Here is a 54563-nt window from a genome sequence, read left to right as displayed (position 1 = left end):
CCGTTGTTGAAAATTCAGCGGGCGAGCTCGTGCCACAACGAACCACCACCGGGTGGCGTGTGTGCATTGACTATCGTAAACTCAACTCATCAACTAGGAAGGATCATTTCCCACTCCCATTTATTGATCAAATCCTAGAAAGGTTAGCCGGACAAAGCTTCTATTGTTTTCTTGATGGTTATTCCGGCTATAACCAAGTGGCCATCGCCCCCCAAGATCAAGAGAAAACAACATTCACATGTCCCTTTGGTACTTTTGCCTATCGACGCATGCCTTTTGGTCTATGCAATGCACCGGCAACGTTCCAAAGGTGCATGATGTCCATATTCTCCGATATGGTTGAAAGGTTCTTGGAAGTTTTCATGGATGACTTTTCCGTATTTGGCTCCTCCTTTGACTCGTGTCTCAAAAATTTATCTCTTGTGCTCCAAAGATGCAAAGAGACGAATCTCATTCTAAGTTGGGAGAAAAGCCACTTTATGGTCCAAGAAGGCATTGTTTTAGGACATGTCATTTCTAAGCGGGGAATCGAGGTAGACAAGGCAAAAGTTGAGTTAATCTCTAATCTTCCTCCTCCGAATTCCGTCCGTCAAATCCGTTCTTTTCTTGGCCATGCCGGATTCTATCGTCGCTTCATCAAAGATTTTAGCAAAATCTCACGGCCCTTGTGTAATCTCTTAGCCAAGGATGTTCCGTTCAATTTTGATGACGCTTGCATGGAAGCTTTCATCAAACTTCGCATTCTCCTCTCCTCTGCCCCGATCATGAAACCCCCTAATTGGTCTCTTCCCTTTGAGATCATGTGTGATGCATCCGATTATGCATTAGGGGCGGTTTTGGGCCAACGTGTGGATAAACTTCCGCATGTCATTTATTATGCTAGCAAAACTCTCTGTGATGCCCAATTGAACTACACCACCACTGAAAAAGAATTGCTAGCTGTGGTGTACGCCTTGGATAAATTTCGCTCCTATCTTCTTGGCTCCAAGGTCATCGTCTTTTCAGATCATGCCGCTCTTAGGCATTTGTTAGCGAAAAAAGAGACAAAATCCCGCTTAATTCGATGGATCCTCTTACTTCAAGAGTTTGACATTGACATCCGGGACAAAAAAGGGACCGACAATGTTGTCGCCGATCATCTCTCTCGCTTACTTATTGAGAAATCTTCAGAATTTACAGCCATCCGTGATTCCTTTCCGGATGAGCAACTTCTTCAAGTTTCACATTCTACTCTTCCGTGGTTTGCGGATATTGTCAATTATCTTGCGGTTGGCAAAATTCCAGCTCATTGGTCCAAACAAGAGAGGGACCGGTTTTTCTCCCAAGTCAAGCATTTCTTTTGGGAAGATCCGGAATTATTCAAGTATTGCCCGGACCAAATCATCCGGCGATGTATTCCTGAAACCGAGGCCACAAGCATTTTAAATTTTTGCCATACTCTTGCTTGTGGAGGCCATTTCAGTGCCAAAAAGACTGCTAACAAAATCCTTCAAAGCGGATTCTTTTGGCCTACCTTGTTCCGGGATGCATACAATTTTTGCAAATCGTGTGAACGATGTCAAAAACTTGGATCCATGTCCCGAAGAGACATGATGCCCCTCACCAACATTTTAATTGTTGAAATTTTTGATGTGTGGGGGATTGACTTCATGGGACCATTTCCATCTTCTTATGGCTATGAGTACATCCTTGTAGCGGTGGATTATGTGTCTAAATAGGTTGAAGCCGCGGCTACCAAAACCGATGATCATAAAGTCGTGATCCATTTCATTCAATCTCACATCTTTAGTCGTTTTGGTACACCCCGAGCAATCATTAGTGATGGTGGATCTCATTTCCGAAATCGTTATCTCAAATCCGTCCTTGCTAAGTATTCAGTCATTCATAAGGTTGCTACACCTTACCACCCTCAAACGAGTGGTCAAGTAGAGATTTCTAACCGGGAGATTAAGCACATTTTAGAAAAAACGGTTAGACCGGACTGCAAAGATTGGTCATTACGGCTAAACGATGCACTTTGGGCTTACCGGACAGCTTATAAGACACCCATTGGCATGTCACCATATCGACTTGTCTTTGGCAAAGCATGTCATCTCCCGGTAGAATTAGAGCACCGTGCTTATTGGGCCGTAAAAAGGTTCAATTTTGATCTCAAACAAGCCGGCTCTAATCGTGCGTTGCAATTAAATGAACTTGAGGAATTGCGTAATGACGCGTATGAAAATGCAAAAATTTACAAGGCAAAGACTAAAGCTTTCCATGACAAACACATCGTCAAAAAGTCTTTTGCCCCGGGACAAAAGGTCTGGCTTTTCAATTCCCGCTTGAAACTCTTTCCCGGTAAACTCCGGTCAAGATGGGATGGTCCATACATTGTCACTACCGTCTTTCCTCATGGAGCAATCGAACTTCATGATCCTGCAAGTGGATCACTCTTCAAGGTAAATGGCCAAAGGCTTAAGCCTTGCATTGACAGCACAATTCTAACCCGAAAAGTTGAGGGAGTCCCCTTGACGGATCCCATTTATGAGGAATAGTGCCTGCTCTAGCTTGGTCTAGCTATCGACATTAAATTTAGCAAAGCAAGGGAAGAAATTCTTTCGATGTTCCAAGCTTCCCTACCTTCTCAAATTGCTCGTGCCTTGAAATTTTCTGGGAAATGGTTTCGAAAAGCCCAAAATTTGATTTTTCTGAAATGGTCTTCAGTTGTGTTCCGCAATTTTAGACCGGCTTCTTAGACCTTCTCAACTCTTGTTTTCATTCCCGAAAGTTTCCGGCTCTATCAGGCAATTTTCTCGGACTTTCAACATGGCACTCACATGCATAACCTCTCATCTTCAATGCATTGTTGAAATGTTCTTAATCTCATCCATGCATTGAAGAGATGTTCCAAAGTTTGAAAATTTTCTCAAAATCATCCACGCATTGTGTGAGGTTGCAAAAGTTAGGAAATCTTCTTGAAATCATCCATGCACTCATTGAAAAAAAATTTGCACAATTTCAAAATTTTTCTAAATTTTCCATGCATTGCAATGAAGTGTAGAGTTTGACAATTTTCCCTCCTTGCATTAGAATGGATTGAAGTTCAAAAGTTTGAAAATTGTCCATGCATTAGAACGAAGTTGAAAAGTTTTCAAAATTTTCCACCCATGCATTAGAATGGATTGAATTTGAAATTTAAAAAAAAAAAAAAAAAAAAAAAAAAAAAAAAAAAAAAAAATTTCCATGCTGTAAAAAAAATTTTGCACAGTTTGAAGCATTTTCCAAATTTTCCATGCATGGCATGAAGTTGCCAAGTTTTTGATTTCCATCCATGCATTGGTTTGGAAAAATGCATCCAAGGTCTGAAAATCCATCTATGTATTGCTTGGCCTCAGGTGCAGCAGTTGCAAAAATTTTTCCATCTAATTTGCATAATGTTGCTCACATTGCAAATTCCATCTCCATGTTGCCTAATGAGCTCACTGCCTCATTTTCGAGCCCTCTCAAGTTCCTTTGGAGTGCTCGCAGCCACCTCCCAGCCAACCCTCACTCTCTGCCACAATATCGAGCACTCGAAAAGGCCATTTCGAGTGCTCCAACTCCCATCCTCGCAGCCAACTCACCACCCAGCTCACCACACTGCATGCATGCCAAACCCCACCACTCAGCAATCACCTTCCATCTATCAACCCTCCTCCCATGCCTGCATGAATGCCCATGCATGCATGCAAACCCTCAACTCTATCTCACACCATGCACACCAACCTTCCTCTCTCTCTCTTCCCAAACCAAACCATACATCACCACCCTGCATGCATGCATGCACGTCCATGCATGCATGCCACCTCTCAAACCCACATTCTCTCTCTCTCGGCAACACAACAACAACACACCCTCCAACACCATGCACCACTACCACCTCTCGGCCTCCACCCCTCACCACCCAGCTAACCACCTTCCTGCATCCACCCTCTCGGCCATGCATGCATGCAGGCCCATGCATGCATGCCACCCCTCCCATCCCTCACCACTCAGCTCACCACCCTCCTACCAACCATCACAACCAACCATCACAACCAACCTCACCACCCCTCCACCCACTGCTCAAATTTCGAGCACTCGAAGACCCAGCTTCGAGTGCTCGAACTCCCCTTCCCACACCCTAGCCCCTCACCCAACTCTCTGCCCCCATTTCGAGCACTCGAAGTGGGCCTTCGAGTGCTCGAACCAAGCTCTCACTCTCCCTCTTTTAAACCCCGAAGCTACCATCATCTCACTCTCATCCCCCTCTCTTGGCTCCAGCTTCCCCACCCTCATTGCACCCACTTTTCATCTCTCTCTCTCTCTACCTTCCCCAACCACCTGCTCGACCCTCTCACACACCACACCAGCTTTTCTCTCTCTCCCACTCACAACCAAGTGCACAACCACCAGCATGCACCACACCTTGCATGCATGAACATCTAACACCCATCACCCTCTCGGCACTCCTCCACCCACCACCTTCAGCATCCACTTGCATAACCAACCCACCTCCATACCTCACCACCCCATCCTCTCACCTCCCTCTTCCTGCCTTCCTTCTTGCTCTCGGATACCCTGACATTCAGGTTTGTGTCCTCTTCCTTAGTTTTTCTTTTCCTTTGTTCATTCATGGTGTTTTACACGGAGGATGGGCTAGTAATGTTGGAGTTTGGTTTTGTTGGTGATTTGTTGTTGCTTTGTCAATGCTAGAGCTTGTTTCTTTGTTAAAAATTTTGGGTTTGCTCCTCCATCCCACTCACTTTCCTCTTCTCCTTTTTGTGGTGCACGCCAGGTGTTCGCTGAAATTCCTCAACCAAGTCCACCTCTCTAAATGTCTCGTGCCGGTCCTTCTTGCCCTCCTCGACCCTCTTCAGGTGCCCGTGCTGTCACTCGTGAGCGACCACGTGATCCTTGGGATCGCAAACAACTCAACTACGAACTCTCATTTCCGCTCACGGATGCCTTTGACATTCTACCCACAACTTCGTGGGCTGTCGCCGAATTGACTAACCGGCGTCTGCAACACATTTGCGCACCCCTTGCCAGGGTTGCCTACCCCCGTGTAGTGCGCCTCTTCTACCAGAATCTCCAGTGCCCTGAAGAGCCACCCATTTCTCTCACTACATCCATTGATGGCACCGCCTATACTTTCACTATGACCGACATCATTCAGGTTTCTGGTTGCCCCATTGAGTGCCCCGATGACATTGTCAATTGTGAGAATCTCCCTTTATATGAGGAGCCGGATACATTAACTGTGGCGCAGATTGCCGCTGCCATTTGCCCTATTGACGATCCTACTCGGCCCCGGTCTTTTATCCGCAAGACCAATCTTCCGAAACGCCTATGGTTCATTGACACTGTCTTCAAGCACAATGTTTGCCCTTTGGTGCACAGCACCGAGCGTCGGGGCCTCTTTCTGCAAGCCTTATATGCCATGGACCAAGGCCAATGGTTCTCCATCCCAGAGCTCATTTGGTCCACCTTTATGAAGTTCTGGCATGATGCTCATAATGCACGGGCTCCGCGAGTTGAAAATCGGAAATTGCCTTTGCCATTTTTCATCACTCGACTCCTTCAGCACAAGGGTTTCGTTGTTCCTCCCCACGAACCAAAAGGCGACAAAATTAAAATTTTTACCCAGCGCCGGTGGATCAATGTTCTGAGCCATTCTAGTACCCCTCCGCCTCCTGCCCCCCTGTTCATCCACGCTCCACCTCCTCCTCCTTCTGAGGCAGTTTCCACCGCCGCAGCCACTGCGAGGATAGAGCCTTCGGTCGGCTCTCACCAGGACCAGGCTTTCATCCGGGCTTCCATTGCCGGTATTCATGCGCGACTAGATCGTTTTGAGCATTCTTTGTCCGCGTGCACTCAGGCTCTGTGTGAGTCTTCTTCACGTGCTGAGGAAGATCGTCGTCTTGCTGCTGAAGACCGCCGTGTCACCGCTGAGGACCGTCGTTTGGCTTCCGCTGAACGGCGTAAGACTCAATCTCTCCTCCATTCCATCCTCGCCCGTTTACCTTCTGGCCAGTAGCTTGTTGCGCGTGTGGACCTTCTCTTTTGTTTCATCTGTAACTATTTCTCTTGTATATTTTGTTTTCCTTTTAAACTGTGAGAATTTGCTATGTATAGGTTGCTCTGGTCGACATGATCCCTGTACAGTTCTTTTTGTCATCATGTAAACTCTTTTTGCAATGCAAGTTCTTTATGTTCTGTTAACTTTCGATACATTCGTTTTCTGTCTTTATGCTTGTGCTATTAATGTGTTTGTGGTTGTTTCTTTTGGTTCTTCATATTGCTTTCCAGGTTGCGCAGTCCGGTTCAAGTTTGGGGGTTTTTGTCTCAAAATGCCATTCCCTCCCCCTGGGTATTGTTGTTCCTTTTATACTCGTTGTCATTTTTGTCTCTCACTTGCATCCATGTCCACATTGAGGACACTGTGTTGTTTAAGTTTGGGGGTGCATCAAGCATTCTTGGCATATTTTTGGTTCCATAATTTTTGCTAAGCAATGATAGTATAACTTGACACTTGTCGGAGATGAAACATATGTTTAATACCTTGTGTATAGAAGCAATTGAAAAATTTTGAAAATAAAGAAAAATTTAAGTTGAAATGATCATGTAAATACAATGTAGTCTGTATAAATGCCTCAATTAGATTCTTGCTGGATTTACACTCTTATAAGCTTCACAATGCACAGATGCACATTGGAAACTTAACTGTGAGGCATGCAACTTGATTGACCTTGACCTTGGCCTAGTTAATCTGATTTGATGAACCTGATAGATGGATACCTTTGGCATGTTTATTCAAAAAAAAAAAAAAAAAAAAAAAAAAAAAAAAAAAAACTGAAATGACCAGTTGACGTTCGTAGCCTTTCCAGCTCGAGCTATTAAGCCCTAGGAGTGTCTCTACACTTAGCACCCTAAAGCCATCTGGTTTGGGAGTTGTTGGCCTAACGCTTGCTACAAGGGTTGGTTAGAAAGCTTAAGGGACTTAAACATTGCACGGTCATTCAAAAAAAAAATTAAACTAGTAATAAACATGGTTCGTTGGAGTTCGTAGCCTTTCCAACTTGAGCTATTAAGCCCTATGGAGTGTCTCTACACTTAGCACCCTAAAGCCATCTGGTTTGGGAGTTGTTGGCCTAACGCTTGCTACAAGGGTTGGTTAGAAAGCTTAAGGGACTTCAGCATTGCACAACCATTCTATGTTTCGCTTATGTGTTGAAATAAATTGTTAACAAGCAACAAAAGTTGTCTTGAAAATAAAATCATGCCTTAGGGACTTCATGTAAAAGGGAATTCATTGACTTGAAAACTTGTACCTTGGAATTGGAAAAGAAAGTAAAAGCCGCATGTTGAGAATCCAATTCACTTTCACTGAAGCGAGAGTTGATTTCCATTCAAGAGATGATAATTGAGTTATTTATATAGACTTTGATGTTGATGCATGTATGTAGAAATGTATTTAGCCAATTTTTGTATCAATGCTTCATATATGCAAGGTAGTTTTCCCAATGACCCCATCTCCAGTCTTTGTCTGTTTCAAGTTGTATTTGAGCTATGTTTCTATCTCATTTTACCATGGAGGATATTTTTGTAGTAGCATGCCCATGGTTGTCTTTTCTTTATGTTTTTCATTGTAGTTTTGCTAAGGGACTAGCAAAATGTAAGTTTGGGGGTGTGATAAGCGCCGAATAATGTATATTCAAGCGCCCTAAATTACATTAACAAAGTCCAGTTATTAATTATTTTATGTAGATTAACTCCAATTCTATGTTTTTATGCATTTTCAGGTTCATTGGCCAAAATGGAACAAGAATAAGGCCTTGTGGAGTCTTGAGCAACAAAAGGGTGCCAATGCTGAATTCTGGCAGCAGTAGAGCCTGGACTTCGCTTGCCATTTTGACCTTCCAAACTCGAGAACTGGACTTCCCTCATAACATGAAAGATTTAGAGTTCTGAATCAGCTTTCCAAATCTTCAAGTGGTTCATCATTCGGAGTTTGGAGCAGAGAGTTATGATCTTCACAACAGAGGTGCGCAGAACTGCCTAGCAGCACTGATGTACTGCCTTTCTCCCCATTTTCGACCAACCAGACTTGAGATTTGGGTCTTCATCAAAACATGAAGTTTTTAAAGCACTGAATCAGCTCTCCAAAGCTTCAAACAGATCATCATTCGGAGTTCGGGGCACAAAGTTATAGCAGTTTTCCCAAAATAGGTCAGCACTGAGCAAGAGGAGCATGTCGCACATTGCACTAAGTTAGAGTGCTCGAAGTCACCAAGCGTGCGCTCGAAAATCAGGCAGAATGCCCTTCGGAAATGGCTCATTTCAGCCCACTTGCACATTGGTTTCCTCAATGCCATCTTCCCTCTTTATGAAGTGGTTGGAGGTGTTCCTTGGAGGAGAGAGGGTATGGTTGGAGCATAAAAGGCTACCCAAAGGCCACATATATCATTAAGCTTTATCTTGAGCAAGAGAAAGGAGAGAGAAGAGAGCAAGGAGAAGGGTGTTCTTGAGTGCTACAGTATGAGCTCGAAAATGGAGATGAGGATGATGCTTCTTCCTTCTTCTAGCTCACCAATGGGTAACTAAACCTCATCTAGGGAGGTGATGAAACCCCTCCCTTGTAAGCATGTGTTAGTATAGTTTATTTTTGGGGATTACAATGTATTTTTGATAGTCTTTCCATGGTCAAGAGCCTCATTTTTGTTGTAATGAATGTTGAATGTTTTAAATGATTATTGTGAGTTATTCATCTTGTCTTGGATGGTTGCCTTTCTTAATCATATTGCTTGCACTTCCATGGTGACAATGGAAGTTAGATCATGGAATGGTTTTAATGGCATGGAGTTGGAGAACCTAGATAGTTCATGGCTTAGGGTTTCCCTTTGATGGGCTATACTTGATTCTTAGCTTTATGTGCATTCACCATTTAAATTAGGGCTTGATAATCCTTGGCTTAGTAAGCATGTTCTAAGCTACATTTTAGTTTAGGTAGTTGATCATGTGAACCTTTGATGGTTTATTCTTGCCTTTCTAATTAAATGAACTTCTTAAGGATATTATAGCAACCTAGTATTGTTATGTATCATGACTATCATATATGTTATTTTCCCCTTAAATTAATCTTAACCTAGCATGTGTATAGGGATGGAGGTGGATTCATTTCCCTAGCCTTCTTTACTTGTACTCACTCCCTTAAATTCTTGCAATTTACTGTTTTATGCACTTTTAATTTCCTAGCTTAAGTGACATCCAACAAAACCTCTACACACCCTTCATCATTCTAAGAATGATTCTAGACATTTAGGTTGTATTAGACTAGCGTAGTCCCTGTGGTTCGACTTACCCGACCAATAGCCCTATTTTACAATGATTCGTGCTATTGCGAAGGTTGATGTATGATTGACCAACCGATCAAACACTTTGGTTTTGCAGACGATTCTGACGCCTATGTTCTTGCCTCCTCTAATACCTTCCAAAACGGTGTCCTACCATTTTCTAATAAGACAATAATGATTCTACGTTAGAACGCACTAACGGACCGAGTATAGAATACAAAGAATCCTATAACTTAGACTCTAAGCAAGAACACGCAACGCGGAAGTCACATAATGAAAGACACTCCTAAGGACACTTGAACCTGTAGTGCTCTGATACCAACTGTCATACCCCCTAATTTTAGAGACATTGGTTGATCAAGTCCACGCTCACAAAACCAAGGGATATCAAAACAATTAATATTTAGCAAGCACAAAATACAAAGATGAATAATAACGAATAAATAAAAGGCTGAAGAAAGTAATAAATAATAATTCCATTAACTAAAAATTCTCCTAAGGTTACAACTCGGGAATCCAATAGTTTAAGGACCCCTTAACCAATATCCATTAATCTAAAAAATCATAAGTAAAACTAAAGTCAAATAACTTAACAACATCATACTTTGCAATAAATGAGAGTGGATGACGGATAAGCCTCCAAGCTGCGAATCCTCAACCTTGAGACTTGAACTTCTACGAACCTGAAAAAATAAAATAAGGTGGGTCAAAACCCACGAACAAGTTCCCTCTAACAAGCCCCTGAAAACCGATGAATAACACATCTCTAACTACAACCATCCTAATTCCAATTTTAGCCTTTAATAAATAGTGATAAGTAATAATACATAAAATCACCAATAATAATTACTACCTCTATAATCCCAAACTGTGAATTAATAAATATATATATATAGATTTATATATATATATACACACGACCATCCTTAACATACACCGTTTCCATCACATGGAACTCCACTTTCTCGAAATTAATCCAAATGGTTAATTAACCATTAATAATGCCATGCTCAATCCTCAGAGCATTTTATTTCCTCCTATTCACATAACCATAACCATAACCATAGATATTTATTTAATTATCTAATTCCTATAGCATTATATTTATACTTTGGCAACTCGTTCAAGCCTCCACAAGTATAATATATATACTTAACCAATTGACATTCCAATTATATCCTGGCAAATAACCCATGCCTCTAATAGTATGTTCTTGTCCATACTTAGTTAATGACAACTTATTCATAACTTTGGCAAATAATCCATGCCTCCAATAGTATGTTCTTGTCCGTACTTAGTTAATGATAATTTATTTATATCTCTGGCAAATAATCCATGCCTCTAATAGTATGTTCTCTACATACAAAATTGATAACAAAATATTTATACCTTGGCAAATAATCCATGCCTCCAAATCAACCATATCCCATAAGCATAAATTAAAAGCACAATAAAGCATACAATAAGCAACATAGGTACAATACAAGTATACACAAAAATATGTAAAATAATCCTCTAAGATTTTCATCCCAATTACAACATGTCAACACATGACAAATCTCATAGAACAATTTAATAAATTGTTTAAACATATTTCCAAAACCAATAGCCGTATAAGCATTCAAAACTTCCCTTTAAATTATTATTAAATTAATCATTCTTATTTAGATTAGTTAAAATAAGTTTAAAAATAATCCTGGGCAATTAAAACCAACATCCAGGTCGTGGTCCAACTTAGCAGGTTGAGTTCCCAACTGAGTAGGCTGAGTTCCCAACTTAGCAAGCTGAGTTCCTAACTTAGTCGGTTGAGTTAGGCTGAAGTGTCTTCTTCGTCACGACAGTAGCATCCATCCTCTGTAACTTGTCCATCTCACCTCCGATTCGTATAAGAACAATCCTAATTAAATTCTAGGATGATCTAATACATAGTTTTGCATCCATAAACGTATTCTAAACATGATCTAACATGATTTCATTCAAATCAAAACAACCAAAAACATTATAATATAAATACATATACATACAACCTGTTTCCTTCCATGCTTTTAACCCTATGTCTAGGTGATTAGCATGCACTTTACAGTCTAAATTATGATACCCAAGGTGTAGAACTCATGGGTTCTAAGAGGAGAGGTAGAGAAAACCTTGCCTGAAGTTTCAAAACGAAACTAATGCACCGCAAGTTTCTCAATTCTGATCTGCACCTCCGGCTTCTCTCTGTGTTGCCGTTGTCTCCTTCCTTGGTCTAGTCTTCCCTTTGGTTCGGCTTTCCCTCTCGGTTTCTCTCTCTCTCGGCAAACCCTATTTCTGCCTCCTTCTTTCTTACGTAATAACCCTTCCTAAGGGTTACACAGTAGGTATATCTATATATATACATATACCTAGCCTCCTAACCCTAATCTGATAACTCCCCATATGTATCTATGTAATATACATATAAACATATATATATAAGTAATTTATATATATATATAATCCTCCAAAATAAATAAGTATATATATATGATGTATATATACTTACTATAATTATCTATATATTTCAATTAATATATATATATATATATATATATAATTACTATATGTATATAATCCCCCTATATAAATATATATATATATATATATACGTATATATATTTATAAAATCCAATCCATCTATTATGCATAATATATTTTATATAAACATTCATGCATAAATCCATGGTCCTCAAAGCCTTATAAATCCTCCAAGGCTTCCGATATAACCCACTATTAAATCGTTTAATCCATTTTTAAGTCCAGTCCATTTAATAAAATAAAGAAATCCATAAAACAACTAATTACATGCATCACATACACAAATAATCAACAAAGTCATTCCATATAACCAAAGTCAACACAACAACAAATCAATCAAAAATCAAGTATCTAACACACACACAATTATCAGTCCAATAAATCAAATAACAAAATAAATTAATTTAAACTAGTCAATCCATTTAAACCCATTTAAAGGTAATTTATTTAATTAAATATTTCCTTTAAAATCTAGGGGTATTACAAATCTTTAGATCATCTATTTTGTGGTTGTGTGTATACATGGAAGGTGTGGAATTTTATGTTAGAGGTGTGTTCATGGAATTTGCAAAGGGTATTTGGCTTGCAAGAAATCATAGATCAATTTAATCATCAGTTTTACAGGAAGGGTGATAAGAAAATGGCCAGAGTTTGTTTTTCAGCTACTCTATATTTTGTTTGGTGGGAGAGAAATAATAGATTACATGATAAGAGTGCTAGAGAGGCTAAGGATTTAGCTAAGTGTATTCTTTGGGAGGTGCTAGATGTCTTGGGGATTAATCTTCAAGATATTTTGTAATGCTCTTTGTTTGAATTTTTTTTTTTTTTTGTGAGTGTCCTTGTGTATGACTTTTTGTTTAGTGAGGGTATGCCTTCACTTGAATCCTAGTACTATTTTGTTTTATTTTAATATACTCCTTCATTCAGGAAAATAAAAAAAAATACAAAAATTTACAAAAATGTAATTATTGACCCTAACTAAGCTTGTGAGAGTCATTCTTCAATTACGTCCTTGTTGTGACTTGAAAAATGGTAATAAGGGAGTGAGCACAATGACTCAGTAGGAGGTGCCTAAAACGCACTCCTTAATGATTCTGTGAATCACATACAAAGCATAGGATATAGAAAGAGGGTCATACTAATTTTGGGAAAATAAATAATCATCATACAATCCAATTCCCATGAATGCAATGAGATGCAATGTCAATGTTACTCCCCATTTTCTGAAATCTTTGCCAACGTAACAACCGTTAAACCGTTAATGTAACCCAGCCCGAGGTGACTCCAAGGATCCTTAGCGTCATTTGGGGCCTAGGTAACTTAACCACATATAGGGTAGTTTCCCTATATTTTCTCTAGATTCCATTAACAACACAGACACAAGACGACTCCTTGCCGTCCGGTTTTTGCAAACTTTCCTTTAGAACCCTTTTTTCAAAATCAACTTTCCATTCAAAAATCAAATTCCCATTCCTCACGCAATGTCAATGCATGAATGTTGTATGCATTTCAATGTCATGCCAACATGAAATTTCTTATATCAAAACTACAACCATACTTGCATGCTTTGAGAGTAAATTAGCACAACAATTATCATATTCTCAATTTCTCAACCATAGCATTTTAGGAATGTAAAGCATATAGTAATATCAATCAAGCACATTTCTTCACAATAATTTAAATAAGCATATAATTTAACACATTTGTTACATAGAACACACTATCATGCTTCACATGTATAGAAAATCTAATAGCCATGAACAAACTTCACAAATTCACATGCTATAAACACAATACAAGGCAATTGATTCACATAAATCAAAGAAAATGGGCTTTAGAAACCCCTACCTCAATAACTGAGAAATGCCCCAAATTTGCCTTAATTTCGAAATTCCTAAAGTCACCCAATTGAAAATCGGCTCCGATCAACTCGCAGCCTTTGTCGAGCTCATTAACTTTGCCTTCAATGGCAAAGTTCAAATCCCAGTAGAAATTGATGAAATAGTGGCTTAAAACTTGTAGATTTAGAGAGAGAAAATGTTTAGAGAGAGAGAGAGTGATTGGTTCGGCTGAAAGAAGAAAGAAGAATGATCCAAAAAAATAACATAATATGAAATGTATTGACCCTGAAAAATAATCACGAGAACGAAAATCTGGGTGTGGGACCCACCCGGGACTTCCTGACTCGAAATCTTGAAAACCGCTTAAGTGGCTGAAAATGAATTCCTAAGAGTTCAAAACTCTAAGAAATGCCCTAAATCACTCTCGGAACCTTCGTGGTACACTAATCGGTGTGTGACACGCAAACGAGGCAAGAAAATAAAATAATCTGAAAATTCAAAAATTACCCAGAAAAAAATGAAAAATTGAGAAACATTATATACACAACATAACATTTTAAAGAAAATGTTATGTTTAAGCCTAACTCAGAGAGTTGGCCAAACAAAAGATTAAGAAAAAAGGTTCGGTATAAGATAAACATGGACACTGTCCCTATATAAGTGATTTCCATAGAAGATCCATCATTTGTGTGTATAATAAGTGAGTGAGAAATAGGGTTTTGAGTGGTAAGTAAGGTGGAGTCTGGTTTCATATGGTTAAAACAAGTAAAATAAAAATTAAAAGAGGGGGCGTGTACCCCGTGTAATGGAAAGAGTTGGATTGGACGCACCTTGGAAGCGAGATAAAACCTGATTGAGAAGTGCCTTGAGTTTAGAGGCAGAGAATGTAGTTTTGCCAAAAGGGCCAGTGTTGAAGCTAGTGACTGTAATGTCTTAGTATTAGTATTAGCCATAATAGCAATAGACTAGGTAAGTCTAGCACAGGTGCGACACTGATCAATAGAGTGGCTCTAAATCCAACAGAAAGTATAATAAAGAAAGCGATTATATTTGAAATTGGATCGCTCAGAGCTAAATCAATTGTTGTGTCCATTAAGACGTGAGGGAGTTGATGAGCGATCAATAGCTGATTGAGATTGCACTAGCCAAGGAGCGGAAGATAGTGTAACTAGAATACTGTGATTGTGATGGGAAAAGAGAGTTTGTAGAAGAGTCTCCTCTTAAACAAGCTCATTGAGATCTTAATTAAGTAAAATGAGAGGAGAGTGATATAGAAGATGACTATATACAACCACAAAATCTCCACGAAGACCCATCAGAAACTAATGAAGTTGCAGTTGGTTGCAATATTAAAAAAAATTCTTGGCTTCAGAAGGATGTTACCATGACTATTCGGATAGAGATAATTGATCCCCAATAAATATCATATAAGCAAAAGATTCTTTAATGCACTAACGTAATTGTTGCTTAAGATTGTAGAGTTGGACTATCAGCTAATGTTGTCGAGAATCATCAGAACACGAGTATCAAAATTCAAGGATATTCCAAACTTCCTTAGTAGTGTCATAATTCCCAACTTCCATGACAATGGAAAGATTAGCTATATTGCGTAACCAAGAGATGATCTTGTGATTGTTTCTACCCCAATCCTTAAGACGAGAGATATAGGCATGTAATGACCCGGTCATTTCCTTCATTTCCTTTTTTTCTCAGAATTTTACGAATGAATTTTTTTCGTTGAAATTTCTTTTCTGAGTTCAATTTCTCGTCGCTTAGTGTCATCTTGAGTGCTCGGAAATGGTTTCTGAAACTTTTTCCTTTGGATTGACAACTTCCTTTGAGGACCAAGTTATTTCCACAATTTTCTTTTTTCGACACTATTCACTTTTTTGTCCTTATTTCTATTTCGTCCTTTTCTCTATTTCGTCTTTTCCCCGTTTGTCACTTTGTTGGCAAAACCTCACTTCTTGTGCTCAGAGTTGGTTTTTGACTTCACGTATCTTTATCGTGAGTGGTTTCCATGAAATACGTATCTTTACTTTTATAGGAAAGTACTCTAGTTGCTCCCGGTGTCCATAGGGGCATGGATGCATAATTCTTTGAAATTAATTTCTTTTCTTGGGGTGTTTTTCGTAAATATCTTTTGAAGATATTTTATTTTAGGGGTATCTAAGAAAATATATTTTGGAAGATATCTTTTAAAGATATTTTATTTCAAGGGTATCTAAGAAAATATCTTTTGAAAGATATTTTCATTCTGGGGCAATTTTGCAGTTAACCCTTTTTGTGGGGGCCATTGTGCAATTAATGAAAGTTGTTGCAAATTATCTTATTTTGAGTCTGGATCCTTGTACAGGATTCATTTTCACTTTTCGTCGAGTCGTAAACTCTTAGAAGTCCCTTCTGGTCGATGTTTTCCAGTTTTAGGGTTTCTGGCCCCAGTTTGCGCCAAACTTGTTTGGGGTATGACTTTTTGCTCGGGACTCAATTTTTGACGTCATTTCTTCCGTTATTCTAATTTTCTCATGTTGAATCTTTTTCATTCACAAATTTTCATCATTTGAGTGCAGTCTGCTCAAATTTCACTTTTTCGGACCCAGCAAGGCCCGTTCGGGGCACTTTTTGAGATTTCTATAAAAGGGGGATGAGATATTTTATTTTTTCATCTTCCCCACTCTCTTGCACGACCTGACGCGTCCATGGCAGTCCAAGGGAGGCTGCCACCTTCTCTCTCCTCATTTTAACTTCATTTCTTTGTCAGAACATAGTAGGGCCTTTGCGTTTTGTGTTCGTGTTGACTACGTACTTCTTTCACCCTTATTAGAACCCGTTTTTGGCCAAATTTTGAGTTCGGGTTTGAAGTGAAGTTGTGATTTTGATGGGGATTCTTGTGGGTTAATGTAGATCATGTTGTCCCCGACAAAACCCTTCGGTATCGCCGGATTCGGAGCTTTTTTTTTTCGGTGGGCTTTTGAAATTTTCATCTCAAATTGAGGTAGGGGATGTCTTAGGTTTATATTATTGTTGTATTGATTGTTTTATAAGCATATACAACTTGTGAGCATGCTTTTTTAATTTTTTTAGAATTTAATTTATTTATTTTCTTTGTTTAGGATTTAATTCTAATGATGATATATAGTTTAGAATTAAATTGTGGCATGCTAGTAAATTAGGCCTTGGTGAGTTGTGTAACATATATTAAATTTGGAACATTTGAGTAAGAATTGCAAAACTTATTTAATATTTATCTTTTGTGAAAGATTAATTCACATAGTTGTATCAAGCATGAAACCAACTTGTAATGTGATATTAGAGTAGGCCTTGGTGAGGTCCTTAACATATATTAAATTGAGGACATTTGGATATATTTGAAAATCTAGAGAAAAATTAATTCATGAGCTTAATTAATTTTATTTTAAGTGTATTGGTCACTTAAATTGATATTGGAGGTAATAGGTTGATAATCCCTTGAAATGTAATATGTTTAATCACCTTATGAGCATATTACTAATTTGATGTAGAATTAGTACTTGAGACTTCTTGAAATGGTAATTGGACTTAGCATGATATAGAATATCATTGACTTGCATAGCTTGTTTAGATATATCTTGTGCAGGTGTATAGCTTGTTAGAATATTGCAATTGTTTACCTTGAAAGCTAGTTACTAAATTGGGACTTATTTAGTACTTGTGGCTTAGTGTGGTAGTGTGGTTCAATTGTTGTAAAATATTCTTGTTTTGGTGGATAAATTGCATATTGGAGGCTTGACATGTCATATGCTATCTAGACTTGAATTATAGGACATGGTTTGTATGGATTCAACCTTATTTGTGCATGGAAGATGGTTTTATGCATTAGTGGATTTGGTATAAGTTTGGTCTAACTTATTAATTTTTGTATAAATTTTGGACTTATTGATTTTGGAAAGCTTGTAAGGACATATTTCACGTAATGGCTAGGGTTTGGCTCTAGTACGGAGACAAGAGTCTTCTAAGTCATAAGTGCGCACTAGGTAGTACCTTGTGGGTCGTAATTACCCGGAATAACTTATGCATGTGTGCACTAGGTAGTGCCTTGTGGGTCGTAATTACCCGGAAACACTTGCTTGGTCTAGTGACCAGATGACCTAATCTTTCTACTTTGATTTCGCATTCAATTTCAAGTTGTTAATCATGGATTACTTGTAACTTGAGAATTGGTGCTTGCCTATGTATTTTGATCTCATTTAGTATACTTGAAACTGTATACTTGAACTTGTATCCTTGTTGGTGTATCTAAACTCTATCTAGTGTATTTACGCTTAGTATGCTTGTCTTGTGTGTGCGGATTTCATTTTTGTATACTTGTGCCATGTATACTTGTCTTGTGCGTATGTGTTTAGCTTAGTATACTTGTGTTTGTATACTTAATTTATGAGTACTCTATACATATATCTTATACTTTTGTATGTATGCTAGATATTGCTTATCCCGTTTAACATGATTTAGTATACTTGTGAGCATGTGTACTTGAATGTCGTGTATCATGTTTTAATACGGTTTGGTGTACTTGAGCATGTATACTTGTATGCCGTAGTTTATCTCAATTAAATGAGTAGCTTAGGATGATCCATGAGTCTCACTTTAACATAGACGTTAGGTGGCATGAGCCCCTCTAACATGTTTCACCTTTAGGTGATAGAATTGTAAAATGCTAGGTCGATGCATGCTCATTTCCTACGAGTAGCTTTATGTTACTCACCCACGTAGTGAGGACATTTTTCAGGTACCGGGATCAAGATTCGGGATTCACATCATGCTTGGATGATTTGTAGACTTGAAGTTCTTATTTCTTGTAAATGTTGGCTTGAAATGCCATTTATAGCTTTATATGTCAAAATGTGTAAATTTGATTCTATTTTTGTAATGTGTACATAAGTACACTCTTTACAATGTATTTGACATGTATGAGATGAGGCCGGAAGCCAATGACATGTATCTTGTTTTCTATGCACTTTCGTTTTCAAGGCTTAATATGAAAATGTTGAAAAATACTTAGACATTGTGTCATAACTTTTGCATTGGGTGTGGGAATTTCATTTTATTCTTTCGTAGGGCCTCATTAATCATGTATGAAGTGTGGCCAAAGGCCAAACGGTAATTTGAAATCATTTGTTAATTTTGGTTTTCAAATTTCCCAATTCTTGTGCATTTTCGCCATTTTGGCCATTGGGGGGTCGGATTTTGCATCGGTTCTTCTCGGGAGCTGCGGACCATTCCTGCGTGCTTAAAAATACTAAATACACTTGTGTGCACATTCGTTTCAACCTAGAAATGCATTTAGGGCCAAATGCATACTTGGTGCAAAGTTGCATTTCTTTGAGTTTTTGACCCCTTACTGAGCTAGGGGCATTTTGGGCATTTTACAATGAGTTTTTTCTGAATTCTCTCACGTGCCATCTAGAAAACTCAATTTTGAAGGGGTTTCTTCTTTGTGTTTTTCCAGAAAAATTCATCTACTAGCCCATTTTTACTCTCTGTTCTGGCTGTTTCTGGAAAAAAATGCTTGTAGCAGCTTTTTGAGCAGCTTTTTGGGTCCCTCTTGACCTACTTTGTTCTAGGGGCATTTTAGGGATTTTACAGCGTGTTTTTTTTCCGTTTCTTCCACATAGCCGGGTAGGAAACATGATTTTAAGGGGGGTTTCTTCTTCGTGTTTTTGTAAAAAAATTTGTTTAAGGGTCCGTTTCTAGCCTCAGTTATGGAAAAAAAAATTGAAAAGTTGCTTTATGTCAAAACACTATTCCTGCCCAGATTTTCGTACCCGGAAAAGTTGGTTTTTTTTTATAACTTTGAGGCTTCATATTTCCTTCGTCCCGACTCCAAATCAAGTGATTTTTGAGTCTAAGTTTATTAAATTTTGGTTGTCTATCCAAAGGTATGAATGATTGCATCCAATTCTATCTGAAAGACTATTTTACCCCTTGCAAAGTACCCTTGCCACATTGATTTGAACCCAAAAGTCTATTTTTTTGAAACTTTGAGGCTTCATATCTTCTTTGCCCGGACTTTGAATCAAGTGATTCTTAAGTCTAGATTTATTAACGTTTCCTTGTATATCTAATGGTATGCTCAGTTGCATCTAGTTTTGTCTTAAAAGACCATTTTACCCCTTGTAAAGTACCCTTGCCGCATTGATTTCAAATCCAATAGTTTAATTTTATAAAACTTTGGAGTTTCATATCTTCTTCATCCAGACTCCGAATCAAGTGATTCTTGAGTCCATCTTGATTAGTTTTTCGTTATCCTTCCAGCGGTATGCTCGGTGGCACCCTAGTCCATAGTTTTTTGAAATGACTATTTTGCCCCTGGGGGCTTATTTGTCATATTTTTGGTCTTTTGCTTCCGCATCAGTTCTCATTGAGTTCCACGACCTCATGGAAGGTCACTTTGACTTCTTAGAGTCTTGTTTTCTGTTTTCGCTTCTGCATTTCGGATTCGTTATCGGATCAAATTACGGTTCATCACAGGACGCACTGGCTTGAAAAACCAGGGCAGTCACAAGGCAGCTGCATCATCATCTTTTTCTTGACCAGGGGCCTGGCGATCTCCAGTAACATACGACCACAACTTGAAGCCCTTGAGAAAGCTACGCCATGGATTGACTCCAAAAGGAGTAGTTGTCTCCATAAAAAACATCATGAATAAGGTGAGTGACCTTATTATGTATTATTTGGGCCATTTAGAAATTACAAATGCAAAAAATGGACTCAAAATTTGAAATCAATGAGAAAAACTATGTGGGATACGCCCTTTCAAAAAATTTCTAGCGGGTTCTGACTTGGCAAGGAAATGAAATCCAAATGATGATGTGGTAATATAATGACATGGTAGAACACGGCTAACCACTGCTGACATGGCTCTACTAATGTGGTAGATTGTTGACATGGTTGTTACCGTGTCGGATAACTGGCTTGCGTGATGACATGGCAGGTTCGAAATGGATTGTAGAGTAACTGGCACGTGAGCACGTGTGAAGTTGAAGATCTGAGCATGAAGGCGCGTGGTAGAATGGAATGAGAAACATAATGTGATACCCCTCGATTCCGGAACACGGGTGGATCAGGTCCGCGACCGACATCGAGGGAGTATAAGGCAATTAAGGTAATAAACAAACATGGATTACAAAAGATAAATAAAGAATAATTAAATAAGTTGAAAGAAAACCAAAATAATAATTAAATAAATCCCAATAAAATAATCCTCCAAATACTCTGATACCAATAATCCTCTAGATTACAACTCGGGAATCCATGATGTGGACCCCTAATAAAATCCCAACTAGAAGCAATAATCAAACAAATATCTAAACTGAAAATTGAAAACATAAAATAGAATCCTGTGTAAAATCGGAAGAGTGATGAAGACTGGTCTGTGCGCTGCACAAACAATCTCTATACCTGACGAACACCTGAAAAATACAGCGGGTCAGGCCCACGAACAAGTTCTACTCTACTACATCCCAAATAGAGATCCGATACACATATACATCCTAGTCAACTCATACAATAACTACATAGTCCGTATATATATAGATACATACTAAAGGACTCTCATTAGACTATAGGGCGATCTCAACCTAGATAGTAGGCAATATGCAAAACACACACATAGTGGGCATGTGTACCATGATCTATCAGGGCACACAACTATGCACTATATCCAGCTATGCATCCCAAGCAATATACACACCCTAAACACTGATCATGAGAACTCAAGCTCATATCGTGGCAGATATCAATAAATATATATAAATCTATATCCTATCCAAAACATAAACTAAACTATCCGCTATAATCTTTCAATGGCATGTCATTCACATTGTTCTGTGACCTGACACGAATAGATGAGACTTAACTTATTAGTCAGTCCATCTAATAATATGCCCCCATATCCTAACAATTGTGCATTCATCCATAACATAACCAAACAATGATTTCCAATCCACACAATGATGCAAGCATGTATATACATCAAATAATCTAGCAATAAACATGATATAAATCCTATAGATATCCATTGTATTTATTTAAGCAATATTAACAATTCAAATAACATGCGGTTAACTTACATGACATGTAATTAACGTATATCTCAATTAAATTATATAAACTTGATCCATAAATATGATTAAAATCATTTATGCAATTATTTCAATTCTTAAAACAATTTAAATCCATAAAATCATCAATTAAGCAACTTAGAAGTTATTTAAAATTCCAGGCTAAGTTTCTTGACAATGTTATCTTTGTATAGACATGTTTGTTTTTGTCCAAGTGTATTAATATTCTGGGTCAGAATTAATCTGTTTGCTGGTTCTTGTCTCTCTCGTGCTTTCTCATGCTATTATTATTCAGGATGCAAGTCAATATCAATTTGTAATAGAAATTTCAGGAGAGTTTCATGCAATTTGTCCATATTTTAACAATCATAATATTATTAACAATGAAACTTAATTTGCCAACACCCAATATGATCTGAAAAATTTAGACCCATATCGATATAAGTAATCATAATATTTTTAGGATTTGTAATATTTTGACTTTTTTTTTTTTTAAGTTTAGATGCTGTTATATTTTACTCTTACTATGAAAATGGTTTATTTTAGACAAAATATGTTGTATTGGGGTTTAATATTTAAAATTATGATATATTGAAATTCAATTTTAAATTTAGCAACGGATGAAGTAAAAAAAATGACCAAAAAAAATAGTAAAATGATATAAGATCTAAAAATCAAATATATCCAATTATTTTATATGAAAAAAATAATTTTAATTATTATAATAAAGTTATTCTTCACTTACATGAATGCAAGTGGATATCTCCATTGGAATAAAGTTAAATGCACTCTCGCCGGTAAACCTCCTGCAATCGAATAAAGTTAAATGGCAAAACCGACTGAATTAAATAGGTTAAATGTGATAATGGACAAAATTATGATATTCTAAAATAAGAAAATTACATTCATTACGACAAGAAACTGTTGCGACACTAACACTATCCGGCTTGAACAGAATCAGCCCAGCCCAAGAGACAGCCGTATAGGTATGAATGATTTGAATGCTAGTGAAAGAGACTACTGCATGTCACTGCCTTCCCATTATAACCACTGTGTTATGTTGGAGCTTAGAGAGTTTAAAAATCTGTATGTATATGTGAGTGGGTTTATGTGCAACTGTGTCTATATATATATATATATATATATATATATATATATATATAAAACAAAGGACTAGCTCTCAATTGTCACACAGTTATTTTGGGCGCAGAGAGCACCAAGGAAGCAGCCGCAATGGCAGAATCAGAATCATATCCGATGAATGGTGGAGATGGCACATACAGCTACGCTAAGAACTCCATCTATCAGGTACTAGATTAATTATTTACAGGTTTATTCCATCAGCTTCTTGGTCTTTTTGGTTGAATAACTTTATATTTGATCCATGAGTCCATGACCTACTATGCATATAAGTGGATCATGGCTTTTCTTTGTTCCTGTTACTCCTTGTGCTTCGCGGGTTTATCAAAGTTAATTGTGCATTCGCTTTTAGTTGATCAAATCATTAACAAATTCTAGGAGGTATGGAAATTTTTTAATTTTTTATGTCTTGATTAAGGCATAAGTTTGACATTTGATTCAGTTGGTACTTGTAATTAAGGATGGTAAGGGGCAGGTTTGGGATGCAGTTGGTTAAATACTACTCCACCACGTTGGGAAATTGTCCATATCAATTTTGCTTTTACTCCGGAACGGGTTTATAATTTGTATAATGTATCCTCATTCACAGGATCGATTCCGCTCGCTTCATCCATTTAATTTAATACAATAAATTAAATTATGATAAATAAGTGAAGGTGAGTGACTTATTAATAAAATCAGAAGTGAAATTTGAAATAATTTTTTTTTTTTTTTCACTAAATTTAAATTAAATCAATACCTGAGATGCAAAAATATAAAAAAACTCAACAAATACGCAGCTCTAACACGAAAATGAAAAAATAAGTAAATAAAAAACACACACATATATAATCAGGTTTGTTGCGGGGCGGGTTAAACACTAAATCCTCCCCGCCCCGTGCCCACCCCAAACCCGATATGGATTTTAATTTTTATCACAATTTCCGTCCTTGCTTCATTTAGGGGCCTACCTGTCCCATTCGGGGCTGAAACCTGGTGGGGCAGAGGCAATTTTGATACCCCTAGGGTTATTGGCACCAATATTTGGACAAATGACACTAAACCAAGAACACAAACCGCCCACTACACAATGCATAAAAGATTTCCGTAGTTCGAAGGTAGATTACAAGTTCTGAAGCCCCCAATTTTAAGTATTCCTTTTCCTCTATTTTTGACTTTCAATGCTCTCTCATTCTCATACCACAACCCTAGCACCCTTGTATTTACAACATATACTAGACTCCGGGTCCATCGGGGTCCTTTTCTTATTTAAAAAACATAATAATTGGATGTGCAGAAGAGGCCAAGTTGTTTTTCATGTTGTAGACCGGGATCTTAATTGACCTTGATTGTCTCATCCAGAACTTCCTTCTTCATATTGACCGGATAGAAAATTGGGATAATTTCATAAAAATGAAATTTTGTGGGTTAAAGGACAAAAGAATGGGGTCAAAATTATGTTTTTCAAATTAATGAATTTTTCTCAAAGTATGAGGTGGATATGAAAATTTACTGTACATCTTTTTATTCTCAAAATACCCTTATATTGTTGTTATGGATTTCTTTCTACCTCTGCATCTGACGCATGTGCTTGAATGCCTTGAGCCTTTTTCTTTTCTTTGGGTGAAAAACCCACTCTCTCCGGTGTAGTGGAATACTTTTAACGAGTTCTCGCACAGCATGGAGGTAACCAAAGGCCTGCAAGAGTAGAAGTCTTAATTGTCCCAGAAGCTGCTCTAGAGCAAACCCATTTAACAAAAAAAAAAAAAACAAAACAGCAAACCCATTTCATCATCAATCTCTCACACACGTAAACCAGCCCCTTCTGAATGTGTTCATCTGCAATGGCAAAACAATTCTTTCTTTTTGATTGGCCATCACTCTCTTTCACCCACCTAACTAGCAAACCCATTAAAAATAAAAATAAAAAACAGCAAATCCATTTAATCATTAGAAAAATGCAAATAACAAGAAGTTTTGGATGAATTTCTCACGTTTGTTGGTTGTTCATTTGGGAAGAAAGGTTGCCATAAATATGAGGGGCAGTAACATAATTTCATAACAACAATAGAAGGGTATTTTGGAAATAAAAATATGATCTACAGTAAATTTCCATGTCCATGTCATGTCAGATTTTAAGAAAATTCAATTAAGTTGGAAATTTTGATTTTGACTCCATTCTTTTGTCCTTTGACTCCCAAAACTCCTTTTATGGAATTATCCCTAAAAAGTTTGAGAGCTCTAGGGTTTTATTAGGGGTGGTAAAATGGGTCATCACCCATTAACCCGTCCATATCTGCTCACTTTTTAGTGATTTTGGGTGAGTTATATTTAAAATGGGTTAAAAATTGGTTGGGTAATTTTTAACTACTTAATTTGAGGGTCAAGATGGATTGAATATGGATATCCATATTCAACCTGCACACTTGTCTCTTCTGAGAGTTGAACCTTCGATGTTCCTTTGGGAGGTAAGATATTAATACCGCTAGGCCACTAACCCTTGGTAGTTCAATTAGTTTTTCATTTTGTTAACAATTAAACTAAACAAAAAAAAAAAAAAAAAAAAAGCAACCAATTTGAATCCTTTTACTGAATATTAAAATGGACATAATTATAACTAGAGAACCTCATAAGAAGTTAGGTTGAGTGTCTTGCATTTCTCATTCCTAAGTGTAATTAAATCTAATATGAATTCCGCACACAAAAAATAAAAAATAAAAAATCGAGTGTGTGAACCCATTTATCGGTTCACAAATATAAAACAAACTAAAAAAAAAAAAAAAAAAAAGGTTTTGAAGCCCTCAAACAGCAGCTCTTAAGCCAAAATATATATATATATAAATTATTTGCAACAACAATTATCTATATATTTTTTGACTTAGTATTCAAATTCTAAAAACAGAAAAAGGAGCCTGATATTTTGTATCCATACAGTTTGCACCCATAATTGGAAAATTTAAGGCAATACTGCTAAACCCAATAAAATGATGGCTGAAGTATCAATCTTGAATTTTGGGTTCTTTTGACTTTATTTCAGTGCAATGGAGGTTTTGTTGAAGTCCATTTTGTTTTTGGTTGTGAAATGACTAAATCAGTTTGTGGGTTAGGATGGTACTCTTCATTGTTGTCTATAATATTACGCTTTTTGGTATGATTAATATAGGAAACATTAGTCATTACATATGCATATTAGGTGTATGTCCAATCAGATGTGTCAAACACACATTCAATATTATACCTAGGTGTCATGTGTTCGACTTGAATGCTTCATACATTTAGAAGAGTCCAAGTATCAGAGGTTAAGACTAACTGACAAGGATTTCGACCTAATTTTGAGTTACGTAGATTTTATCATGGTTATATTATAAACTGATAGCAATGACAACGATGAAAATAGTAACAAGAGCAGTAACATCATTTGCCGATTTTACAGAGAGCAGTTTCAAATGTTGCAAAAGATATGGTCGATGAAGCAATTGCAGAGAAGCTTGACGTAAAAAGCCTCACTTCTAATTCAAACACTTTGCGCATAGCAGATTTGGGATGTTCAGTTGGGCCAAATACCTTCATTACCATGCAAAGTGTGCTTGAGGCCGTGGAAAAGAAGTATCTTTCCCATGGCCTTGCCTCTAAAGTGCCGGAATTCCAAGTTTTCTTCAACGATCATGGTACCAATGATTTCAATACCCTATTTGCCTCCCTCCCTCATGATAGGAAATACTTTGCTGCTGGAGTGCCAGGTTCTTTCTATGGCCGGTTATTCCCCGAGTTCTTTCTCCATTTTGTGCATTCCTCCTTTGCACTCCAATGGCTCTCTAAGCTGCCTGAAGAGTTGCTTGACAAAAACTCACAAGCATGGAACAATAAAAGAATCCACTACACAAGTGCCTCAGAGAAAGTAGTTAATGCTTACGCAACTCAATTTACAAAAGACATGAAGATGTTTCTGAATGCCAGAGCTAAAGAGATTGTTGCTGGAGGGATGATGGTACTGCTTGTGCCTGGTTGTCCGGATGATATTCATCATTCTCAGCTCTCAACAGCTCTGTTGTTTGATTTCCTTGGGTCTAAACTCATGGATATGGTGAATGAGGTAAGTCAATGATGGGCTTTTCAAATTGAAGTACGAAATAATAAAATCAACCAGTTGTAATCCATTAATGCATTCCTTTAATATAGGGATTAGTCAGTGAAGCTCAAGTGGATTCATTTAACTTGCCTGTGTACTTTCCTTCCCCAATGGAGATGGCAAGGCTTGTAGAAGAAAATGGGTGTTTCGATATTGAGATAATGGAGTTGCTGGATCCCAGGTCAAATATGAACTACGCAATTGATGTGCATGCATTAATAATGCACCTAAGAGCTGGCCTGGAAGGAATTTTCACCAAACATTTTGGAAGTGAGATTGTTGGTGAAATGTTTGAAAGGACTTCTCAAGAAAGTGCAGAGCTTTCCTGCCTTCTGGACAAAAGCAACAAGAGAAACAAACTATTTGTTGTTTTGAAGCATAGATGATGTGTGTTGGAGATGGTTTTGGCTTCATTATATGGGTAATTTACATGTCCCCTCATCATATGGGTAATTTACATGTCTTTCCTATCTTTTCTATTTGAAACCTTGACCTTGAGTCTATTTGTCGTTTTGAAGCATAGATGATGTGTTTTGGATATGGTTTTGGCTTCGTCATATGGGTAATTTACATGTCTCCTCATCATATGGGTAATTTACATGTCTTTCCTATCTTTTCTATTTGAAACCTTGACCTTGAGTTTCGGATTTTAGACCCAAATCCACTAAGATAAAGATAGACTGGTACTTTCTTCTTCTTCTTCAATTTTTTTTTTTTTTTTTTTTTTTTTCATTGTACTTGGAGAAGTAATGTATTGTTGCCTTGATAAAATAGGTTTATTTGTTGTCAACAATTATTAAAAAAGAAGTGCAGAAGTTGGTAGATTTTGAATCTGACCCTCACAAGAAGATATGTCCTTCCTGATCTAGTCTATAATTGCCCAAAGGCTTTGTTATGCTGACTAATGAATTGAATATATTGTGATGCGATTTGCCACAAACTCGGGCAGCCATGTACTTGTTTAGTAACAATCATTACCAAGGTAAATCATATTTGCTTTCTCAACAGTTACATCCATCAACAACAGTGCCTTCTGGGCATCATAATTGATATTCCGGGGTATATTCATCAATTCCATGCTTTCCTTGCACTTGGGATAGACCTTATGGGCCTTAGAGATTACTTTGGGCTAGGAAAAACAATGTACTAAAGATCGAGCTTTGTTTTTTTGTTTTTTGTTTTGCAATTTTAATTTGGTCATGGTTACTATTCATTCATTTTTTTTCTACAATCGAACTGACTACTCCGAGACATTCCGAGGTCATTTGGGTGTATTTGGACAACGTATATTCAATTTATACCTTGGGAAACCTTTTTGAGAGCCTACTTTCAGTCCTTGGGCAGAATGTGCAGTTACTGTTCATATGCTAGACAAAATTTTCACCCTAACTTCCAATAGTCATATCTCCCTTATTCCAGATCCAAATTAGGTCATTCTTAAGTCTACGTTCAAGGATTTTGAGTTATATTTCCAATGGTATCAATCTCGTTTTCAGATTTTATTGATACTGAGAGATATTCTCATTTTAGTGGGACAGTGTTGGGAAATCCCTTGACCGAGAAAGGGTATTTTTGAGAAATCATGACTAAAGGTCTCAGAATCTCTTGGGATGTTATGAATTGATTAGATTGGATTGACTACACTTCATTTGACTTGTTTTGAGTCAAATTTCTCCACCATTGGGTAAAATGACTATTTTACCTCTAGTTCTATATTTGTCCGTTTGGATCTTAACTTCCGCTTTTGTGTTCAAGTTTTGTCTTGAGACTTCTTATGAGGCTCTTTTGTCTTCCTAGAAGCGATATTTACCTCTAATGACCTCTTCTTTGTTTTTGCTTCTGCATTTCGGACTCGATATCAGGTCGGGTTAAGGGTTACTCGCTAACGCTACAGGTTCTTGAAATTCAAGCCGTTACAACCAGTGAGTAGGCAAGTCTTGTAATGACCCGGTCATTTCCCTTTCTTTCTTTTTTTCGGTAAATTTCATTTTTTCGTCTTTTTCCCTATTTCGTTCTTTTCTCGTTTATCACTTTTCCTTGCATAACTTCACTTTTTGTGCTCGAATTTAATTCCGGCTTTACATACATCCATGATATTTAATTTCTATGATATATATATTTTTACTTTCATAAAAAAGCATATTAAATGTTTACTTTTCTTGTAAAGGGTATAGATGCATGATTTTTGGTAATTTTCTTAAACTTGAGGGGTTTTCATGTAATTATGAAAAATAATTATTTTTCATCTTAGGGACCTTTTTGCAATTAAATTTGTAAGATATTTTGAAAAAAGACCTTTTTGTAATTTTTGAAAAATGTGACAAGTGTCACATTCTCATGGTGCCACTTGTTGGTATTGGGGTGGAGTGACTTGGAAGCATGATCTCTTAACACATGGAGGATGGAGATTCACCCATTTGTTTCCCTAGGATAGAAACACTTGTTGGCATGGATGGTTGACAAGTGTAGGTGTGAGATTAAGCCTAGGAAAGAGCCGTTGATTTGTGACAAGTGTAGGCACCAAAATAAGTCTTGCATTGTGTGTGTGAGAAAGGTAGTGTAAGAACACATAGTGGGTGGAGGATTTCTAGACCTTCCACTCACCATTTTACACTTTATCTTTTTCATTTCATTGTTTTTCATAACCCTAAACCTAGCCACCATTGGAGAAAAGCTTGGTTGATATGTTCTTCTTCATTTTGGCCTCCTTCCACTCACCTTAGATTAAAAACCTTGGGAGACAAAAGTTTCCTCTTGCTCTCCTCTTCAAAACCCTTGTTTTGTTTTCCTATTTTAAGCTTGGTTGCTTGGATTATAGAGATTCAATTCCCTAGTGAGGTAGAAGTGGTTGTATGTTTATCCTTTTTGGGTTTTATATATATTGGAGCTTTATATATATTGATTACATGCCTTTTAAATTCTTATACTTGCATGTAAATAGAAATTTTGTATGCTTGACTTAGGATTTGTAGATTAAAGCATGTATATGACTATTAAATTGCATAAGTAGGTTATTGTTTAATGATTTGCCTATTACTTGTGATTTCATTGAGGGTTTGTTATGAATATCTTGAAATTGCACTTATTTTGTTAAATAATGGAAATCTCATTGAAAGTCTAGTATGAAAATCTTATATGTAGCACTTGTAATTACTTGTAAGTAAATCACCATATTACATGGTTAGTGATTGTGGCCTACATTAATATTAAATTCATATAGCACAATGTGTAGTATCATTAGCTTACCACTTTAGACATGCAACCTTAGGGCATGGTTTGTGTGGTTTTACCCTACTTGTGCTTGGTAGGTAGTTTCATGCATTGAGGTTATAGAAATGTCATGAACTTATTGATTTTTGGAAGCTTGTAAGGATATGAAATGTTGATAGCTAGGGTTTGGCTCTAATATGGAGGATTAGAATTCTCCTAAGTCATAGCACGCACTAAGTTGTATCTTGTGGGTCGTAATTATCCGAAATAACTTGTATAGTCTCGTGGCCACATATCCTAGTCTTTCCAATATTTGATTTCGCATTATTTTTTTATTTTTTATTTTCTCTCCAAGTTGTAAATCATGGATTTCTTGTAGCTTGTGATTTGGTGATTTTAATTTCAATACAGTTAGTGTACTTGTTCATGTATACTTGGATGCAATGTGACTATCATTTCAAATATTTGTATAGCTTGAGATGATCCCTTAGAGTGCCTTGAAAACATAGACGTTAGGTGGAATGCACCCTTGTGATGATCTATGTTTGGTTCGCATTATACTTGAAACTATAGGGTATGCGCATGCACCACATCCTACGAGTAACTTGATTACTCACCCTAGTTGTTTGGGTAATTTTGCAAGTAAAAAAACTTTGTTTTGGGATGCATCACATCCCTAAGTTGCTTTGATGCCTTGGTGTATTTTTATTATATTAGAATATGCACTTGTTAGCATATCCTACTCCATTTTGGTTTATTTTGACAAAACATGTATTTGTTGTTCAAATCATGTAATGTGCACTTAAGTGCACATTTTGTTACTCTTAGAATGTGTTTGTAATGAGGCCAAGGGCTAAAGACACTTAAGTGATATGTATGCTAATTTTAACTTTATTGTTGCCCACGAAAAATATGTGATTTAATGCATTGAAGGGTCATACTTTGCATATCACATGCCATGAGGCCTTAGACCATTGTAGTACATCCATTTTATCATATTACATATACTTGCATGCTCACTTTGGCAAACAATACCCTTCTTGATGAAACAAAAACTTATAGTTACATTATGTCGAGTTTTTATCCTCTTCTGTTCCAGGGGCATTTTGGTATTTCACAATGTGTTTTTTTTTTTTCATTTATGCCCGCATAACCAAGTAGAAAACTCGATTTTGGGGGGGTAGGGGGGGTTTCTTTTTTGTGTTTTTCCAGAAAATGTCATCTTGGCCCTCAAAATTTCAATTTTTGCCGAAAAACCCTTGCTGCTAGTTTTCTTTGCTGAACCTACTGGTTTTGCTTTCTAACCAGTTAGAAGGGGTCTCATAACCGGTTAGATGAGTGTGGGCAATATTGTGGTCTTCATTTTTAGCCTCCTAACCGGATAGGAAGCCTTGGTAACCGGTTAGATGACCTAGGGTTGACTATTTTGACCGTTTTACTTTTGTTTCTTCTGTTAGCCATATCTTTTTCATCCGGACTCCGAATCAAGTGATTCTTGAGTCTAAAGTCATTAATTTTTAGTTGTCTTTCCAATGGTGTGCTCGGTAGTACCCACTTTTACCTTGGAAATGACCATTTTTCCCCTACGTTCCTTTGTGTCCATTTTTTTAAGCGTCACTCCTGCAATTGCTTTCCTTTGGGTTCCGTGACTCATTGAGGGTCACATTAGTGTGTTAGAGATGCATTGTATCTCTAGAGACCATTGTTTTACCTTTTTCTTCCGTATTTTGGATCCGTTATCGGGTTGTCTTTTGGACATCACTGAGGCACCGGGCTTACAAAACTTGGGCCGTCACAAGTGGTATCAGAGCTCCTAGGTTCGAAAACCTTAGGACGGGTTTTGGGTGCATATAATGTTTTCATTGACTTGCTTTGATATGTGTACATTCCTCTTGATGACTTGTTTTGATTTGATAACATTTTTACATGCTTATGTGTTAGCTTGTTTAAGAATGTTCCTTAACCGTTTTAGTATATTGTATATGCTTGTTTACCTTAGCATTTTGTATATGCTTGTTGGGTGTTAGCATGTTGTATATGCTTGTATATTTTGCATGACTGTATGTTGGATACATTTATTGCTTGTATTATGTGCTACTTGCCTTGTGTATTCATGGCGTGAGTTGTATTAGGTCTTAACGACTTGCATAGTTGTTGACCTTGTCCCTATTGTGTGTAGCACCATGGTTTTGACTCGCAGAGAGTCTTCTTGTCACATTGGGGTAGATAAGCAGGTTATGGATACCGAGCTAGCACGGGATCTAAGGAGGCCCAGGGCTTGACCTCGTGGCGTGGATCCTGATCCACCACGAGCGCCGACTTATGAGGAGCAGATTGCACAGGAAGTGGCTCTAGGGATGTTAGAGTCTATTCAGGCGATGTTTCACCAGTACATTACAAGGATGCAGATTTGGGTACCGGCACCAGCATCGGCACTAGTTGTTAATGAGGCATTGGACTACTTTATGAAGTTACAGTGGGTTAAGATTGACCAGTTTGTAGGGAGTATGGATCCGCTTGCTTTGGAGGCATGGCTTGATCTCATGGTACGCAAGCTTGATAGCATAACAGTACCTACAGACCGATTGAGGATCTCCTTGACAGCTTATATGTTCATGAGGGATGCCGATATCTGGTGAAGGTCCATAACCAATATCTACGATGTAGAGGTGATGACATGGGAGGAGTTCAGGACATTGTTCTTCGACCGTTTCTTTCCGAGGGCTATGAGGCAGGACATGGGAGTGCAGTTCACAGGTCTCTATCAGGGCAGGATGAGTGTCATTGAGTATGAGATACGCTTCACTTATCTTTCCCGCTATGCACCGGAGATGGTAGCTACCGAAGAGCTCAGGGTGAGGAAGTTTCAGGATGGGTTACACCTTGATATTAGGCCACAGATTTCAGTATTGGAATTGAGGACTCAGGGACAGTCACAGCAGGCTCGGTCTGTACCTGTAGTTCCAGTATCTTCGGGATCAGCCCGAGGAGTGATTTATCACCACTATCAGCAACCGGGGCATATCAAGCCTCGCTGCACACAGCTTCAGCCATAGGCCAGTTAGTCATAGGTTAGTAAGCGTACAGCTTCGACGAAGGGGGTTCACAGAGCTTATCATTATTGTAAGCAACCAGGTCACTTCAGGAGAGAGTGTCCAAAATTGCAAGGCGGGACACAGTGGCATAGGTTCACAGATCACACCGGCACAGTCAGCAGTTGTGCAGTCAGGTTTTAGGGTGCCTCCAGCACTACAGTCAGCAGTGCTGCCAATTGGTTCATATCAGGTCAGAGGCTCTACGCCTACTGCTTCCGGACATCAGTCGGGTTACCAGGGTAGTTCTCAGCAGTCAGGGGCTCAGGGACGAGCTTACGCATTGCCACAGGCAGATACCTCCGTAGGGACTTCTACAGTTCGAGGTATCTTTCCAGTTTTTAGTTCTTGGGCTAGAGTTCTTGTTAACACGGGTGCGTCACATTTATTCATTTCTGCATCATTTGCACATTTCTTGGGGCTGGAAATCACACTACAGGATGGTTTCCTTTGTGCTGACATACTAGTAGGGGGTCCAGTGTCTTTGGACCATGTTTGTTAGGTTATGCTATTGAGATAGCTGGGCGAACCTTAGAGTTTGATTTTGTTGTCTTCGACATGACTGTCTTTGACGTCATTCTCGAGATGAATTGGTTATCTTTCTTTCGTACTACGATCGATTGCTTCCGTGGGAGGGTGACTGTATGCATTCCCGAGGGAAACTGTTTTCACTTTGTGGGAAATCGGAGTGATTCCACTCGACGATGATTTTCAGTATTGGTGACTGGAGTCGCCACTGGTTTTACTTGGCTAGCCTGTTAACTGAGGAGGACAGCAGCTTGGGCCGTGTTTTTCTGGCAGTTGTAGATGAGTTTCAGGATGTCTTTCCAGAGGAGTTGACGAAACTTCCTCCTTTTTGGGAAGTTGTCTTTGCCATTGATGTCATTCTTGGTACTGCACCTATCTCTATGGCACCGTACCGCATGGCACCGATAGAACTCGACAAGCTGAAAGCTTAATTTGATGATTTAAAAGCTAAGGGCTTTATTCGTCCTAGTGCTTCACCCTGGGGAGCACCGATTCTTTTTGCGAGGAAGAAGGATGGGTCTTTAAGACATCGCATTGATTATCACAAGTTGAATCACGCTACGATCAAGAACATATATCCTTTGCCTAGGATTGATGACTTATTTGATCAGTTGAAGGGAGCCACTTGTTTTTCAAAGATTGATTTAAGATCATGTTACTATCAGTTGAGGGTTAAGGATGAGGATATATCCAAGACAGCTTTTCGTAGACGGTATAGCCATTATGAGTTTCTGGTGATGCCATTTGGTTTGACCAATGCTCCAGCAGCTTTCATGGACTTGATGAACCGTGTATTCAGTAACCATCTTGATCAGTTCATTGTGGTTTTTGTTGATGACATTCTCATATACTCAGCTACGGTGGAGGAGCATGAATATCATTTGAGGACAATATTACAGATCCTTAGGGATAATCAGTTATATGCCAAGTTCAAGAAATGCGAATTTTGGTTACCAGAAGTGAAGTTCCTTGGACATGTTCTGTCAAGGGGTGGTGTTATAGTGGATCCAACGAAGATTAAGTCAGTGATGGATTGGGAGCGTCTGAAGACAGTGTTTTGAGATTCGGATTTTTATTGGCCTAGCTGGCTACTACCAGAGGTTTGTTCGGGATTTCTCTCATCTAGCGGCACCTATGACCTAACTTACTCGCAAGGGGGTCAAGTTCGTATGGAACGAGGCATGTGAGTTTGCTTTTCAGGAGTTGAAGGTCAGGTTGACTTCGGCTCCAGTTTTGATTATTCCTGAACGTGGGTTAGGTTATGTGATCTTTTGTGATGCTTCACGAGAAGGTTTGGGTTGTGTCTTGATATAGACAGAGCGGGTGGTTGCTTATGTGTCTCGACAGTTGAAGACTCACGAGTTGAACTATCCAACACATGATTTAGAGTTGGCAGCAGTTATCTTTACCCTGAAGGGGTGGATACACTATTTGTACGGGGAAAAGTTTGAAGTTTTCTCTGACCACAAGAGTCTCAAGTATCTCTTCTCTCAGAAGGATCTAAATTTGAGACAGTGCAGATGGGTTGAGTTCATAGAGGATTACGACTTTGAATTACAGTATCATTCGGGTAAGGCCAATATGGTGACCGATGCATTGAGTAGGAAGTCACGGGGAACTCTTGCTAGCATTTCCATTCACAGATGGAAGATGTTAGAAGAGCTTGTAGATCTTGGTTTACAGTGTTATGAGGATGTTTTACCGGCTATTTTGTTTAGCCTTGTGGCTCAACCGACACTTATTAGTAAAGTTGTTGAGGCACAGTTGGAGAATGGGGAGATGAAGGCCATCCATGATCGGATTTTAGGCGGTGAGGATGTAGAGGGTTGGACCTTACATTCAGACGGTGGTCTCAGGGACAAGGGGATGATGTTTGTTCCTTTGTCTTGCCGTGAAGATGTTCTTCGGGATTTTCACTACTCTCGGCTCGCAGTTCATCCGGGTGGTACGAAGATGTATCACAATTTCTGGCGACAGTTTTAGTGGCAGGGCATGAAACAGGACGTTTCACAGTTTGTGGCTTGATGCCTTACTTGTCAGCAAGTGAAGGCAAAGCATCAGAGACCGGCAGGATTATTGTAACCATTACCAGTAGCTGAGTGGAAATGGGAGCATATCACTATGGATTTCGTAACGGGACTTCCGAGGTCTTAGGCAGGGAATGATGCCATTTGGGTTCTAGTTGATAGGTTGACTAAGATGGCACACTTCTTGCCCATGGCAGTGACAGACAGTGCAAAGAGGCTAAATGGATTGTATGTGAGGCAGATTGTCAGGCTTCACGAAGTTCCTGTATTCATCGTTTTGGATAGGGATCCGCAGTTCACATCTCACTTTTGGCAGAGTTTTCAGGAGGCTCTTGATACGGGGCTTCAATTTAGCACGGCATTCCATCATCAGACTGATGGTCAATCGGAGCGCACCATTTAGATATTGGAGGATATGTTACGGGCTTGCATCTTGGATTTTGGGGATAGTTGGGAGGACTACTTGCCTTTGGTTGAGTTTGCCTACAACAACAGTTACCAGACCATTATTGGAATGGCACCTTTTAAGGCGTTGTATGGCAGACCTTGCAGATCTCCAGTTTGTTAGATCGATGTCGATGATACCATTGCCTTGGGTCCTGACATTGTCATTGAAACTACAGAGAAAATTAAGTTGATTCGGTAGCGATTGGCTACCGCACAGAGCAGATAGAAGAGTTACGCTGATAGGAGGAGACGATCCTCGTCTTTTGAGGTGGGACCATATCTTTCTTAAGATTTCTCTGCGCAAGGGGCTTCTAAGATTTCGACAGACTGGCAAGTTGTCTCCTATATTCATTGGACCATTTGAGATTTTAGAGCACGTCGGTGAAGTTGCTTATCATTTGGCATTGCCACCAGACTTGGATAGGGTTCACGACGTCTTTCATGTCTCTATGCTGAGGAAATACAAGCCTGACCCATCGCATGTTCTGCGGTGGACGGATGTGGTTGTTGATGAGAACGTGACCTACGAGGAAGGTCCATTCCAGATTCTTGATTCACGAGAGCAGGTCTTGCGGAACAAGACCATTCCATTGGTTAAGGTCTTGTGGAGACACCATGGCATTGAAGAGGCTACCTGGGAGCTTGAATAGGAAGTTCGCTCTCGGTATCCCCATTTGTTCTCTTTTTCAGGTACGATTCGATTTCGGGGACGAAATTCTTTTAAGGAGGGTAGGTTGTAATGACCTGGTCATTTCCCTTCCTTTCTTTTTTTCGGAAAATTTCATTTTTTCGTCTTTTTCCCTATTTCGTCCTTTTCTCATTTATTACTTTTCCTTGCATAACCTCACTTTTTTGTGCTCAAATTTGATTCCGGCTTTGCATACATCCATGATATTTAATTTCCATGATATCTATATTTTTACTTTCATAGAAAAACATGTTAAATGTTTACTTTTCTTGTAAAGGGTATAGATACATGATTTTTGGTAATTTTCTTAAACTTGAGGGTTTTTCATGTAATTATGAAAAATAATTATTTTTCATCTTAGGGACCTTTTTGCAATTAAATTTGTAAGATATTTTGAAAAAGGACCTTTTTGCAACTTTTGAAAAATGTGACAAGTGCCACATTCTCATGGTGCCACTTGTTGGCATTGGGGTGGAGTGACTTGGAAGCATAATCTCTTGACACATGGAGGGTGGAGATTCACCCATTTGTTAGCCTAGGATAGGAACACTTGTTGGCATGGATGGTTGACAAGTGTAGGTGTGAGATTAAGCCAAGGAAAGAGCCATTGATTTGTGATAAGTGTAGGCACCAAAATAAGTCTTGCATTATGTGTGTGAGAGAGGTAGTGTAAGAACACATAGTTAGTGGATGATTTCTAGACATTCCACCCACCATTTTACACTTTATCTTTTTCATTTCATTGTTCTTCATAACCCTAAACCTAGCCACCATTGGAGAAAAGCTTGGTTGATAGCTTTCTTCTTCATTTTGGCCTCCTTCCACTCACCTAAGACTAAAAACCTTAGGAGACAAAAGTTTCCTCTTGCTCTCCTCTTCAAAACCCTTGTTTTGTTTTCCTATTTTAAGCTTGGTTGCTTGGATTATAGAGATTCAATTCTCTACTGAGGTGGGGGTGGTTGTATGTTTATCCTTTAGGTTTTATATATATTGGAGCTTTATATATATTGATTACATACCTTTTAAATTCTTGTACTTGCATGTAAATAGAGATTTTGCATGCTTGACTTAGGATTTGTAGATTAAAGCATGTATGTGACTATTAAATTGCATAGGTAGGTTATTGTGTAATGATTTGCCTAATACTTGTGATTTCATTAAGGGTTTGTTATGAATATCTTGAAATTGCACTTATGTTGTTAAATAATGGAAATATCATTGAAAGTCTAGTATGAAAATCTTGTATGTCGCACTTGTAATTACTTGTAAGTAAATCACCATATTGCATGGTTAGTGATTGTGGCCTACATTAATATTAAATTCATATAGCACAATGTGTAGTATCATTAGCTTACCACTTTAGACATGCAACCTTAGGGCATGGTTTGTGTGGTTTTACCCTACTTGTGCTTGGTAGGTAGTTTCATGCATTGAGGTTATAGAAATGTCATGAACTTGTTGATTTTTGGAAGCTTGTAAGGATATGAAATGTTGATGGCTAGGGTTTGGCTCTAGTACGGAGGATAAGAATTCTCCTAAGTCATAGTGCGCACTAGGTTGTACCTTGTGGGTCGTAATTACCCGAAATAACTTGTATGGTCTCGTGGCCACATATCCTAGTCTTTCCATTATTTGATTTCGCATTATTTTTTTATTTTTTATTTTCTCTCTAAGTTGTAAACCATGGATTTCTTGTAGCTTGTGATTTGGTGATTTTAATTTCAATGCGGTCAGTGTACTTGTTCATGTATACTTGGATACAATGCGACTATCATTTCAAATATTTGTATAGCTTGAGATGATCCCTTAGAGTGCCTTGAAAACATAGACGTTAGGTGGAATGCACCCTTGTGATGATCTATGTTTGGTTCGCATTATACTTGAAACTATAGGGTATGTGCATGCACCACATCCTACGAGTAACTTGATTATTCACCCTAGTTGTTTGGGTTATTTTGCAGGTAAAGAAACTTTGTTTTGGGATGCATCACATCCCTAAGTTGCTTTGATGCCATGGAGTATTTTTATTATATTGGAATATGCACTTGTTAGCATATCCTACTCCATTTTGGTTTATTTTGACAAAACATGTATTTGTTGTTCAAGCCATGTAATGTGCACTTAAGTGCACCTTTTGTTACTCTTAGAATGTGTTTGTAATGAGACCAAGGGCCTAAGACCCTCAAGTGATATGTATGCTAATTTTAACTTTATTGTTGCCTATGGAAAATATGTGATTTAATGCATTGAAGGGTCATACTTTGCATATGACATGCCGTGAGGCCTTAGGCCATTGTAGTACATCCATTTTATCATATTACATACACTTGCATGCTCACTTTGGCAAACAATACCCTTCTTTATGAAACAAAAACTTATAGTTGCATTATGTTGAGTTTTTACCCTCTTCTGTTCCAGGGGCATTTTGGGTACTTCACAACATATTTTTTTCATTTTTGCCAGCAAGTTCGAGTAGAAAACTCGATTTTGGGGGAGGAGGGGAGGGGGGGGGGGGGGGGGGCGGTGGGTTTCTTTTTTGTGTTTTTCCAGAAAACGTCATCTTGGCCCTCAAAAGTCCAATTTTTGCCGAAAGCTGCAAGTTTTCTTTGCTGAACCTACTGGTTTTGCTTTCTAACCGGTTAGAAGGGCTCTCGTAACCGGTTAGATGAGTGTGGGCAGTGTTTTGGTCTTCATTTTTAGCCTCCTAACCGGTTAGGAAGGCTTGGTAACCGGTTAGGTGACCTAGGGTCGACTATTTTGACCGTTTTACCCCTGTTATTTCCGTTAGCCATATCTTTTTCATCCGGACTCCAAATCAAGTGATTCTTGAGTCTAAAGTCATTAATTTTTCGTTGTCTTTCCAATGGTGTACTCTGTAGTACCCACCTTTACCTTGGAAATGACCATTTTGCCCCTAGGTTCCTTTGTGTCCGATTTTTTAAGCGTCACTTCTACAATTGCTTTCCTTTGGGTTCCGTGACCTCATTGAGGGTCACATTAGTGTCTTAGAGACACATTGTTTTTCTAGAGACCATTGTTTCACCTTTTGCTTCCGTATTTCGGATCCGTTATCGGGTCGTCTTTTGGACATCACTAACGCACCGGGTTTACAAAACTTGGACCGTCACAAGTCTTGTCCCACCAGTAATTACTAATTACATCACTGGTTTCAAACAAAATTAACTTATAAATTTTGGAGGTAATTGATAAAAAATAGTTTCTGGAAGTTATAGGTAATGTGTTATTTAGGCCCATTGAGTTTAGGCTTGTAATTTGGCATTTCACAATAAGAGTGTTTCAATTTTACAAATTATATATATACATATATAATAAAATATTTACTATGTACTTATGCACTATTTTGTCTAAACATTTTCTCACTCTCAATCAAAGATTAGAGATTTCTATTAGAAGAAATAGGCCTTCCTTTTATAGAGAGAGGAGGTGGTTGGTGGAGGTGGGTGATTGGAATGGTGGAGGTTGATGGAGGAGAGAGATATAGGGTGCATAAAGTGGTGGGCAGAGAGAGATAAATGGGGTGAGGGTGGAAGTGGTTGCTTGGAGTGGCGAAGGCGAGTGGTGGAGAAAGTGGGGGTTTATAGAATAGACGAAGTGAAAATATAATTGGCTCCATCCATTATATGATGGTTGATTGATGGGTAAAATATTTTATAGAGAGAGAAGATGAGAGAGAGGAACTTTCTAGAGAGAGAAACTTAGAGAGGGAGAGGGGATTAATGAGAAAGAAATTTAGAAAGAAAAATGTGGGTGATAGAAAGTTTAAAAGAGAGAAATGGGGTGAAAAAATATAGAATAACTGTGTCAATTGTATGATGGGTGGAATATGAGTTGAATATGGATACCCATATTTAACCTAAATTGACACTTAAATTAACTGATTAAAAATTATCCAACCCATTTTTGACCCAATGTAAGTATGGTTCACCCGAAACTATTAAAAATTGAGCGGATTTGGGCAGGTTGATGGGTTGTGAACCATTTTGTTACCCCTGGGTGTTGACCCCACCTAATAGCTTAAGATTTTGGGTAAATAGGAAAGAGCCCACCCATTACAGTTGGTATAAGAAGCAGACCCAATCTTTAATCTAGTGTAATGCCAAGCACCCAACCCGGACGGCGTCCAACCGCAACGAGGGCGTTGCGAGTTCAGGTAAGGAATAATGTAATAAGGGGGAGCTTGTCCCACATCGGGTCTGGATGGAAAAGTTAATGGGTATTATATGGGTTAGGTGTTAGCCCCACTTAATAGCTTAAGCTTTTGGGTAAATGGGCAAATGCCCACCCATTACATTAATGTTGGTCCTAGCGCCCACCTATTACATTAATTTTGGCCCTATCGATCTTCACAGCTAGAAATAGATCGATGGGGCCTATTCTTGAACCATTCGACTACTACCCCAAACAAGCTTGTAGGGAAATCTTTACATATGAGGCAATCATTATGGGTGTGCATTGCCATCTTCTGGGTGTAATGAATAAGATGATGGGTCGGATCCCCGGTCCCATTGAAGGGGGTGAAAGTTGGTATTCTGAATTTCTCTGGGATGTCCATCAGCTCGATGTCGTCAGTGAATAGAGTCTTGGTGATCGACGTAATGAACTCCTTTGCCATCTCCTTGGGGGTCTGGATTTTAAAGCCTTTGAACAGTTCTCCTGCTACTATGATGACCCTGGATTTTTCAACCCAGTGCGTCCTGTGATGACCCAAAATAGATCCAAAATGCGGAAGCAGAAGATAGAACAATGGTCTATAGAGATACAACACTCCTCTAAGACACCAATGTGATTCTCAACGAGGTTACGAAACCCAAAAGAAGAAAATGCGGAAGCAACAATTCAAAAACGGAAAAGAATGAACCTAGGGGCAAAATGGTCGTTCCACACTGAAATGGGTGCCACCGTGCACACCATTGGAAAGACAATGAAAATTAATAAAGATAGACTTAAGAATCACTTGATTTGGGGTCCGGACGGCAAAGATATCAAGTTCTGAAGTCGAAGGAAGGGAAACCCTATCCCGGTTCGAACCAAAAACAGACACTACCTTACTAAAACTTGAATAACTTGAGCTACAAGAAGAATCTGAAGCTCTAATTAGTACCATTGGAAAGCTTATTTCAACGCAATCAATTTAGACTCAAGAACGGACCAATTCGGAGTTAAAACGAAGAAGTTATGATGATTTGAAGTCGGAGGTGCAGTGTTGAACCAAGACACACACACCCGTGAACAGTACTTTGAGCGCTAGAACAAGGACTTTCTTGTGCTCGAAAATTTCCCTAAGAAATCTGCCCAAAGTTCGAGCGCTTGAACTCCCTATTTAGAGCGCTCGAACTCCTGTAGGCTGCTCCTGAAATGCTGACTTGAAATGCAATTTTGAGGACCTTCTGGGCCTTTTTGAGAAAAACACAAAGAAGAAACTACCCTCAAAATCATGTTTTCTAGCCAACCATGCCAAAAAAAAAACTTTATTTTTTAAGTGAAAACCCCAAAATGCCCTTATGCTCAATTTAGGCTCAGAACGGCAAAAAATGTAAGTTTGCACCAAACATACTTTTGACTCCAAATACACTTCTAGGTTGAAACGAATATGCACGCAAATGTAATAAGTGATTTTGAGCGTGCGGAAATGGTCCGCGGCTTCCGAAAACGACCGATACAAACATAGTGAGACAATAACTTAACATTTTTCAATATTTTCTTAATATACCATAAAGTCAAAACTACATAGGATACAAATACATGTCGTTGGCCTCCGGCCTCATCTCATATGTGTTAAATATATTGTAAGGAGTGCACTCATGTACACATTACATGTTTAAATTCAAATATACATATTTTGACATATAAGGCTACAAGTGGCTTTTCAAGCCAACCTTTACAAGAAATGGAAATCTTCAAGTCCACCAATCATCCAAGCATGACGAGAATCGCAACCTTGATTCTTGTACCTGAAATATGCCCCAGTATCGTAGGGGTGAGTAACATAAAGCTACTCGTAGGAAATGAGCATGCATCGACCTACGTTTTACAAGTTTGCATGATTTAATTATTATGGTTCATTCCACCTAACGTCTATGTCAAAGGTGAGACTCAAGGAGCATCCTAGCTACCTAGGATCATTTCTAGCATCAATCACCTCATTCATGCAATTTTAGCAACATAGGGTCATGCTTACACAAAGCAACAACATAGGAGCATGCTTACACAAAGCAACAACATATAGATTCTTAAGGTAATCAACTTGAAGTCTAAAATGCAACATCAACTAAATATAACATTTTAGCATAATTAGAATATCTAATACCACACATCAAGACATAGGTTCTCTAGGTTATCAACTAGAAATCTAAAAGTGTGAAATCAACTAAATATATCAATTTAGTATGGATGTACTTAACAACATCAAAATGATTCATTAAAATCATATTCACGGATGTACTTAACGACATCAAAATCGCCAATAACTAAAACCACAAGTTACAATATAAACATGATTGTTAACTTGGAATTGAATGCGAAAACAAATAATGGAAGACTTGGACATCTACGCTCGGAATTCTGCCGAGACCTCAATGGTTATTCCGGGCACTAACCCGCAGGGAAGACCACCCTAAGTGCGCACTATCTCAATGACTTAGAGGACTCACGTCCCCGTATTAGAGCCAAACCCTAGCCATCTCAACTCAACAATGTTTCAAGATTCCAAAATTAAACCAAATAAGTTCATAACTTATACATAACTTATATAATGCATGAAAACACCTTCCATGCACAAGTAGGTTGAAACCACACAATCCATGCCTTAGAGTTTCAATTCTAAAATGACATACATAGTGTCAATTACAAAGTGTGCAATTCACTACACATGGCATCAATATATTCTATAAAGAAAACATGTTCTCATGAATATAAATATAATAACAAAGTTGTCCAATGCTCAAAACACAATCAAGTGAATACATATCAAGTTCAAGTCCATGATTTGAATATAGAAACAACTTATAAAATACCAATAAATCCATGGAGCCATTAGATAGAATTTAATTAAACAAGGTGATTAAATTCTCTAGATTTCAAATAACCTCAAATTAATATATGTTAAGCAACATATCATGGTCTTTACATATATCAAATCAAAAGTGCAAGATAAGCAAGATATCATCAAATAGAATTTAATTAATTTAAATCAATTAAATCTCTAGATTTCAAAAGTTGTCCAAATGATCTCAAATTAATTTATATCAAGCACTAAGTCATGGTCATACCATATATCAAGTCTAAGATAGATTACAAGCAAAACACAATTTACTAGAATTTAAACCAAATTAAATCCATTTAATCTCTAGATTTGAAAACTCATCTAAATCAACCCAAATTAATATATATCAAAGATCAACTCATGGCCATGCCATTTACCAAGTCTAAAATGAGTTATAAGCAAACTACCATTAATCATTATTTGTCAAATTAATACACCACATGCATACAAGTTGTATAAGCATCAAAAACATGCAAGACAACAAACATATAACCCTATAACATTCCCTACCTCACTAGAGAAGTGTCTCTCTAGAATCCAAGGCAAAATCAACACAAAATGGCAAACCCTTCTAGGGTTATGAAGAGGAAGATGAGGGGAACAAAATGTATTCCCAAGTTCAAGCTTGGAAATCAATGGAAAACTCTCAAAAATCAAGGTCAAAGCTTAAGGCTTTAGGCTCCATCCATGGAGGCTAGGGTTTTCTTTACAAAAGAGGGAGGAAATGAAAAATGATGAGGATGAAATGTGAGTGGAGGGGATAGAGATCCTCCACTCACTATGTGCTCTTACACTACCTCTCACACACACACTAATGCAAGATCAAATTATGAGCCTACACTTGTCACAAATCCAAGGCTCCATCCTAGGCTAAATCTCAAGCCTCCACTTGTCAACCATCCAAGCCAACAAGTGCACCAATCCTAGGCCAACAAGTGGTTAAATCTCCACCCTCCACATGTCCTCATCCAAGGCCTCAAAGTGTCTCCACAGACATGTCAACAAGTGGACCAATGAGAGTGTGACACTTGTCACACTTTCTAAAAATTGCAAAAAAATTCTTTTTGAAAATATCTTCCAAAATAAATTGCAAAATGGTCCCTAAGACGAAAAATAATTACTTTACAATAATTACACAAAACCCCTAAAGTTTAGAAAATTACAAAATGGTCATGCATCTATACCCTTTACAAGAAAAGTAAGCACTTAGCATGCTTTTCTACAAAAGTGAAAATACACGTAGTATGGAATTTAAATATCGTGGAAGCATGCAAAACCGGAATCGAATCCGAACACAAAAAGTGAGGTTATGCCAACAAAGTGACAACCGAGAAAAAGACAAAAGTGAATAGTGTCACAAAAGTGAAAATATGAAAATGACTCGGTCCTCAAAGGAAGTCGTCAATCCAAGGAAAAGAGTCTCGGAAACCATCCCCGAGCACTCAAGATGACACTAAGTGACGAGAAACTAAACTCAGAAAGGAAAAGATCAATGGAAAAAAAATATCCGTGAAAATCTGAGAAAAGGAAAGGAAGGAAAATGGCCGGGTCATTACAGCTACACCCAGAACCAATGTTGGGTTTGGCTCGTAAACGTTCCTTCAGCTTGAATCAGCCTGATCCTCCATGGGCCTACTTAGGCATGGTAGCAAACTAGCCAGCACTGAGGTTTCTATCCGAGGATGGGTCCTAACGCTCCCCTGGGACCCTCTGGATGTTGCTGATTGGTTTAGGGCCCCAGCTCTCATGCGCCGTTTAGATGATCCTCTTAGGCTCCGTTTAGTACATTGGTAACCACCGGTGGAAGCTGTTGTGTCATCTGCTCCATGGTTGCCTGAAGGGCATCATTTTGCTAATGGAGCGTCACGATATGAGCCATACTGGCTTTGTTTGCATGTTCAAAGGTCTCGAACTGCTGTAAGAACTCTTCGCGCATCTTTTGCATCAGCTCTATTTGTTGATTTACTGTGTCTGCTCCTGTCGACATTCCGAAACGTGTTCGAATGTAAAATAGTAATCACTTGCGGGGGTACATTTCCATAGGGTTCCCACAGATGGTGCCAAAGTATGTGTGTAAAAACCCGTTCGACTTTGACAAGTCAACTTATTATTGCCCAACACTTAAAAAACATGATTGAAAGAATGAAAGAACTATGGAATCAATACTCAAAGTTGTCAAGCAAAAATTGTCTGTCTCTCTTTGAGGTCTTGGCCCCTATTTTACCAATAATTCACAGATGATTGATTCCTTTTAAGACTCGCGTTCCTTGTGCCTAAAGAATTCAATCATAATATTTCATCATTATCGTACATGATTTGTTTCCTTTAACTAATTTTCCTTCTTTTGATAGAATTATTACTAAAGATGGATTAATTAGCAATCTGGGCCTAGAAATTTTTGGCTTTAGACCCTTTTAATACGTTCAGCCTGCTGTGTTTGGTTGGGCTGGCCTAATCTTCTAATCGATGCCCAGATTAAGAGTTGAATAGTATTTGTGCTTCTAGTGGGCCCATCTTGTGATGATGTGTATTCTATTGATAGGTGGGAGAGTATTTTCCCTCCACAATATGCTTTAACGTAGTTAGGATGTTTAACTTCATCATTTTGACGGAGTAAAGAGCCGTTTCATGTACGCCAAATTGATGTAGTGAATGTGCGGTTCAAAAAAAGCCTTTTGGGTCAAGTTTAAATTTATAAAAACCACTACCAACACTACTACTAAAGTAGCAAGAGTGAGTAGGGATCGTCCCAAGGGATTGGAGTCATACTTGGTTGTGGAATCGCAATTAGGGTTAGTAGGTCGAGTGATCAAACAAATGGTTGGTTGGTTAATTAAACTAAAAAGTAACTAAATTAGACTAAGTAACTGAATGTAACAAAGAGTAAGTATGAAAGAGAGAAATCTTTGGGTTTAGAGGTCACCACCAAGCAATGCTTTTCTACACTTCTAACTAGTGACTAATGAGGGTAATATGTGTTGCAACATTGGTGTGTGTGTGTGTTTGGCTGATTCAATTAGCAAAGGTGACCAATTAAACATACATTGTCTAATCAACATGTGAAAAACACAATATATCTAGCAATTAAGTATATATTGTCTAAATAGCATGTGAAAAGCACAACATATCTAGCAAGTCATTAATCCTTTCATTAAGCTCACATGCCAAATACACCATAAGGTTAGAGACATATGCTACTTGCATTCAAAAGTATGGAACATCAAACAACTAGCATGGATTGTCCTCTCATCTAACAACTATGCTATCACTACACTACAATTAAGCTAATGACATGAAATTAAACTAATTAAGCTAAAGGAGAGGCATAATCCATCAAGAAATGAGCATGGACCATCTAGAAAGTCACAAGAGAATTCTTTTAAGCACAATATTTTGACAATCTCTAAATCTATAGCATTAATACACATAGACATGCATCAATAACTTAAGAAATAGAGGCAAACACATGAACATCTATTCTAGCATACATAGACATATGGATAGAATGAAATGATCAATTGGAAGCATTAAACCACATAAATCATTGAATAAACAAGATTTATATATATCAAAGTATCAAAACATTAATTACAACACTAATCCCTCAATAATACACAAGATTAAGATATAGAAAGCATGCTTGGGGCTAACTCTAGCCCCAAGAGGATGTCTAGCCACTCATGGTGATGTTGCTCTAACCCTCAAGGGCTAATTCCATATAAGAGATTTGCTCCTTGGTTGATGAAGAGTCTCCAATGGTGTCTCTAGCCTCCTCCTCCTCTAAGCTTGCTCCAAGAGATTAAACCCTAGAATAGTCTATATGCTCAAAAAGTGCATCATATTCCTTTTATAGGTAGGTCAAGTGGCACACAAAATGAGCTAGGGTCGTGCAAAGAATATTCTCTAATGATTAGATCGAGGACGGATTGCACAAGCTGGAAATTTAACTTTTTTGCACTAGAGGAAGTTCGATCGATCAAACCTTGGACTTGGATCGATCAAACTGGATGAGATCTATCGAACTTAGGCTGGATCGATCCAACTGGCTGAGTGTTTTAGGAAACGACAAATCTGAGATATTTTGGGAGATATTTTTGGGAAAAGGACAAAAGTGGTTAGTGGGTGGTACAGCTATGGATAGGATCAATCATTTGAATAAGGACAAAAGTGTTCGATCAATCGAAGGGTGGTGTTAGATCGATCAAACTTTTGGACTTTATGCTTTTGGGCCAAGGCTTGGATCTATCTTGAAGTGCTGAGATCGATAATTGTTCGATCGATTGAACCTTGAAGTTAGATCGATCGAACTTTGCTGCTTCCCACCTTTGGCTTCATTTGCTTTTTTCTTTCTCCACTTTGCTTCTTTCTTTGTTTAATCCCATAATTGCTTCAATTAAGCTCTTATTTGGCTGAGTTAGCTTATTTTCAGGATAAGTGCCTGAAAATACAAATAATACGAAATCAATCTAAAACAGTAAAGTAAGATAGATAAAGGTGCTAGAAAGCCCAAGCTTAAGGGGTTTAAATACGCACTTTTCAGCCCTCATCACACCCCCAAACTTAAATATTGCTATTCCCTAGCAATGAACTTGAAAGTAAAGGAATGAAATGAACAACTATATAAGTATGAATCTAGAAAACAATAAATGGATCATGCTACTTTTATAGGGAACACGATTGCACTTAGCATATGCAACAAGCCTTTTAAATCCCTAGGTTACCCCGAGTGGACGAGTGAAGTCTCGTGAGGGTTTCCAAAAATGGTACCCATAAACATTAAGCTCATTCTTTCAAAAGAGGCACCAATATTGCAAACAAGCATTTGGAGAAAACTACCTCAAGTATGCAATTTTTCAACCGTTTCCAAGCAATATCCCAAAATTTTAACATCAAGCAAGCAAATATGATCCTCCACACATTAAGGAAATGATCATGCAAATCAAAACAACTCTAGAATCCTTTTTGAGTGGACTGGCGTCAAATATGTTGCCATCTAAGCCAACTAAAGAATTAATCACATCATTACCCTCAAACTAGCACACAAATCTAGTACCAATCATCAAGACAAAAAGTGGACCTTTTATTAAAGCTTTATTGTTCTAGGTGCGCTTATTCTTTATACTCGATTTTATTTATTTATTTATTTATTTATTTATTTTTATAGGATCAAAGATGGAAGCATAGTGCAATGTGTTGATCTATTAAGCTTTTTAGTGATCCATGAGGTCGAGCGTTAGGTCAATGACTCCCAAACCAGATGGCTTTAGGGCACTAGGTGTTCAAACATTTATACGGACTTACAAGCTCAAATCAACTAGGTTACAAATCAAGACAACCTTCATCTAATCATTTCCCACTTCTCACCTTTTTGGGAGAAGTCCTCACTTTTTTTTTATTGCTTTTGCAACTTTTTCTTTTTCTTTCTTCTTTTTTATTTTTTATTTTTTATTTTTTGTATAGCAAGTTCAATTATTAACCTAGAATTTGGGCCGTCCACCTTTCGGCGCTCGAAATTCAGTGCTTAATGAGGCTAGAATCCCGGCTACTTAGTGAAAAGTGGTTGTTATCCACCTTTATTAAGAATGAAAGCTTTCGATGCACTACTAGTCTAATTGGGATATAACCAATTCAATAATCAACAAATCATGTACCCCACAAATGAATGCTAGTATGCGCCTGTGCTAGTGTAGAATCCCAAAGTGAATCTCAAAACAATCATAAAATCAAGATGATGTAGACCACAAGTGCAAGTAAGATATCAATCTTTCGAAAAATTTACTCCTAAATGGCATCCCTAAGGCATACAAGGAGTATTAGACTCTCAAGTCAAACAATTTTTAAATTTTAAGCAATATAGTCCTCAAAAGATCAAAATCATAGCTAGATATGGACCAATCATAGAAATATCCCTCAAATACAGAAGTCATGCTTAAAATTTTGAATTTAAAACTAACACTGTAAAGCACCATTCCCCCCAAACTTAAATGGCACAATGTCCTCAGTGTGCAAGAGAATAAGAGAAAGAGTATACCAGTGCAACTAAGCAAGAATGATCAGGACTGAAGTATCCGAAGTGGGTGGCATGGCCCCCCCAAACTTGGGATGAACTATGGTCCTGAAAATTGGCACTTGGATAAACTTATCAGGTAACAACATGGGATAATCAGTGCACAATGGATATGCAAGTGTAAATGGGATAAACAGATAAAGAAATGAGAGAGGTATAAGGGTGGTCCTGAAAATTGGGTAACACTCTCTCACTGAAATCACTGTGATGCACCTGATAAAGTTAAAAGGACAGACGTATCAATAAAAGCATACAACATCCATCATAGATAAAAATAACAATAAAGTGCAATACATCTAGTGTCAAAGCCAACAGACTCGGCTGTAAAAATAATAGTATCATAAATGTAACAGACACATAACATAGATAGAGAGCATAAAAAGATAAAGAGACTGGGAGTCTCAGGCAGAGGGAACTCCGCGGATCTCCCTGACTAAGTCATCAATGGAAGTTAAGATCTCCATACGGAGGCGAGAAATGTCAGCTCGAATGGCAGCCATCATATTCAGACGAAGGGTAGTAATGTCAACTCTAAGGGCAACCAGCATATCCTCTAAACTCTGAAGGTGTTTTTCTAAGCGACATATCTGATTATGAGCCTCAGGTGTGGCTGAAGTAGAAGAACTGTCATTCTTAGTCATGGTCTGTAAAAAGGAAATCTTGCAATGGGATTAAGTGCTAGAATAATGAATTGAAGGCACAATAGAAACATGTTTGTCAAATAGGATAGACAAAACATATATGACATGAATCTATGCAAGTGATATGATGTGAAGTATGCTAAGCAATATAAGTATGAAATGTATACAATGTGGAATATCATAGGCATTGGGCATAGATATGATAGCATGAAGTGAATACAAGATAAATGAAGTGTGTGTATGAGATCTGTGAAATTCGATCGATCAGAAAAAGAAGTAAGATCGATCACAAAAGTTGGATCGATCGAAAATAAGTGAGATCGATCTCACAACTTTGAACGATCTGAGGCACAAGTTCGATCGATCGAACTGTGTTTTGTGAAAAATGAGAAGTCACAGATCTGTGACTATAGGAGCACGGGACCTATACGAACATAGTCGTGGGCCTATCAACTCAACAATCATCAATCACAATCACCTAGAATGGCTCACACTCCCAAAAATCAAAGTAACTCATTACAATGGATATGGCATAAAGACGAATATGGACATATAGACATGAAAAGCTTAAAACTTCATCTATGGCCAACAATCATCATGAATATGGGAATGGATCAAACACTTAAAGCATACTGTTAACAAATCGAGGTGTGAAATCAATAATGGGGTCTCGGACCTTACCTTGAAGCAAAGATAGGATAGATGAAATGTGTAGAGGAAGAAGATCCGAGAAGAGGGAGAGATCGACACCTGGTTCACTATGGAGATCTCGTCGGAGATGGAGGAGATGGGTGAGGTTACGACGGTGTAGGAATTAGGGTTTGGAAATGGGGGAGAATGAGATCTTATCCTCTATTTAAAAACTATCACTTATAAGTTTGATCGATCGAACTAGAATCTCAGATTAATCGAACTTCTTCTTTTTCTTTTTTTTTTTGGAATAAACATGAAAATAAAATAAAATAAAATAAAAATGAAAATATTTTTGGATTTTTGAAATTTAAAAAGTCAAAACAAAGTCAAACAATGAAATGGAGAATTGAGTTCGATTAGAACAAGAGTTCGATCGATTAGACAGAGAGCAAATATATGCAGGTTTTTGGTTCAAAAATTTGGCTAAGTGTTGGAACTTGAAGATCAATCGAACTTGGAAGTTGGAACGATCGAAGAACTTCAGATCGATCTTGGAATGTTTCGGTCGATCAGATAGAGAGCAAAAATATGCTGGTTGATGCAGGCTCAAAATTTTTCTAAGTGTTGAATCACGAGATCGATTAAACTTGGAAGTTGGATCGATCGAAGGTCTCTTGATCGATCCAAGAGTTAGTTCGAACGATAGGACATAGAGGTGATTTGGATGCAGGTTTCTGCAGGTCAAAAATTTTTCTAAGTGTTGGATGCAGAATGGAGTTCGATCGATTGAACTCAAGTTTGAGATCGATCGAACTATGCCGAATGCTCAATAATGACATGAAAGCTCATGCAATCCTTACCAAAATTCCTTTCAATGCATATGAGAACCAAAAACAAGTATCTAGACTTCGCATGAAATGAAATGAAAGATAAAAATGAGGGAGGAATAGGGTTTTGATACCCTACGAATGCTTTTGCTAGTCTTTAACGTCTCTAGCAAGATGTTGGGCTCTTTTAGCCCGGATCAAAAATCTTATAATGCATCCCCTCCTTATTGGGGTGATGAATGGTTCTTTGAACTTTTCCCAACAAATGGTTCTTTGAAGAACTTGTTGGTTTAAGCTCAAAAGGAGCTTTTGGTTCCTTGTCAATGCAATCTTCTATGTGCTCATACACCGGGTCAACTAGATGTGCAGCTTCCAAATGTCTTTGAAAGACTTAACCCTCTATGTAAGGTTTCAACCTTTAACTATTAACTTTAAAAATGTTCCCTTTCTTCAAGTTTTTGATATCAACCGCCCCATGAGGTGCAATAGAGATGATTTCATAAGGACCCTCCCATTTGGTTCTCAATTTCCCAGGAAAGAGTTTCAGTCTAGAGTTGAAAAGCCAAGCTTTTTGACCGGGTTCCAAAGACTTTTTCACAATATGCTTATCATGAAAGGCTTTGGTTTGTTCTTTGTAGATTTTGGCATTATCATAAGCATTGTGTCTCAACTCTTCTAACTCACTCAATTGAAGTAGCCTATTCTCTCCAGCTTTATCAAGGTCAAAATTTAGCTTTTTAACTGCCTATAAGGCTTTATGCTCTAGCTCGACCGGAAGATGGCAATGCTCTCCATATACAAGTCTATAAGGAGACATGCCAATAGGAGTCTTGTATGCCGTCCGATAAGCCCACAAAGCATCATTTAGCTTTCTTGACTAATCCTTACGGGTGGTGTTAACCGTTTTCTCAAGAATATGCTTAATGTCCCGGTTAGACACTTCAACTTGCCCGCTTGTTTGAAGATGGTAGGGAGTGGCTACCTTATGAGTGACGGAGTACTTAAGAAATAAATGCCTCAAGAATTTATTGCAAAAATGTTTTCCTCCATCACTTATTATAGCCCTTGGCATACCAAAACAGGCAAAGATATTGGATTTGATGAATTGAATGACCACGGAGTGGTCATTTGTTTTGGTAGCACATACTTCCACCCACTTGGAAACATAATCAATGGCAAGAAGAATGTATTGAAAACTATAGGACATAGAAAATAGACCCATAAAATTAATGCCCCATATATCAAAGATCTCAATAACAAGTATATTGATCAAGGGCATCATATCTCTTCTAGACATTATCCCCATCTTTGACATCTCTCACATGATTTGCAAAAATTGTAGGCATCTCTATGAATAGTGGGCCAAAAGAGCCCACTTCGAAGAACCTTCAAAGCGGTCTTCTTTGCACTAAAATGCCCACCACATGCAAGAGTGTGACAAAACAGTAGGACACTTGGAATTTCACTCTCTGGAATGCATCTTCTCACAATTTGATCCGAACAATATCAGTATAAGACAGGGTCTTCCCAATAGTAATTCTAGATGTTGGCAAAGAAACGATTCTTTTCGTTCTTCGACCAAGAAGTTAGTAGCTTGCCTACTGCCAAATAATTCACAATGTCGGTAAACCAAGGCATTTTTCCATTAGAAATTTGAAAGAGTTGTTCATCTGGAAAAGTGTCACAGATTGGTAGACTGGGGAAAGGCTCTATCGATAACCTAGAAAGATGCTCTATCGATAACCTAGAAAGATGATCGGCAACCATATTTTCGGTGCCTTTCTTGTCCTTGATTTCAAAATTGAATTCCTGAAAAAGCAAAATCCATCTAATTAGCCTAGGTTTTGTTTCCCTTTTTGTCAATAGATGCCTCAAGGCGGCATGATCAGAATAAATAACAATCTTGGACCCTAAGAGATAAGAATGAAATTTATCAAGAGCATACACTACGGCAAGTAATTCTTTCTCGATAGTGGAGTAATTCAATTGAGCTCCCAAGAAAGTTTTACTTGCAAAGTATGTGGCACAAGGAAACTTACCCATTTTTTGTCCCAAAACTACACCCATGGCATAATCAGAAACATCACACATGATTTCAAATGGCAATGACCAATTGGGAGGCCGCATGATAGGAGCAGATGATAATAATTTACGCAATTTATGAAAAACATCTAAGCATGCTTGGTCAAAGACGAAAGGATTTTCCTTGGCAAGAAGATTGCATAAGGGTCGAGCAATTTTGC

The 54563-nt window shown here is 38.1% G+C and overlaps 1 protein-coding gene across 1 annotated transcript; it reads left to right on the top strand.

Moving 5' to 3' along the window:
• The first annotated feature begins 23082 nt into the window (after positions 1–23082).
• Positions 23083–27483, top strand: LOC132296474 (loganic acid O-methyltransferase-like). Its single transcript, XM_059794674.1, has 3 exons — positions 23083–23157; positions 26402–27061; positions 27148–27483. Exons 1-3 carry the CDS (start codon positions 23083–23085, stop codon positions 27481–27483), a joined length of 1071 nt encoding a protein of 356 aa, XP_059650657.1.
• The last annotated feature ends 27080 nt before the right edge of the window (positions 27484–54563 follow it).

The sequence above is a fragment of the Cornus florida genome, unplaced genomic scaffold, assembly GCF_030987335.1.
Source record: "Cornus florida cultivar Cherokee Brave unplaced genomic scaffold, ASM3098733v1 CherokeeBrave_3.0.0_Hap2_Chr02, whole genome shotgun sequence".
Taxonomy (NCBI): Eukaryota; Viridiplantae; Streptophyta; class Magnoliopsida; order Cornales; family Cornaceae; genus Cornus; species Cornus florida.
Note: the sequence above shows the minus strand (reverse complement) of the source record. Positions and strands in the feature narration are given on the sequence as shown.

Excerpts from the sequence above, each read along its gene's own strand:
- LOC132296474 (XM_059794674.1), top strand. The coding sequence starts at position 23,083 with ATGGCAGAATCAGAATCATATCCGATGAATGGTGGAGATGGCACATAC. Across the intron at positions 23,158-26,401 it reads CTAAGAACTCCATCTATCAG|AGAGCAGTTTCAAATGTTGC; the intron begins GTACTAGATTAA and ends CCGATTTTACAG. Across the intron at positions 27,062-27,147 it reads TCATGGATATGGTGAATGAG|GGATTAGTCAGTGAAGCTCA; the intron begins GTAAGTCAATGA and ends CCTTTAATATAG.